This window comes from Alnus glutinosa, chromosome 10, assembly GCF_958979055.1.
Source record: "Alnus glutinosa chromosome 10, dhAlnGlut1.1, whole genome shotgun sequence".
In the NCBI taxonomy this organism is placed as follows: domain Eukaryota; kingdom Viridiplantae; phylum Streptophyta; class Magnoliopsida; order Fagales; family Betulaceae; genus Alnus; species Alnus glutinosa.
In genome coordinates this window covers 16,615,960-16,688,048 of record NC_084895.1, presented here as the reverse complement: position 1 = coordinate 16,688,048, position 72,089 = coordinate 16,615,960, and the positions used below count along the sequence as shown (strand labels likewise).

The following is a 72,089-nucleotide window of genomic DNA, read 5'->3' as shown; positions in this document are numbered from 1 at the left end:
CTTTTTTCCCCTACCCCGCACCCCTGCAGGTTGTGAAAATAGCACCCGCGAACCGCACAAGAAAGGGAGAATCCGTACGGTGCAGGGTGATGCGGGGTAGGTTCAATATCTAGATCTAGAAACATGAGAAACCAAAGCCAAATTTTCTCAGGAACCAAACAAATCATAGAGAAATCACAAACAAATCAATGATTTTCTTAGGAACCAAACAAATCATAAAGAAATTATAGCAACAGAGAAATACCAACCTATGGATGAGGACGTAATCGCGGAGCCACAACTGAAGGTCTTGAAGCGAGCATTGACGAATCAGCCACGCCCGTAGCCTCTGACCTCTCCATCGTAACCAATGAATCCGGACTCGGGGGTTCGCAGGGAGGGGTTGACTCATTTAGGGTTTTGGTGAAGAATTGAAGATTGAAGAAGAAGAAGAAGAAGAGGCGAAGATGGGGAGGTTGTGAATTGAAGAGAGGAGAAAAATGAAGAGAAGAGGAAGGGCTGGGACGCTACTGGCAATAGCCTATTGCTAGAAAGAAAAGAAACGAAAAAAAATGAAGAGGGCTGAGGAGGGGGGTGGGGGGGTGCTGCGGCGCTAGGGTTAAGTAAGAGGGTGGTTTTTTTTTTTTTTTATTATTCTTTATGCGGGGTGGGGCGGGCCCCGATATTTTTCAAAAGCCCAACCCGCAAACCGCACCACACTGCACGATTTGCTGAAATTTGGACCCAGAACCGTTTCAAAAACACGAATTTCGTCTTTTAACGGGTTGGTGCGGTTCGTGCGGGCCCTGCACACCCTTAATACTCATACACAAGCCTTCCAAACCTTTGGAAAATGCAAGCATGCAAATACATCTAAGCAAGAAACACACGTAAATCATCATATGCAATCTAGTTGTAACTATGTAAATATATTATGCCCCATTCGGACTCATATGCATATTGATACGTATAACATGAAATATTATAATAAATCATGTCACATATCATCATCATGTCATACTTGCCTTTCATTCGTTTCATAGTACCAATGGGACTTGAACCCACGATCTCACACTTGGTACCAATGGGACTTGAACCCATGGTTTTAGTTTAGCATTCATGATTTCATTCCATGCTCATGCCAAATAATCATCATTTGCCTACTTTCACACACTTTGCATCAATTAACAACATATATTTTTCGTGTCATCTTCGTAATTTATCATAAAACTCATATATCATATCTCATTCTCGTTTTCATAAATATACTTAAAACTCATAAAACATCAGCAAATCATATCTGAACATAATTCAAGGTATTGGAAGCATTCTTAAAGCACATACCTTCACAAAATTTTATTGGCTCGAATTAAAGCAGATATAGAATTTTATAATATCATAAAGTCCAAAAATTTAGTATATTTTCTCAGTGAGTTAAATATTCACCTAAATTGCTTGGATGAAAGCTTATGATGGAATTTCCAACGTAAGCCTTGCAATGTACCACTGCCTTTCACAATGCAATAACACATTAAGACTAACCCCCAACATTTCTAAGACTAAAATCCACATAGGTTCTTGATTTGCCTCAAGAGCCATTGCCATGGCTACCCATAGAGTTTCTAAGGCTCCATTTGATAACTCAGTGACTAAGAACACAAACCATAGGAAAATCCTAGGGTTAGAAGTACGAAATCCTTAATTTGCAACACTTAAATAAATCTAGAGTTTGGGTCTTACCTTGATTTCTAACTAAATATGAACCTTTTGCTTGGAAGTTGTTTAGAAATCCTCTAAACCCCAAATACCTAGAGAAATTTGAGCGGTTAAGCTCAAACTCTAAGAATCAACACAAAATGTGAGAAAATTTCGGGTTTGTGAATTTTTACCTCAAAGTAATCGGTGAAAACAACAATCTCGTACCAAGGATTGCATTTCCAATAGGGGGTGGGTAAAAACCGCAAGATTCGATCCGATCCATAGGAACCACACCAATCCGACCTGCAGGAGCCGGTTTTTAGGTGTAAATTTGTAGGTATGGGTTTTTTGTTGGTATATCCGTCCTGGGCGAGGCACGGGTTAGGTTTTTTTTTAAAATCGAGGCCCCGCCTCGCCCCGCACCGCACAAAACAAACAAAAGCGTAAAAAACCCTAATATTTTACCCTTGTGTCGCAGCCGCAGCCTCTACCTCTTTACTCTTCATTTTCTTTCTTCTTTCAGCCTCCCCCTGTTCTTCACCCCACCGCACACTTCTTCATTCATCCTCATCTTCTTCATTTGAGCCTCTCTTCATCTTCTTCATCTGCACCACACATAGACCAAGTCTTGCCTTCCCTACGCCAAGAGTCCAAGACGGCAAGACCTAACAAAACCCTAAGTTCTAACTAAGTCACCCCCTCCCTGCGAAGTGCGAACCCCCGAGTCTCTCCATCCTCAGTCCCTTCTTTCTTCATGAAAATTGAAATTGACTTCTAAAATAAACAGCAAGTGTGTGCACAAAGTGTCAAAAATAATAATGGGGAAATTAAATGACACAGAGATTTTTGTTGACGAAGTGGAAACTCAATCAAGAGAAAAAACCACTCCGGGGCAGCCAAACCCAGGATATCCACTATTCAGAAGACAAAGCTAGATACAAGATAGTAACACTCACATATACCCGATGCAGTGGTCGTATCTTGCTCTCTAACGTGTAACCCAACACGAACGCTTCCCAACCAGGTCTCCTACCTGAAGGGGTCTTCAATGGAATCCTTTATCTTAGGGCCGACCCCTAAGATAGACTTCAGATGTAGCGCAGCAATAACACACTTGCAATGGCTTCAGAGGAAGATAACGTCTCTGAGCACTTGTGGAATTCAATACCGAATTCTTGCAGTTCTCAATGCCCAGAGACCTCTATTTATAGGATGAGGAATAGAATGGGCGACTGCAGTGTTATATGTGGGTGCCGTCCGGACGGTGGACAAGGGCTGTCTGGACGGACAACTATGCTACAGATTTCCAAAAATTTCGCTGAGAAATCTTTCCTGTTTAAGAGCCGAGACGCTGAGGCATCGTCGTCCGGACGGTCGCACGTCCGTTGCAAGTAATTTCCATATAAGGCTTCGGGCGTCTGGACCATGGGGGATGAGCGTCCGGACGACTGAACTTCAACACGCAATTTCCATATCTGCTATGCACGCGTCCGGACCATAATAGGCAGTCGTCTGGATGGTTGAAGTCTGTTAGTATTTTGGCCTCATTCTGTGTTTGGACAAAATCACTTAAGTGTAAAGATGCTGTAAACATGGATTCCACTATTCAGAGTGATGTCAGACGATTCTGCTTGCAAGTCAGAAGAATTTCAAGTTCCCTGTCAGCCGTCCAGACGATCGAGCCATCCCGTCCGGACGCCCATTTGTCCACTGTTCCATACGTCTGGACGACGAGTTCTACCGTCCGGACCGCCAAGATAGATCAACAACATCCGTCCAGACGAAGTGTTCATTTCGTTCGGACCCCATACTGTATCGAGAAGTTTTTGTGCCAGCTTGCATCCGTCCGGACGTTTCAGCAGCACGTCCGGACGCCTCTCAATACTCGATCAGTTTCTGATTTCTTTCCAAGTTCCAAGAAAGGGAAGATCAATCAACCGTCTGGACGATGTGGTATCCCGTCCGGACGCGCGTCTGATTAAGGCAAGAATCGCAATTCAAATATCACAGTCCGGACGTCTGACAGCTATAGTTCGGACGCGCGTGCATCAAAGAAGGAAATTGCCGATTCGACTTCAACCGTCCAGACGACTGCCTATCATGGTCCGGACTCGCGCAATGCAGATATGGAAATTGTGTGTTGAAGAATTGTCGTCCGGACGTTCATCCCCCATGGTCCGGACGCTCGAAAGCCTTATAAGAAAATTACTTGCAGCGGACGTGCGACCGTTCGAACGATGTGCCATCCCGTCTGGACGAAGTACTTAAACAGGAGAGATTTTCTCGCGAAATTTTCAGAAAATCTTGTCGCACAGTTGTCCGTCCAGACGGCCCATGTCCACCGTCCGGACGGCGCCCAGGTATATTTTGCCTGACGCTCATTTGAGCCCCAAGCCTATAAATAGAGGCCCCTGGGCATTGAGAACTACAATAATTCGGTATTGAATTCCACAACTGCCCAGAGATGTGATATTTCCTATGAAGCCCTTTTCAAGTGTGTTGTTCCTATGCTACAACTGAAGTCTCTTAGAGGTCGGCTCTAAGGTAAGGAGTTCCATTGAAGATCCCTTCAGGTAAGAGAACCTCGTTGGGAAGCGTTCGTGTTGGGTTACACATCAGAGATCAAGATACGACCACTGCATCGGGTATATGTGAGTGTTACTGTCTTGTATCTAGCTATGTCTTCTGAATAGTAGAATTCCTAGATTTGGCTGCCCCGGAGTGGTTTTTCTCTTAACTGAGTTTCCACTTCGTCAACAAAAATCTGTGTGTCATTTACTTTCCGCTGTGCTTTAATTTTTGTTGACACTTATGCACACACTTTATTTTTAGAAGTCAATTTTAGTTTTTCAATTGGTATTAGAGCTTGGTACACTCTGAGAAGATTAATTTCTTGAGTGCTATTTTGACTTCTACTATGTCTATATTGAATATGGATAAAATTGCTTCTATGTCACATGATATGTCTGTTCATAAGACCATGTTCATTAAACCTATCATGTCTCATACTTAATCTATTTGTAAGGATAAAGGGGATAATCAATCTATACCTACTTGTCATCACTGTGGTATTGTTGGTCATATTCGTCCAAACTGTTTCCAAATTAGGTCTCAGAAACCTTGGAAGAAAACCCTTATCCCTAGGAAAGATGAACCAGGTTTTGAAGAACAAGTTAAAGTGTTAAGTGATCAAGTTAAACTCATTAGTGAGAAGTTAGCATACCTCACCCCTAATGAGCAAAGATCTGTCCTAGTTAATAATCAAAAAGCTTCCAAACAAGTCTGGGTAAAAAAGGAAGATAATCTGTGTTTAGTTTCTCATACTGCACTAAAAATTCTTGATACTTTTTTGTGGTATTTGGATAGTGGTTGTTCTAAACACATGACAAGTGATAAGACCTTACTAAAAGAAGTTCAGATGGGCAAAGGTGGGCGAATCACCTATGGAGATGGGAGTCAATCCAGAGTCATTGGTAAAGGGATCATCGACATTCCAGGCCTCAGAACATCTCAAGAAGCTCTGTATGTAGAAGGGCTCAAGGCAAATCTCCTCAGCATCAACCAGTTTTGTGATAATGACTTGGTGGTGCAATTCTCCAAGAAGAAATGCAATATATTTGACAACAGTGGCAGATGGCTCATGGGAGGAGAAAGAACTGATGGCAAGAGGTTAGGGCATCTCAATTTCTCCGATATGTTGAAAATTGAAGGCAAAGATGTTGTTAAAGGCCTTCCAAAAATGGAGAAGACTGAAAAAGGAATCTGTGGTCCTTGTCAACTAGGGAAACAGACTCGAGCAGCCCATAAGAAGACCTCAGGTATTCTAACTTCCAAAAACTTGGAATTACTGCACATAGAACTCATGGGTCCCACTAGAACTGCTAGTCTAGGTGGGAAAAGATATATTCTGGTTATTGTTGATGACTTCTCTCGATATACATGGGCTATTCCTATTCGGGAAAAATCTGATGCTTTTGATACAGCTCAACATTTGTTCAAGAAGATTCAGGTTGAGCAAAATTACCAGATTGTGAGAATCCGCAGTGATCACGGAAAAGAATTTGAAAATTCCAAGTTCGAAGAATTCTGTCGCTCATATGGAATCAAGCAGGAATTTTCTTCTCCTATCACTCCTCAGCATAATGGAGTTGTTGAAAGGAAGAACAGGGTAATTCAGGAGATGGCTCGTGTGATGATCCACTTAAAAAATCTTGCTCAACACTTCTGGGGAGAAGCTGTAAACACTGCCTGTCATATCATCAACAGGGTCTACCTTAGGCCTGAAACAAACAAGACTCCCTATGAAATCTGGCGAGGTAAGAAACCTACAGTGAAGTATTTTAAAACTTTTGGAAGTAAATGTTATATACTTCGTGACAGGGAAAATCTGGGGAAATTTGATACCAAGAGTGATGATGGTATATTCTTGGGATATTCCACAAACAGTCGTGCATACAGAGTCTTCAACAAAAGAACAGAGACTATGATGGAATCAATAAATGTAGTAATTGATGACGAAGAAGTTCAGAGACCTATCAGCAGGGAGGAAAAACAGCTCGATTCAACTGAGCCTTCAGCAGCCCCAACTGATATTATTAATCCTTCTTCAAAGGAGTCTCCAGATGAATCTCATTCTTCTCCCAAGACTTCGGATACCACTCCTACTACTTCTGAAGATGAGGATACTCCTGCTAATCCTCCTAAGCGATCATGGGTGAAGCATAATCATCCTACTCAGCAGCTGCTTGGGAACATAGATGAAGGGCGTAGGCTGAGAAGCAGAGTCATTCAGCCCACCAGTGAAGTATCCAATCAAGTCTCTTACAGCTGCTATCTAGCTCAGACAGAACCCAAGAAAGTTGATGAAGCCCTACAGGATGAAGGCTGGGTCTCTGCAATGCATGATGAGCTCCATCAGTTCACCAGAAATGATGTCTGGACCTTGGTTCCCCGTCCTGCAGAACAGAATATTATTGGTACCAAGTGGATCTTCAAGAATAAAACAGATGAACATGGTACTGTGGTTCGAAATAAAGCCTGTCTTGTTGCACAAGAATATACTCAGATAGAGGGAGTAGACTTTGATGAAACATTTGCCCTTGTTGCCAAGTTAGAGTCTATCAGAATTCTTCTCTCTATTGCTTGTCATCTTGACTTCAAGTTATATCAGATGGATGTAAAGAGTGCCTTCTTAAATGGAGTTCTGCAAGAAGAATTTTATGTAGAGCAACCAAAGGGTTTTCAAGACCCTCATCATCCCCATCATGTGTACAAGCTGAAAAAGGCACTATATGGGCTTAAGTAGGCTCATCGGGCATGGTATAAGCGTCTCACCACTTATCTCCTGGCCAAGGGATTCACAAGGGACAAGCTGATCGAACTCTGTTTATCAGGCAACAAGGTACTCACAAACTCATCGCTCAAATTTATGTTGATGACATTATTTTTGGAGCTACTTTAGACTCTCTTGCCCATGAGTTCTTTGAGGAAATGAAGCAGGAATTTGAGATGAGCATGATTGGTGAGCTGAACTACTTCCTTGGCCTTCAAGTTAAGCAAACTACTGAAGGCATCTTCATTTCTCAGTCTAAGTATGCTAGGGATCTGGTCAAACAATTTGGGTTGGATGGAAAAAGTCGTACTCGCACTCCTATGAGCACCAGTGTCAAGATCAGTAGTGATCTTGCAGGCAAATCTGTTGATCCATCCCTATACAGAAGTATGATAGGGAGCCTCCTGTATCTTACAGCCAGCCGACCAGACATTGCTTTCAGTGTGGGTGTTTGTGCTCGTTTCCAAGCAAATCCTAAGGAATCTCACCTCATTGCAGTTAAGCGTATCATCAGGTATGTAAATGATACCCTCTCTTATGGCATATGGTATTCTAGAGAAACAAATCTTGTTGTTGCAGGATACTCTGATGCAGATTGGGCTGGAAATGCTGATGATAGAAAAAGTACCTCTGGAGGATGCTTCTATGTGGGGAACAATTTGGTAGCTTGGATGAGCAAGAAACAAGTGTCTATTTCTCTCTCCACTGCTGAGGCTGAGTATATTGCTGCGGGTAGCTACTGTACTCAATTATTGTGGATGAAGACGCTGCTGGGGGACTGCGGATTCTCTCAAGATACTATGATTATCAACTGTGATAATACTAGTGCTATTAATATCTCAAAGAATCCTGTTCAGCACTCTCGGACCAAGCACATCGACATCAGACATCACTTTTTACGTGATCTTGTGGAATCTGAGGTGGTTTCTCTCTCTTTCATTCCCACTGAAAATCAATTGGCTGACATACTTACCAAACCTCTAGATGGTAGTAGGTTTGAGTCTCTTCGAAAAGCCATTGGTGTTTGTGCCATGTCCTAGACATGATGTTCCATGCTAGGATGAATTCTGTGTCCTCTGATAGCATGATGCTGTAATAAAAAAAAGGGGGGGGGGGAGTCTTCGTAGCAGGGTAAGTCTTTCACAAGGTATGTCAGCTATTTCATGTATTATTTTTGGTTTACTAGTCTGTTGAGCATTGATATATTATGCTTACATGTGGGTGAAAACATCAGTCTGACATGTACAAAATTTTTTCCCTGCTCATTGTTTTCTTTGATAGTCGCTTGTCTCATGTGATGACCCCATGCACTATCCTAAACTCCCCAAAGGTGCGTATTTTTCCTTCTCTGTCTGTTTGCTTCTAGAATTTCTAAATAAGAGAAGAGGTTTGTGATAAGATGGTCAAATTGACCACAGGCTAGTTGAACCTAGGATCTCAAAACTCTGACATTTCCTCTAGCTTGCATCACCATAAGAATTGAGCAGTTATTCGTATGAATTTTGTGCTTTAAAATTGTCTATTTCACTACTTCTGTACTGAATTTGCAATATGCCTTGCCCTTTATGAGCAAGTAAAAATTTATCTTGTCCGTCATGGTACAAGTAAACAATTCGGTGTTGTATCTCAGGGGGGGTGTATCAGATGAGGATGGCTAGGCCCTAGTAAGAGTAAGGTTTGACTTTTGGCTAATCTGCCACGGATCCTCTTTCTTCTTTAGGAAATCCGGTTGCTCTTGTCATGATTTTTCAAACCTTGTGGGTTCAGTCTTCACACACACACACACACGCATTGCATGAGATGAATAGGTTATTTTCATTAGTTTGGTAGGGTAACCTTTGTTTCTGTTATACAGGTCTATCATCTCCATGTTCTCATAATTCTGACTTGCTCTATGACTAGTTTTTCAGACAGAAATACATGCGTGTGCTACAATACTTGTGAAGGCCCTAACTTTGCTGCTTTCTCCCTATTCAGCAATTTTTTCAGTCTTTGTTTTTTATAACTGTTGAACTTATATTACTTTGTTTCCCAAGTCCTTCTGAGACCGTTAGGGGGAGTGATTTCTATGACAGTTAGTTTTTATTACTCTGTTTTACCCTTTGTCCCTTTGTGACAAAAAGGGGGAGTAATTTTTATTTTTGGACCGGGAATGTATTTCCAAACCGGTCAAGTGATTTTTGTCCCAGAATGGCCAAAGGGGGAGTTTGTTAGTATTTTGGCCTCATTCTGTGTTTGGACAAAATCACTTAAGTGTAAAGATGCTGTAAGCAGGGATTCCACTATTCAGAGTGATGTCAGACGATTCTGCTTGCAAGTCAGAAGAATTTCAAGTTCCCTGTCAGCCGTCCGGACGATCGAGCCATCCCGTCCGGACGCCCATCTGTCCATTGTTCCACACGTTCGGACGACGAGTTCTACCGTCTGGACCGCCAAGACAGATCAGCAACATTCGTCCGGACGAAGTGTTCATTCCGTCCGGACCCCATACTGTATCGAGAAGTTTCTGTGCCAGCTTGAATCCGTCCGGACGTTTCAGCAGCACGTCTGGACGCCTCTCAGTACTCGATCAGTTTTTGATTTCTTTCCAAGTTCCAAGAAAGGGAAGATCAATCAACCGTCCGGACGATGCGGTATCCCGTCCGGACGCGCGTCTAATTAAGGCAAAAATCGCAATTCAAATATTACCGTCTGGACGTCTGACAGCTATGGTCCGGACGTGCGTGCATCAAAGAAGGAAATTCCGATTCGACTTCAACCGTCCGGACGACTGCCTATCATGGTCCGGACGCGAGCAATGCAGATATGGAAATTGCGTGTTGAAGAATTGCCGTCCGGACGTTCATCCCCCATGGTCCGGACGCTCGAAAGCCTTATAAGGAAATTACTTGCAGCGGACGTGCGACCGTCCGGACGAAGTACTTAAACATGAAAGATTTTCTCGAGAAATTTTTGAAAAATCTTGTTGCACAGTTGTCCGTCTGGACGGCCCATGTCCACCGTCCGGACGGCGCACAGGTATATTTTTCCTGATGCTCATTTGAGCCCCCAACCTATAAATAGAGGTCCTTGGGCATTGATAACTGCAAGAATTCGGTATTGAATTCCACAACTGCTCAGAGACGTGATATTTCCTCTGAAGCCCGTTTCAAGTGTGCTGTTGCTGTGCTACAACTAAAGTCTATCTTAGAGGTTGGCTCTAAGGTAAGGAGTTCCATTGAAGACCCCTTCAGGTAGGAGAACTTGGTTGGGAAGCGTTCGTGTTGGGTTACACGTCAGAGATCAAGATACGACCACTGCATCGAGTATATGTGAGCGTTACTGTCTTGTATCTAGCTATGTCTTCTGAATAGTGGAATTCCTGGGTTTGGCTGCCCCGGAGTGGTTTTTCTCTTAACTGAGTTTCCACTTCGTCAACAAAAATCTGTCTGTCATTTACTTTCCGCTGTACTTTAATTTTTGTTGACACTTATGCACATACTTTATTTTTAGAAGTCAATTTCAGCTTTTCAAAGTCGAATCGGCAATTTTCATAACTATTGAACACGCGTCCGGACCAAGGCTGATTGACGTCCGGACGGTGATATTTGAATTGCGATGCTTGCCTTATGTATGAGCGCGTCCGGACGGTTGAAGCAATCTTCCCTTAAATTGAACTTGGAAAGAATCTGGAGTTGATCGATCACTGAAAGGCGTCCGGACGGGCTGCTGAGACGTCCGGACAGATGCAAGATGGAATAGTAGCTTCTCAAATCAGTGAAGGTCTGGACGGAAATATTCGTCATCCGGACGGATGATGCTTGGTATGTCGGGCTTTCGGACGGAATGGCACGTCGTTCAGACGGATGGAATAGAGGATAGATGGGCGTCCGGACAGGATGGCTCGATCGTCCGGACGGCTGACTGGGAACCGGAGATTTTCTAACTTGCAGGAAGAATCTTTTGACATCACTTTGAATAGTGGAATCCCTGATAAAACAGCATCTTTACATACAAGTGATTTTGTCCAAACACAGAATGAGGCCAATAATACTAACAAACTCTCCCTTTGGTTATTCTGGGACAAAAATCACTTGACCAGTTTAGAAATACATTCCCGATCCAAGTCAAAAATTACTCCCCCTTTTGTCACAAAGGGACAAAGGGTAAAACAGAGTAATAAAACACACAACAATAATAAAGATTACTCCCCCTAACGGTCTCAGAAGGACCAGGGTAAACAGAGTAATATAAGTCAAAGGGTTTAACATAGCAAAATATAAGTCAAATGTCTAAAAAAAATAACAACACAGAAAAACAAAAAAAGGAGCTCAAACATCCTCCGCCATAGGCGCAGTCCTAGGCGCATCATCCTCATCATCACTAGTGCCAGGATGATGATACTTGAGGCACTCCCTGAGATCCAGCTGGTTCTGCTCCACCTGCTTGTTGATGGAGTGCACCTCCTGTTGCATGGAGGTGATGGACTGCTGCATGGTGCCCATGCCTCCCTGAATAGCAGCTAAGGCCTCCATGATCTGTGAAAAGTTTATCTCCGGCTCTGAAGGCGGGACTGTCTGAGAGGATGAGGCCATAACTGGAAAGCCTACTGGCATGGTAGCAGGAATGGGCACCTCATCATCAAAATCATCTCTCCGCCGCTGTGCATTAGACTTCATCAAAGTCTGCTTGCCAATGGGCTACTGAATCTTCATCTTCGGTTCTCTAGTAATGATGATGCCAGACTGAAGAATGATCTGAGTGAGTAGGCATCCAAAATGAAGACCAGTGTTACTCTCATCACGGGCCTCCAGCATGACACTCATGATATGCTTGCACAGGCAGAAAGGCAAGCGGAGGTGGATGGCATACACGAACTGGGCCCTCTTCAGATTCAGGTCACTAGGCCTGACAACTGGCCATAGGTTATGCTGCACTATCTTGGCCAACAAGCGATGAGCGGGAGACAGTGCGCCGATCCGGATGGTGGTAGCATGCTCTTCTCCCTGTGGAACTGCATGGAAGAACTCTCGAAGATCATCCCGGGAGGGAGGAAGCACCACCTCATTATACGGACTGCCGGGCAAATTGAGGACTGGTACCCCAATGAAGTGGCTAATGATCTGAGGATCAACAGTGATGATGTGCCCATCAACAGTGGACTGCAGTGCCATCCCATGATCATCATCTTGCGCCACCTCTAGGTTGGCATAGAAGAGTCTGACCAGCCTGGTGAGAACAATGCAGGCACAGGTGTAGAGGTATCCTCAGTGGTAAGTCTGGATAGTCTCATAAATACTATCCAGTGGAGGCACCATAATGTCAGATCGAACCACATTGCGCTCAGCCGTGACTGTGCACTCCATGATTTTGGTTTGGAGTGCGCTCCTCTCTTCCTCAGTCCTCTGGCGGACCTTGCGTTGGGAACTGATTGCAGACATGATTCTGCACAAAAAGACCAACAAGATTTTGCCAAGAATAGTCCAAAGATGGGCTTGTTAGGTCTGGATAAAAATTGGGCAGAATAACAGCAGTAAAAAGGACTATTTCAAAAATATAGACAAAATTTATCTAATTATAGTCCCACAAATAATCCCACATGATAAATATCTACATCTCATAATCTCAAAAATATGCCGAAATAAACAACATTCTAACAGTTCAAAATAAACTGAAGAGAAAGGGATTAGAAGAATATCTGGAATGTGAGAGAGATGCAAAAAGACGCAAAACAAGGAGCAAGGAAAAAAAATCCAAAAACTCAAACGACTCACAAGCTGCCAAAGAAGGGATTTTGTGGGGTAGGATGGAGTGAGTGGCAATCTGATATATATAGCCTCTGTGGATCCCCCGTCCGGACGATATATTGATGCAGTCCGGACGTGTGCTGCCTCGGAAAGGAGCAGACTGGTCACGTGCGTCCGGACGATTAATTTTAACGGTCTGCCCGATATAGGCCGCGCGTGTCCGGACGTTAAACAACTCCTGTCCGAACGTCTAAGCTCCATCCCCGTCCGGACGTCAAGAAACTACCATCCGGACGCTCCACACTGAAACATCAGAAAACTGAGGAAAATTTACAGAAATCAATTTTTTCTCAAGTTAGTTGCAGAACACGCATGTATAAACCACTGATAACACAATCAAAGAGCATCTCAAAACTAAGCAGAGATATAAAAGAGAGTTGAGATTTTAATTAGCACAAATATTTTCCTGGACATAGAAAATTCAAATAGACAACTCAACTCATGCAATGCGTGTGTGTGTGAAGACTGAACCCACAAGGTATGACTATCATAGATATGACAAATAGCAACTAGATTTCCCAGACAAGAGAGAAAATAGGTGGAAGATAAGCCAAAAGTCAAACCTTATAACTTACTAGGGCCTAGACACCTTCATCTGATACACTCCCCCTGAGATGCAGCACCAAACAGTTTTACTTGTACCATGAAGGACAAGGTAATAATTTTTACTTGCACGTAGAGGGCAAGGCATATAGCAAACTCATCTCATAAGCAGTGAATATACAATTTAAAGTGCATAATTCATATGATTAACTGTTTGAATCTTATAGTGCTGTAAGCTAGAGGGAAAGCCAGAGTTTTTAGGTTCTAGGTTCAACTAGCATGTGGTCAAGTTGGCCATCTTATCGAAAACTTCTTCTCTTATCCAGAATTTCTAGAAACAAGATGTACCTTTAGGGGAGTTATGGCAAGTGCTCATTTTTCATCGCATGAGAAAAGAAGCTATCCTATTTTTGCATATACAGGAAAAAAACACTTGGCAAATTATAGTCAGAAACTCTCAATTATATCTAAGCAAATTAAATTAATACCCTAAAAATTGAGATATCAGAAGAAAATACATGCAATTATCTGATATGCCAAGAAAAAAAATATCCTGCAAATTCTCCCCTATTTTTTTTTTTTTTAAAACAAAACATGTAATATGGAAATGACATCATATGCAAAGCAAAATCAAACCTGATGATGTCATAACAGAAAAACAGTCGCTCGACCTGCTTTTTCTGTCTTCCCCAATAAATACCTGCAAGGGTCTCTAAACAAATATAGGGGGCAAACACAATACCACTGGTTCGTAGATTGCATATAAAATAGAACAACAAAATAAGCAATCAAACCTGATACCGTAGGATTAGGAACCAAATCCTAGGCATGAACACTCGAACCTGCTAGGTGTGTTTGTTCTCCCTCATGGGGTAACGGTCCTTCTTGACCCAAGCCTGCCTTTCTGAGGATGGTTGCTGGCAGGACATCATCCACTCCATCATGCTCTGCATCCAGGTAGGTGGCTCACTGTGATATTGATCTACTTCCACCTTTTGGGGCCTTCTAAACTGCTTGAGTTTGTTCATGGAGTTGCCACTGTGATTGGCTGGTACAAACCGCTGCTGAGGCCGCTGGTGCTGAGATGTTTGGTATCGTGGTGCATGAGACCAAGGAGCTTGATTTCTTGGTGCTTGATGATAGGAAGCCTGATACCATGGAGTTTGAAACTGGGCCGCAGGTCTAGTGCCATAATTTGTCTGTCGGGGCACTTCTTTCCTGGCCTTGGCTTTTTGAGCCTTGAGAAGGGAGCACTGAGGTCGTACATGCCCACTTAGACCGCAATGATGGCATATGGGAGGTCTTCTAATGGAATGAGGCTTCTGAGTGCCTGGAACATCATCATTGACCTTATCCTTCCCTTTATCTTCAACAATGGGAGGAGGCTCTAGGACTGCAGGTTTTACAAATACAGTCTTTGAGGAAGAGGGAGCTACATATCCGAGACCAGTCTTGTCAATTGGACTCTTCTAGATAGACAGCATACGAGTCAACTTCTCATCAGTGACTCGTTCTAACTGGAGCTGAGTCTCTACCAGCTTCTCCTCAAGCTCTTGTATTCTAAGCAGCAATGAACTCTTCTCAGTCTGTAAACTGTTCAGATCATAGATGTGCTGCTTGCGACCTTCCCTCAGCTTCTCATATTCTATGTAGAGCGTCTTGTAGGCCTCCTTGAGTTCTTCTTCATTATCACTGTGCTCCGAATAGTAAGAGCCTTCTTCTTCAGCATGTGGGGCAACAAAGGCCAGAAATTTTTCAAACTCTAGAGCTTCTTCTTCTGACTCATCACAGAGAGTCACATTGTATGCCTTCCCCTTACCCTTCTTAAGATTCCTGCAATCGGCCCGGATATGCCCAAAGCCTAAGCATTCAAAACATCGGGGTCCTTTGGGATCTTTCTTCTCTTCTTCCTCAGGTTCAGCTTCTTTGAGAGGTTTCTTTATTTTTTCAGAGAACTTCTTCTTGAACCGATCATCTTTCATCAGTCTTCTGAAATTTTTGGCTAGCATAGCCACAGCTTTTTCTTCATCCTCAGAGTCATCTTCAGATGAGGCTTCTACCTTCTTCTTGGAAGCCTTTAGGGCAATGGTCTTTAAATTATTGACCTGGGGCAGAGACAACTCATATGTTTGAAGAGAACCCACAAGCTCTTCAATCTTCATCTCTTCAAGATCTTTGCTTTCCTCAATGGTTGTTACTTTGATCTTGAAACGCTCAGACAAAGATCTTAGAATCTTTCGGATGAGTTTTACATCCGAGATAGGTTTCCCAAGACTCACTATGGAGTTTCTCAGGTCACTCATCTTGGAGTAAAACTCCCCGAATGTCTCTTCTTCTAACATCTTAATTTCTTCAAATTTTGAAATCAACATTTGAAGTTTGGCAGATTTCACATGCTTAGTGCCTTCATATGTTGTTTTTGAAATTTGCCATGCTTCTTTTGCTGATTCGCAGTTTGAAATTTTGGCGAATTCAGATGGAGAAAGTGCTTGGCACAGAGCATGGAAGGCTTTATCATTGGAAAGCCGTGCGTTTTTCTAAGGGATTGCCTCGAGGGTTGTATCTGCTGGTTTAGTCCAACCAGTTTCAACAGTACTCCAGCAGTCAATAGATTTTAAAAAGAAATGCATTCGGGCTTTCCAATAGCCATAATTCGTACCATCAAAGGCAGGAACAGAATTAAGAGTTTGAGACATATCGAAATATAGAAGTAAAAAAAAATAATAACACTCAAGAAATAAATCTCAACAGAGTGTACCAAGCTCTGATACCAATTGAAAATTGAAATTGACTTCTAAAATAAACAGCAAGTGTGTGCACAAAGTGTTAAAAATAAGAATGCGAAAATTAAATAACACAGAGATTTTTGTTAACGAAGTGGAAACTTAATCAAGAGAAAAAACCACTCTGGGGCAGCCAAACCCAGGATATCTACTATTCAGAAGACAAAGCTAGATACAAGATAGTAACACTCACATATACCCGATGCAGTGGTCGTACCCTTTATTGCATATTTCACAGATGAATCGATTCGTCGCCATGAGTGTCTTCAGTGAGAGAGCAATAACTTCAGCATCTAGATCTATTCAAAAAGATCCATAAAAGAACTAATCAACCAAAGTCCAAAACTTTAAAAGAAAAAGAAGATAAAAACATGTTCTAATTTACCTAGTGTTCCTGGTAGGTTTCTCTTCTTCTTGACAACTGGATTAAGATCATGTTTAGGGTAAGGGTTTGTGTTCTATTCTTGAGGAAACCCTTCGATTGAAGAGGGTACTGAGAAGGAGTCACCGGACATCATTGGGTTTGAATTCAAAATGGGTTGCTTGCTTGTGAATTATTTAAACTAAAACAACTGTACGTTTTGTAAAAATAACAGAGGAGATCGGGGGTGGTGCCGCCACCCCCAAAGGGTTGGCAGCCCACAATATATTTTTTTAAAATAAATATTTTTGTTTTATTTATTTATATATTTTTTTATTGTAATTGACCCGTGTCGGCTTCCTATTGGGTGTGATATGGCTGACTAACAGAATCTGTTAACTTGGTGAATGGAAAATGTGTTCAGGGACTGATTTGTAATTATAGTTTACCACAATGACCTTCCATGAACATTTTGAACTACAGAGACTGATTTGTAATTTAGGCAAATCCCAATGACCAATGGTGCAATTATCCCATATATATATATATATATAATATTCCAACCTCAATTATACGAGGGTTAAAGTACAAGTATATTTACACTACCTGTGGCGGGGTATTGGTATGTTACAGATTACCTTTAATAGGGACCTGAGATATGTTTTGCTAACCTCAATTGTACGAGGGTTAAGGTACAAGTATATTCAAGTTACCCCGGGGCATGGGTACCAATATGCAATGAGATAACCTCCATCGTAAGAGGATTTATATATGGGTATGCTATTATGAAGAGATGAGGTTAAATGAATGATATATGAAACACTGTTTTAGTCAAATTCAAATGTACTTATGCTTCAAGATGAAAATGGCACGAGTCATGCCTTGCTTTATCAAACACTCGCTTTTCATTCTTTACCAAACATTTGTGAAAATATCTTAAATGCATGTTGTTGTGAAATGTCATTTTGAGTATATTATAAGGGCTTATTGGATGATTACTTACTCACTAAGTCATAGACTTACACTTGTATCTTTTCCACCTATAAAATATGTGTTGTTTTATAGTCAAACTACCTTTAGATGTCGAGAGATGAACCTCGAAGCAGATGCGACAGTTTGGCATAGTGATATCGATCAAGTTGATGTTTGAAGACTTATTGGAAGATTTTAAAGGCCGCTCATGGTAATTAGTTCTTTTGGGTGATGTGTAGGATTAGATGATGCTCAATTGTGTATTAATATTTAGTTTTGATCGATGATATGTATAATATGATTTCAGTTAATGTAATGACTCTTAGTAGGTGCTCTAGTTGTAATTAATGTTAATAGAATATTTTATGTTTCCGCTGTGTAATATTCTCTTTTTTAGGAGAAGAGATTCCTAAGTCTTATTCCTTGTGGAATGGAATTGAAAAGCGAATCGTGAAGTTATTACCAGTTAATTAATTTTTCTGGGCGTTACAGACACCGTCATCTGCCAGGGCCATGTTGCACCAGAGGATAACACCTAGCAGGTAGTGTGCTCTTCCAAAGTCAATAAACTAACAACACACGTGCCCAACCATAGCGTTGCCTAGTCGCGGGGTGACACCTAGTAAGGCCCGAGAAAGAAATCCATGAACATAAGGAAAATCAACCTTCACAAGGTATGCAATTCATTCTCACTTCTCACCCTAACCATATTGCTCCACTTCTATCTTTCTTTCCTTCTAAGAGATTATTGACTTAAGCATAGAAAACATCTCCTACTGGTAGACTGGGATATTCTCTCTGTTGACCTAATCCCTTCCTTTGACCTACTCACCATTCGGGGTGATTATCTCCATTAGCAATTGATGCCATCAATGGGAAAGTTAGCAGGTTTCAAGACAAAGATCACATGTTGAACGCAAAATTGATAAGTGCTTAGAGAAACGAGGCTGGCCCTCAAGTATAGACGAACCCTTAGGACCAACAAATTTCTTACATTGAACATTTGTCAAAATAGAGAACGTAGAATATGGACATGATAACACAGCAAAAACACACGAGGATAATGCAATTCAACCAACGGAATGCAGTACCATCTTACCATAGTGAGAGAAGGCCTTGTAATACCCCAATTATTAATTAAGGTCGATTGAGCTTTGGATGGGCTAATGAGTCTGTTAAGGTTCAATGTTTGGCATAATTGTGTAATCATCAGCTCATTGTTATCTTCAGATGTCCCAGGCCTCTAAATACCCCCCACCCTTGCCCATTTCACCTCATTTTCGTCCTTTCCTTCAGTGTGATCCTAGAGTGAGAGTGAGAGAGTGTTTTGGAGAGAAAGAATGAGCTCTCTTGGCTTTTGATCTTTAAATGAGGTACTATTCCTAACCCAACTTGTTTCTTAAGTTGTTGTTATGTTGTTTAGTTAGTTTTCATGCCTTATCTTATGGTTTTGTATCTCTAGTTGGTTTTTGGTTTTAATACTAGATTAGTATTTGATTAGTAATTTAATGAGATTTGACGTAATAAGTTATGCATGAAGGTGTTATTGTAGCTTAGAACTCTGTTAGGGATCATATTAAAACCTTACGACTTGCTTAGAAGTGGTTTGGTTGGGTTTTGGTTCGAAAATGGGTTTCTGTCCAACATAGAACTTTCAACCCTCCCTGACTGAACATTCGATGTCAAGAGCGAACGTTCAACCTTTAGGCCGTGAACCTATTTTGGACTTATTTAGGATTTATGTCTTGTTTAGCTCAGGATTAGGACTAATGGATAGGTCTTTTTACAGATTTCGAGGTTGTGGAGCCTTAGGAGGATTTTGTGGAGAAGACTTATGATACAAGTAAGTAAAAACTCGCATGAATACTGGTTATTATATTGTTCGCATAAGCATGCTTATTTTTTGTATCAAACATGCATGTTTACAACTCACATGAAATACCTTTTTGATAACTATGAACTATATTTTGTGAAAATGAGTGATGAATAACAAGATAATAAAAATTATGATTTTATAAAAGTATGCATGTAAAAGATTGAATATTAAATTGCATCGTATGACATGGTATACCGGTACGGCGGTACGTGTGGGATAATTCCATGGGCTAACTATAAAGATTAACCCTAGGCTCAAAGGTTTATTTATTTTTATGTTTGACCTTAGATCTAATGATTATTTTATGACCGACACCATGCTTGAATGGGGGGTCACATTACGAACTTTATTAGCAGCGTGGGTCACCCGAGGTTGGACTCGGTCGGGCTGCTAATGATGGACAATAGCGTACATATTCAAAGCACCGATATTGTATTACAGGTCCTTCGGGACAGCGTCAATCCTACCAAGAAATAGTTAATATCCTAGGTAGACCATATGGTGTTAAGCTATGACATTATTCTCTTGTTACAAAATATATATATATATATATATATATATATATATATATATATATATATATATATATATATATATATATATTATATTCATACTGTATCCATGATGACATCGTCAAATGATAAACTGTAATCTTGTATTGCTGCATCTGATTTATAAATAACTGAGTTCACTACATTACAACATGTACACCGTGTGTATTATTACTTATGAAGTCTTTGACTTATGCTTGTATCTTATCCACCTATGAAACATATGTTGTTTTATAGTTGGGCTAAATTTAGATGTTGGATTCAAGATGGACCTCGAAGTAGATGCAGTCGTTTGGCATAGTAATATTGATTCGATTATGCTTAATGACTGATTTCATGATTTTTGAAGATCGCTCATGGTAATTAGTACTTTTGAGTGATGTTGTAGGCTTAGCATTTGAGGTTCAACTGTGTATTAAGGATTTAGTTTTGATCTTTTATATCGATGATGTGTATAGTACAATCTCCATTAATGTAATGACCTTTGGTAGATGTTCTTGTTGTAATTAATGTTGATATAATATTTTATGTTTTCACTGCATAGTATTCTATTTTGAGAAGTAGAGATCCCTGAGTCTTAATCCTGGTGGAAGGGGACTCGGAGACGAACCATGAAGTTAATTTTCAGTTAATTAATTTCTCAGGTCATTACAGGCCTGGTCTGCATCATGAAGCTAAAAAAAAAAACATGGAAGCTAAGAGTGGTGCAACAACAACCCCTTGAACATGGCCCGAAGCAAAAGCTAGTCGCATAGCTTGAGCCAGGTAAGCATATGTATGCGTGCATCAATGATTTATAAGCTAAATTAGACAACATGATGAGGACCATGAATGTAAATTGCCTTTCCACAATAGAAGGCCTTGTTCGAAGCACAAATTTACCTTTCTCTACCAAGATAGTGCAACTCTTGCTCTGGGCAAAGTTTAAGATGCCCCAGATCGAGATGATTGATGGCTCCAAAGATCATGTGGACCATTTGGAAAAATACAAGGCTTACATGCACTGAATGATAAGGCCTTCCCCACCACCTCAAAGGGACTTGGACGCTGATGGTTCAAAAACCTGCAACCCAGGACAATTACATCCTTCATGAAGTTGTCTAAGTAGTTCATAAGTCAACTCACCGGCAGACGGTGGCAAAAGAGATAGTGTGCATACCTGCTTACATTCAAGTAAGGCAAGACGAAGACATTCAAAGATTTTATGTCCCGTTTCAATCAATAAAATTTGTTGGCAGACGCGTTGTTGGGAATTGTGCCATAAACTCCAATAATTTTTCATGATATTTTAGTTATAATAGAATAAAGTTGTTTGTTTACTGATTTATTTAATGAACATTGGGCATATATAACTGTTTATATGTATACCATTGATTGCTTGTTGTTCTATTATATATATCTAAGGTCCTTATGTTACATTAAATATGACTTAGTTGTGATTGATGAGATTATTACACATAAAATTTAAGTCATAAATTCCTATAGCTTATAAATTATTGTTCGTATTTAATAATGGAATTGGGCATTCCATTTAATAAGACTATAACACATCAACTGTTATGATTTATCTTGATCATGTGAAGTGGAGACTTCAAAATGATGTGTTGGTGTGGATACAATGCACCGAACGGGCCATGTGAGTCACCATTCTTATAATGGCCTAGGAAATAATTAACTAAGCTAGTATTTATCTCATGGTTCGCATCCCCGTCAAATTCTCTTAAGGAATAAGACCAATGGATCTTGAGCCCTCATTAGAGAGCTTATACAACGAAAAGCTTTTCAAATACTTCAAGCTAACTAATATCACATCCCTAGTAAAAACATTATCAAAGCAAACCAAAAACCATCATAATCAAGTGATAATCATAAAAAGTCTTGGTCTCGGACCAATCATCAAGTTAATACTAAATTATTACAGACCAAATCTTAAATCATTAATCAAATTCCTACGATAAGAAAATCTACCAATCCATCAAAGGGTTACCATAAAACTAATAATAATCCTAAAGAAATCCCAAAAACGTATTATGCAAACGATTCTTGAAATCACGTCACAATTCATCACTTTAGCATGAGTCCAATTCCTCAAAAGTTAGCTTAGCGAGGTGATCCAAAGTTGGCCTCTTGTCCAGATCCTCAATTTCCGTCTTCAAGTTGTTCAACAGTTATAAAACACAAATGTTTTAAAGGTGGAAAAGATACAAGCTTAAGTTCATGCCTTAGTGAATATGATATTCAATGATTTCATGTTATAATGTTCATGAACTCAGTTCTAAATACCTATTCTATTAAACCTCTTGGATTATGAAAATTTGAAGAAAAATAGTAATATCTCTTCCCTTCAAAATTCACGTGTAAAATGCAATTTTAGTTCTAAAAATTCGTTTCTTTTGATACCCAACTAATTTATGATGCTTTATAGTTTACCCATTAAACCTTTTATATAGAATTTGAGTGGGTTTCATTTATTTGATGAGTTTGGGTTGAAAATTTGAAGAAAAATAGTAATGCCTCTCCTTTTCAAAATTCACGTGTGAAAAGAAAATTTTGATTCTAAAAATTGTTTTTTTTTTTTTTTTGAGATCCAATTAGAAAATCATGTTACCTACAAAATGTATAACACTTTTTAAACATATCCATTAGACACCCAGTACATTAAACCTCTTATCTTGTTAAAAACTTTGAAAAGAAATTATAATTACCACTTCCTTGCAAACTCACATGTATATGCCCATATGTGTTCAAAAAATTGCTTTTCTTTTGTACCCTTAAGATTTATGATACTTTTTAGGTTGACCCATTAAACCCTCTTGTGCAAAATCTGTTTGGGTTATTAATTTTGTGAAGAAATAAAAAAAAATTAATTCCCTCCCTGTATCATGTGTATTAGCTTGATGGGTTGTTCTATTTTATTTTTTTTTGGTTTGTGCCCATGGTTCTCTTTTGCTCCTTGCATGATAATCACTATGATTGCATTTGTTTTGAGACACCAAGATTCATAATTATTTTTATGAACACCCCATTTTAGAAACATATATAGTGTTCAGCTCATATATCTATTTGTTAGTTCTGGAATTGTTTTCCAGAAAAGTTATTGATACTGCCTGCATAGAGCAAAGGCTTAGGCTTTGTAGATATACTTGTAACAAAAAAATAGGAAGCTTTGTAAAAACATAAGTTATTGAAACTATAACTCTATTCATGATAAACACCACGTATAAGTATGAGTAGACTAAATAAATTAGGGATAATTACATTTTACTCCCCTGTTTTATCAACGGGATGACAATTTACACCCCAATGTACCAAAATTGTTAGATGAGCCTCCCGAACTTGTCAACATGTGGCAATAAATACCATCCATCCACTCACCCATCAATTTAGATGGAAATTCGGTCACGTGTGTTGCACATGACGTTTTAAGCATAAATCATTCCCAAAATACCCTTGTCCCCATTAGCCTTTATATCCGGTTCAAACCCACCAAATACTCGGTTCAAACCCCCCGCGCAGCATGCATCTTCCTTCTTGGTAGAACGTCTTCGTCCTCTGCGAGGTACCAACAACCAATATAGCTACTGGAGAAATTGAGGGGTGGGCAGTGGGCTGACGTGAATCGGTGGAAAGAAAAGGAAAAAAAAAAAAAAAACGTTTGTCTTGTTCTTGCTCGTGATGTGTCAAGCCCACTAGCAAATGCGTATGCAAATAGCACTGAGAACGAGTTATCCATAGTGACCCGAGTGTTGCAATTGATCTCACATGAAGTTACTCGAATGTACATGTTGGAACCCATCAAGGTTTTAACGAAGACACTGTCAAGCCCTTCGTCCATTAATATCTTTAGTCCATAGATTTGGTGAAAAAAGGACTGTTGAATTACTGTGGCAAATTGAGCATGATATATTGGATTAAGGAAGCAGATGTGGGGTTTAAGCTCTTACTCGGAACTGGACACGTTCGTACTCATTCCACTTATTAAGCTTTCGTACCCATTTCTATACTCTGTAACTTCTAGATTCTTCTCCTCCTTGTGCACGTTCAATTTGCAAGTTTTAACAAGAGAAAAAACTCTGAGTCCGATCCAAGTCTTTCGCCCCCAGCTCGGCCCTTCGGACATCCGGTCCCTTGCATGTTCCGCTCGGCTCCAGCGATAGCAACGCCTTTTTCCTGGGCTAGCTTCGCTTCAGCCTTCTCATCCTCTTCTTCTTTCCAACGCCATTGGTGTTTCAGCGAAGAGTACAACACTTCTTTAGGGATTTGCTACTTCCTTAGCCATTAGAGGAGCAAGCGAAAAACTCTCATGATCACTTCTCTGTGATAAGCAATCCCAAACCTGGGTATTAGAAGAATATGCTCATACTCAATTGGGCTCACAGTGATGGTAACAATGTTGGGAGAGTTCAAATTTGAAGCTACTGCTGTGCTGGAGAAGAATTGACACTTGTTATCATTGCTTGGTGCAACCCGGAACAACACTTCTTCACCGACTTTGGTAAATTTGAATTTATCATCATCAAATGCCACATAGTTATGTTCTTTAAGGTGCATGAGGTAGTCAACTGCCACGTAGCAACTACCTGTACACCCTGGGGCTTCCAGGCTCTTCTCTTCCTCTTCTTTGTTCAAGCCCACGTTGCAGGTTCTCCTGCTTTGTTTGGGCTGATTCTTTGCTTTGGTAAAATGAGCTGGATCTCTTCGTCGTCTACTGGATCTCTTGGGCATCTCGGAGAGCAAGTTGATGAGGAAGGACTGGATATCGTCGGTCCATGCCACATCGAGGCCCTGCTGCTCAGCTTCTATGTGAAACCACTATACAGTCATTCCGCCTATTAAGCTTTCGTACTCATTCCAATCAAACTTTCGTACTCATTCCACCTATTAAGCTTTCGTACTCATTCCACCTATTAAGTTACAGAGTATAGAAATGGGCAGTGTTTGCCGTTGAATGCGATACTTCGTGGCAACACTCGATGCGTGTTGGCCCTAGGCAACCTGCTGGAAGAGGTTTACAAGAGGGAGTGGGACATGATCATGATCGACGTGCCACATGGGTACTTCATGGAGGCGCCAAGTTGGATAAGTGTGATACTCTCGGCATCTGTGATGGCGAGGAACAGGAAGGGATCCTGTGACACTCACGTTTTCCTGCACAATGGTGATCAGACGGTGGAGAAGATGTACGCAGAAGAGTTCCTATGCTGTAAGAGCCTGGTCAAGGGGGTTGAAAGCTTGAAGACGACTTTCACGTGAACGGCCACTGAAACGCTGCGTTTAATAGGTGGGCAATTTTAGAATGATTTTTGCTTAAAAGGTCATGTGCAACTCACGTGACCGACTTTCCATCCAAACAGACAGGCGAGTGGACGAAAGGGATAACTTGCCACATGTTGGCAAGTTCGGGAGGATCATCTAACAATTTTGGTACATTGGAGGGTAAATCGCCACCCCGTGGATAAAACTGGGGGGTAAAGTGTAATTATCCCAATAAATTAAGAATGATACTACTCTCTCTAGTCTTTTAGTTAAATAAATAAAATTCTTGTAAATAATACTTTATTTATAAATATTCTTTAAATATATTATTATGATCTAATATAGGTAAAAGGTAGTTAAACTCCACTTAGAAACACCAGGTAGGGGAACACAACCTTAAAAGCTTCAACACAAATTTTATTAAACTATTCTAAGAAAAAGTCGGGAATTTTTTAAACTCCTTTATTTATTTATTTTTATGTTTCTAAAGTTGCTTGTTTTTTTATATTTCAATCAAGATAATTTTAATGTTATTAAATGGGATTAGAATCTCATATAATTATATGAAATTGGTGTAATTATACATAGTTATAAATGAGTTCTAAAAATTTCTATATGTTACATGTGTACTATATGAAAAAAAAAAAAAAAAAAAGTTTTACCCTATGGCACCGTAATGTTACGAACGATCCGGATCATATATGTTATATGGATAGCATGACAACCACACCGAATGATGGATATGCGAAGGTGTGGGCTATCAGCCGGGCGGCCTTCACCTAAGGAAGCCCCCATCCCGGTAAAGCTCTCCCTTGTGACTATTGGATGAGCCCATATGGGTCTTTTGGGACAAGCCAAACATGTGTCGCTCATAATTAAAAGCAGAGTTGGGTCAAAGGGGTTAAAACATACATGATAAAGGAATAATAATTAAATTCTTCTTTATTTGATCTAATAAATTCTTTTATTTGTAAAGTTTGTTGTTGCACACAAAGGTATTTACTAAATAGGCTCTGCATTAATAGGTGACTCAAAAATTTTATCCAGTTTTAAAAATTATACTACTATTATTGTATTGTGTTACTTACTAAGTTGTCGAATTCACCTATTTTTCCCTTCTAAGCTTTTTAGATAGCTCTTTTCATAATAGTCCTCCTAGCTGGAATTCCAATTAGGGTCGCAATGTATAACGACCTAGAGTTTTGGCTCATTGATGAGGATCAACGGTGTTAGTATTTTGGTCTCATTCTGTGTTTGGACAAAATCACTTAAGTGTAAAAATGCTATAAACAAGGATTCCACTATTCAAAGTCTGCAAGTCAGAAGAATTCAAGTTCCCTGTCAGCCTTCCGGACGATCGAGCCATCCCGTCCGGACGCCTATCTGTCCACTGTTCCATCCGTCCGAACGACGTGTCATACCGTCCGGCCGCTAGACAGACCAGCATCAACCGTCCGGACGAAGTGTTCATTTCGTCCAGACCCCATACTGTATCGAGAAGTTTCTATGCCAGCTTGCATTCGTCCGGACGTTTCAGTATCACGTCCGGACGCCTCCCAGTACTCGATCAGTTTCTGATTTCTTTCCAAGTTCCAAGAAAGGGAAGATCAGTCAACCGTCCGGACGATGTGGTATCCCGTCCGGACGCGCGTCTCCGTAAGGCAAGAATCGCAATTCAAATATGACCGTCCGGACGTCTGACAGCTGTGGTCCGGACGCGCGTGCATCAAAGAAGGAAATTGCCGATTCGACTTCAACCGTCCGGACGACTGCCTATCATGGTCCGGACGCGCGCATTACCGATATGGAAATTGCGTGTTGAAGAAAAGCCGTCCGGACGCTCATCCCCATGGTCCGGACGCTCGAGAGCCTTATAAGGAAATTACTTGCAGCGGACGTACGACCTTCCGGACGATGCCCTTAAACAGGAAAAATTTCTCCGAGAATTTTTCGAAAAATCTTGTCGCACAGTTGTCCGTCCGGACGGCCCATGTCTACTGTCCGGACGGTGCCCATGTATATTTTGCCTGACGCTCATTTGAGCCCCCAGCCTATAAATAGAGGCCCCTGGGCACTAAGAACTGCAAGAATTCAGTATTGAATTCCTCAACTGCTCAGAGACGTGATATTTCCTCTGAAGCCCTTTTGAAGTGTGATGTTGCTGTGTTACAATCGAAGTCTATCTTAGAGGTCGGCTTTAAGGTAAGGAGTTCCATTGAAGACCCCTTCAGGTAGGAAAACTTGGTTGGGAAGCGTTCGTGTTGGGTTACACGTCAGAGATCAAGATACGACCACTGCATCGGGTAATGTGAGTGTTACTGTCTTATATCTAGCTTTGTCTTCTGAATAGTAGAATTCCTGGGTTTGGCTGCCCCGAAGTGGTTTTTCTCTTGATTGAGTTTCCACTTCGTCAACAAAAATCTCTGTGTCATTTACTTTCCGCTGTGCTTATTTTTGTTGACACTTTGTGCACACATACTTGTTAATTAAATTAGAAGTCAAATTCAATTTTTCAAATGGGTTTATGTCTGTTTTGAATAATAATATTTCATAACTAAGGACTTTTTTTATTATTATTATTATGTATGGCTTAAAATACTGTAGGCTGGATTTTTAAGTGAGATGGTGATTACCTCCCTATAATAGTAGATTTTCATAGACCGAACCAACTTTTGTTATATTGTACAGTGTTTTCTCTTGTTGATCCCTGTCATTGTTTTGTACTAACTTAAAATTGCAATATATATATATTGATAAGTGCTAAATGTTACACATTTAAGCCCCTTAATTCACTTATGTTAATCTCTTAGTTTGTTATAGTTTAATATTTTGTGTTGTTTTTGTATTTTGTAAGTTTTGGAAGAAAAACACTCAAAATCTATCAAGTTCCAAGCTTAGAAAAAAGTTTGCAAGAAACTAAAGTTGGTAGACTCATTCTTAGAAAGATCTGAATCCAATTCAATTTTGGACTTGTTTGCTGCAAAAAAAAAAAAAAAAAAAAAAAAAAAAAGAGAGAAATTGACAAAATCTATTATTTTTTGAAAAATTCAAGAATGAGCATGTCACTGTATTTTAACCATAAATTTTTGCTCAAGTATTGGATTGGAGTGAAATTAGAAGCGTTAGAAAGCTAATACAAAAGGAAACAAATATTTATGAAATAAGTTTTTCCTGATTCGGATGTTTACCATGCCAAAATTGCCTACAATATAGGACCAAAAATATGGATGAATTTGGAATTTTTTTCCTTCTTGGATTGAGTGTTCAGTCTCCTACTTGGACTAGGAGACTGACTTCCGATTTTTTGGGGATTTTCTATGGCTTATAAGGTTCTCCTAATACTTATAAATATGCCTCAAAACAAAGAAGAAACACACAAGCTTTGGGAAAGGAATTGGAGGCTAGATCAATAAGGGTTTTGGTTTTTCTTTCTTCATTTCTTTATTTTCTGTATGTATATACTTTTAGTCTGAATTAGTTGTAGTTAATTAGTCTTGTTGGGGCTTGATTGAAGCCCTAATCATGTTTCTTTAAGGTTTTGATTTGCCTTGCTACAAGTATTTGTGATTCTTAATTGATTATTTTCGGTCTTCATGAATTTCTCGCATGTTTATGCTTAATCATCATATGCATGTGATATGGATTTGTTATTTATGTCAATTTGGATGGCCAAGTCCTAAGAATAATAGAGTAATGAAAGAACTCCATCACATGTTCTTGGATTAATCAACATGAAGACAACTGGAATAGATGACATGTTCCAGTTTGAGTGTGTTTACCAATTTTCAAATTTTTATACTTTCTTGAAGAACAACTTAGTAGATGCCATGCAAAATCTTTCAAGGAAGAAAAGAGTTAGAGTAGATATCATGCATAACTCGTTGCTTAGGGAAATCATAGCTTTAGGAATAGATGTCATGCCCTTATGGCTGGTAAACATTAAGCATCGCAATATGGTTCGTAGCATTATACTTATCGTTTTCTAAAAATAGGATGATTAGTGGTGAATATCGGAACCCTACCATTTTATTTATTGTTTTTGATTATGTAGTTTACTTTATTCCATTGCAATTATATTCAAAATATCTATCTTATGAAGTTCTCTATATTCAAAATATCTGTCTTATGAAGTTCTCTTTAAGCACAATTTATCAATCCTCGTGAGAATGATCTCGTACTTGCTTTCTACACTATCGTTTTGATCTAGTGCACTTGTGAGTAAAACATACATTTATTCGCCTATTATTTAAGTGGATATTTGCACAATAGTTGTGCATGCTCATCATCTATTTTCATTTTATTCTGTGTCGAGGGGTATGCATCCTAACAGTCTTTCATTTGATGGTGCCCATGGGTACGTAGCCCAAGTGTCTTTGGTTTAGCGTTTTGTTCCATGTACATGCCTATGCTTTCGTGACTTAATCATACGTATTCATGCTTTCATACACTCATGAAATTCTAAACATTTCATGTTTTTCACATTATTCTCATTGTAACATGAAATCTTAACTCATTTGAAATTTCTTAAAACAGAACTCATTTCACAATTCCATAAACACATTCTAAATCAAATAAATCATACTTCACATAAATTAAATTATAGAAAGCATCCATATTCATATATCATTTCAAAATATCATTGCCTCTGTTTATCAAAAATCTAACATTTAAGACATTTCAAAACCATCAAAATTAGTATATTTTCTCAGTGAGCTGAATACTCACATTGGTTTCTCGACTTACAGCTTATGAAGGAGCTTTCCATGTAAGCCTTGCAATGTACTATGTATAATACATTGCAACGATATATTAAAACTAACCCATACCATTTTCTAACTCTAAATCCTACTTAGGTTCTTGATTTTGCTCAAGAGTTAATACCCATTGAAAACCCATAAATTTATAAGACTACATTTGGCAACTCAATAACTAATAATACTAACCCATAAGATTATCTTAGGGTTAGTCACACAAATTGCTAATTTACAACACTTAGTAAAAATCTAGGGTTTTGGGTTTTACTTTGATTTTTCACTAAAATGAGATCCAATGCTTGGAGATTGCTAGAACACTTCACGAACACCAAATACATAAAGAGAATTGAGAGATTAAGCTCAAACTCTAAAGATTTACACAAAATCTAGCAAAGTTAGGATTTTTTTGATTTAGCTCAAAATGATCGGTGAAAACTTAGATCTTGCAACAAGGATCATGTTTCCGGTGTCATATTTTAGTTTGGAAGCTTCAAAATGCTAGAATGATTGTGACGTTCCACATCGATTGGGTATGGAAATAGGGATGCACTTATATGTATATTTACACCCTTCTTGACACAACGTGTTTTAAAGCCATGATGATCACGAACCTATTAGAACTCTACAGTTAAGCATACTTCTGTGAAAGTAGTACCAGGATAAATGACCTCCTATGAAGTATAGTTCGGGGGAGCTTAAAATGGACAAATTATGTCATTGAGAGTGAGTTGTTACAAATAATATTAGAGCAATTGCCCAGCCTGAGATGGGGAGCGTGCACAAGCCCATGAGGGTTGCCAGTGGGCACTCATTGGGATGCCAAGAATGGGGTGATCTCATAAGGGTCATCAGCGAGGACGTGGGGTCCCGAGAGGGGGTGATTGTGACGTTTCACATCGTTTGAGTATGTGAATAAGGATGTGCTTATATGTATATTCGCACTCTTCTTGACACATCGCTTTTTATAGTCATGATAGTCATGAACCTATCAGAACTTCACGGTTAAGCATGCTTCTGTAATTGTAGTACAATGATAGGTGAATTCCTGAAAAGTCTAATTCGAGGAGCTAAAAGTGGACAATATTATATCGTTGGGAGTGGGTCATTACAATCTATCCTTATAATAATAAGTGATATTAAAGTTAATGGTGATGTGTGACATAACTTATTGATAAGAACAATAAGTAAAAACATAAGCAACGATACTTTAAATAGATTCTATTTTGTATTCTCTTATCCTTCTTCTACCATTCTCTATTGATGTGCCATTGTCAATTCACTATTTTTTTTTTTTTTTTTTAATTAAGATTGATCTAATGATGAATTGCCAATGCTACGTCAATAGAGAAGGACCAGAAAATGATGTATAACACATTTCTACTGCTTGCAGAGTCATTAAGTTGAAAGCAGATATATTGTATAAATGTGAATAAAGCCTACAAGCATACCTAATTCTTCGCTTGACACGCCAAATACCAGGAATGTCATCACTACATTAGAAAGAAAAAGAAAAAGAAAAAAAAGTACATGTATATCGAAATTTTATAATCATATGTTATAAACAAAATTTAAATTAGAGTTTGGCAATGCTCAAGTTAGTGACTAGGTGAGGACGAAATTAACTCAAGAAAGTGAAAGAGAGAGATGTTTGGGAGTATGTGAGAGCGTACATGAAGTTAGTCCCTTGATTCACTCACCTTATTTAAGCTGAGTTTATTTTTGGTCGTGCGCACAAGCGAGACATATGCTGATATGCGTCTAGTTAGCCTTGAATTCGGCCTTTGATTGTGCTAAAGGCTAACTTTCGGGATTCTAGGAGGACTTTTGCCTTTTTGAAAAAGGGGCTCTGAGGATCTTTCCTTTGGTGGGCTTTTTCCTTTTGTGGGTGTAGGTGTTGTTTACCATTGGGATCTGCTGCCAACGAATCTTTCTTTTGGTGGGTTTTTCCTTTGTGCAGGTATGGACGTGTGCTTCACGTTGGTTTCACCAGACCAGATGGGCCACCTAGACGGGCCCAAGCACGAGGGGCTTCTTTTGGTGGCCCTAGATGCCATGGGTGGTGTGGGCTAGTTGTGCGTGGGCCTTTATGGAAACTAGGCTTTATTCTAGTAGTCCCCCAAGTCAAAGGAAATTAAGTGGAAGATGGGCTGTGGGCTAGACTTCCATTCCACCTAGGGTTGGCAAAATGTGTTGGCGTTTCGGGTTTGAGATGACCCACTTGACCTGCCACCCGTTTAGGTTCAACCCGAATAAGACCCGTTTAGTTAAATGGGTCAGACAGGTCGGCACGAGCACAACACACTAATTTTAACTAGTGATACGACACAACCTGTCTAACCAGTTTAGTTAAAGAATCATGTGACTCCATTAAAAAACCACAGCATTACAATCAACGAAAAATCATGGAGACAATGATTGAATCCTAAACCATAGAGTGAATAACAAAAGGAATGCTTTAGTTGGGATTTCGGAAAAATAAAAGCATAGATTAAAATATACGTCATTTCTCTCATACGATTGCTGTGAGAATGAACCCAAATAGAAATGTTCTGCAAGATTCTTCAAAAAATTTAGAACGGTTTCGGTGGAGCTCGAGGGGTTTGATTTTTAGTTTCAAATCTTTTTTGGGTGGAGCGGTGCGAAATGGGGAGGTTCGAAATTTTCAGAATGGTTGATTTTTATTTTATTCTTATAGTATTATTTTAATTTCGTAATTAAAGCATATGAAGTAAACCCTAACCCTTATTTCATACCAAGTTCTATAAATGAGTAGATGGATCACATGGGATAACTATTACTTACCAAATTTTCAAAAGAAATAGAATTTTCAATCTTTGTTAGGTTTTTTTTTTTTTTTCCTAATTAAAAAGGGAGAAGAAATGCTACACATCCTAATTTTTTCCTCCAAAATTGGTTCTCAGGTGATGTGTCACCATCTCCTGAGATCTATTGTTTTAAGAAATGTGTCACCATCTCATGGGATTATAACATATCATTTAGGAACCAACTTTTGAAGAAAAAGATTTGGGATAAATAGCGTTGTTTGAAAGGCAGAGGGGGACGACTATGAAAGAAGAGTAATGTTACTTGCACAACTTTCACACAACTTTTGCACAACTCTATTTTTTTTTTTTTAATGATTAACCATTAGATTTGTTTTCCTACATGTGGGCCCTAAATATTCAATTAAAAAAAAGTTGTTAGATTTATGTAAAAGTTGTGTAAAAATTGTGCAAGAAACATTACTCATGAAATAAAAAAAGAAGCAAAGGGTTTTGGCAACTTACTAAGCCCGTATGATAGGCTTTTCGTTATATAAACTATTCTATTACAGGAGATAGTTTACAGTAATTTGATAACTACGGCTATTGATGCATATGAGAGTAAACTAACTATAAGATAAAGAGAAGTTGAATCAGGACTCTTTTGTGCACGTTGAGCCTGTTGAAGGTGATAGACTTGAGTGTGTTGAAAGTGATAGACTTTGGAAGGAAGTAGGCATCTCATGTGGTTCCTTCTTCTTATCTGATTGGTGTTTGCCCGTTGGACAATTGCACAGGAGGGGCTTAGATGTAGGAAAACTGTAGGCGCTCCTTCAAGTTGAGAGCCATAGCTTTACTGTCGAGCTCCACTGAGGACACTAGCAATACCCAAGCCAATAGAGTGGTAAAGCAAGTGCTTCACATTTCAGGATTCGACCTTGAGACCTTACCCCCATTGTTGAACTCTAATGCCACTAGACCACTCCACTCGGTACCAATCTATGTTAGGTTTTAATTGGCCTATTTGGTGTCTAAAAGCTCATGTCCGGACATGACAGTTTGGTGTCCAAACATGACTTTGGCTAGGGCTGTAAGTAAACAAAGCCACTCGCGAATATGCTTGGGCTTGTCCCGAATAAGCTTAGTTTGAGATTGGTTCATTTATTAAACGAATAGACTTTGAACAAGAATTTAAGCTCGTTTATTAAATGAACCGAACTCATATAAAGTTGACTTGGCTTGTAGAAGCTATATTAATTTTGAAAGGTAATTTAAATATTTTAAGTAAAAAATTAGCACATACCTATCATCTACAACAAAGTGTTTGTATAAGAAGGTAAACAACCACTTTTTAAAGTTCGGTGATATATTTGCAAATTGCGTGTTAGTTTGAGGAGGTTAATTATAGTTTTTTATTTTAAAAAAAAATTTGCCTCCTTACAAAAAAGAAAAAGAAAAAAAAGAATAGCAAATAATTAATTAATAATTAAAACCCATTTATTTGGTTGGATTGGACCCATTTTTTACCCCAACAAAGGGGTCGGAGAATGTGTATAATTAGGGCTATAAATGAATAAGTCAATTCAACAACTCGTTCATATAAACTCGACTAGAATTCAGTTCATTTATAAATGAGTCATTCGTAAACATAAAATAAGGCACAATTATTAAGTGAGTTATACTCGTATAAACTAGTATAGTTTGATTTTTATTTTATTCTTATAGTATTATTTTAATTTCGTAATTAAAGCATATGAAGTAATTTAAGTAAAGAAAAATTCTCTTCATATTATAATAGATATAATTTGAATTATTATTATTATTATTATACTTGTGAGTTTGTGTGTATGTATAAATATAAAATGTATGTGTAATAAATTTATATTCATACCATAAAACAGTTATATAAATTCAAGATTAAATTATTTAATATATTTCGAATTAATTTGTTTGAATTATGCGTTTTGGTACCATAAAAAAGATAATTATAAATTAAGTAAACTACATTGACCAATTTTATATTTTTACTCTAATGAACATAATGACTCGAATAGAGCCCTAATTGAGCTAAACAATACCCTAACGTTAACCTTGGCTCTGCTCGCTCCTCTAAATTCTAAAACCCAACTCATTTTGTTAGCTGCCTCTTTGTTCAACTCCGACGGTTTTCTAAGCGGCGCAGACCTCAATTCTTCGCCATGGTACTCTCTCTCAATTTTGGACCTTTCACGCATTATATTTCTCTGATCTCTACTACTTGTTTGTATTTCTTACTTCCTGGCGATCCGATGTTTTGTCTTTTGTATTAGTGAGTCATTTCTTTTCCTATTTTTGCTTTGCGTATCCTTTTATGTCGTGTTTGGCTGCTGAGAAAACGTGGGAAGAGGGAATAAATTCGAAGTTTTGTTTATGAGCTTTTCGATATTCGGGAGCGGATAAAACTGAAACCAACCATTTAAATGTATCAAACATTGTTTCTTGTCCATATATATATATATATATATATATATATATATATATATATATATATATATATATATATATATATATATATGGTTACGCGTGTGTTATAATTTGTACAATTTTTCTAAATGTTTCCAATGTTTGTCTATTGTTTCAGAAAATAGTAGCACATCATCTATATAAACAATCGAAAAAAATTAGTAAATGGTGTAAAAATGTCATTCATAATATTTGAAATTCACTGGGTGCATTTTTTAATCTCAAAGGCATTGAGAAATGCTATATACAACACCTCATCCCATTGGATTGATGTGGTAATGCCTATTATTTTTTTTACAAAAGAAAAGGTTGATCCAAAGGTTGATGGTCATTGCCATTTCAGCATAGTAGGATAGGGGTGGAATGCGTGTGTATATAGCATTATTCACAGGCATTACATTCCATTCATTAGAGCAATGCTACATACTATACCCTCGTTTTACTGGGCTAATATGGTAGTGTCCCTAAGCAATTGTTAAAAAAAAAAAAAAAGAAAATTCTTGGACTGATGGGCACTGCCACATCAGCCTAAGGTTGACAATTTTTTACATATGCTGCGAATTCAACATGAAGCCAACACAAATTAGCGGATTATGGTTGATTGGTCTGACCCGTTTAATTAGATGGGTCGGGCTAGTATTGATCTATATAGTCTTATACTAATGCCTTAACATGCGACATTTAGAGCTAACAATTTTTGATACGACTCGTGAAAAATTTGGTACAAGCTCAACACGAAATTAGCAGCGGTTAGGGTTGAGGGGTCCAACCCAGATTGAGCTATATAGCTTTATACTTATACCTCAAAACGACCCGAACTTGACACGCGAACACGAATTGCCACTCTACATTAGCCTAGTGAATGTAGGTGTAGTATTTAGCATTTCTCCATTCATAATGACAAAAAGGAATTGTGAACGATGTTTTATATTTATCTTTTTCATCAATTTGTACTTGCCAGAATCTACTTTTCATGTCAAATTTTAGAAAGAGATTGTAGCACTATGTAATCTTGCTAATAATATATATATTTTATTTATTTTTATTTATTAGGGATGTGATTTCTTATCCATTGGAGTACTTTGTTACGTGTTTTATAATTAATAACCAATTGTGGGCCACCTCTTTCTAATTTGACATTTTTTTGAACATAAAAAGCAGAACAAGTCCAAGGAGAATTACTTTTATCTAATTAAGCCTTTATCTAATAATTATTTAATTTCCTTTTTTAAATTTTCTAATAATTCTTGGTTCATATGAATCGGTCTTGCTTTTGTTGGAATATTTTTTTTCTTTAAAATATTTTTCATATGGTAATTGCACTATATGTTTCTTTCTATGCCAAAAGGCATGAGGTAAATTTGAACAAATTTTATGTTCTATTTTCTGTTTAAAAATATCAATCTTTTGTTGTAATAATGGGTTTTTCAATTGTTCTTCTGTTCTTTTGTACTTTAATTCTTGTTTTTCTTTTTTAGTAATTTTTTCCCTTGTAATAATATTTATACTTCGTGAGACATAAATTCCTTTTAAGTAAATTTATTTCTTTTGAGAATGGGGACATAAGAAATTTAAAAGTAACTTCTTGCCCTAACACATTAGTAGTGATTCCTTTGTCTAATATTTGAAATGGATAAAGTAATGCCAAGAATGGATTTCCTAAGATTACTTTTGAAGTAGTATTTTTTTTGCAAGAATAAAGTGTTTTAAAACATATTTCAATGTTGCAAATATGAGCATTTGGAAGTTTATAATTAATATTTAATTTAGCACCACTTGCTTGGGATAATTTTTTAAAATATTTAGTTGGTATTATTCCTTGTATACAATTCATATTGGCTCCAGAATCTAATAGTGCTATTGTAGTGAATTGATATTCTTTGTTTGTATAAGTGTTAATTCTGCATGCCATTTCTGAAAATTGATTTTATCAAATAGATTTATAAAATCTTGTTCTGTTAATTTTTAAATTCATCATAATCAATATTTATTTCTCTAGTATGTGATGTGTCGTTCAAATGTTTTTGTAACTTCTTTGTCTAATTTTCTCATGAGAATTTCTTGGATTAGTTGTTCATTTGAAACCTGTAATTGTATGTTAGAAGTTTTTTTTAACTCTTTTATTAAATTTTTTTTTTTTATGTTTGTAAATCTTGTAAAGTTGTTGGTTCTCCTTTTTTATTGAATTTATTCATTATTTTTGTAAAACTATATGGTTGTTCCAAGGGATCAGGTTTCTTAATAAAATCTTTTAATAAATATTCCTTTCTAATTATGAATTAGTGATTTATCAATTAATTCAACTATTATATCTTCTTGTTTTAAAATTTCTACCTGGTTCAGCGTAATTGGGTTCCATATCATGATGAATTTATTGGCCAGTGTTTAAGTTTGGAATTTTTCCTTACTGTGAAATAAGATTCTTGTATCTGACTCAATACGTGAATGCTTGTTAAGTCATACCTAAGGGACCTTCTTCCGACCTCAAAAGTTTTGTTTTTCAAGAGTAGGTTTAGATAAGTAAAAACCAAGTTCCCTATTGATTTTTTTATTGAAGTCTACTATCTTATATGGATACTTGGTCTTTAGTGGTAGGTCCTTAAGTTGGTTAGAGCACTCACATCAACTTCCCTATAACCTCTTCCCTTTCTTAAATATAGTGAAAATCTAAATAAAAAACCACAAAAAATCACATGCAGCAACTTCCCTATTGCTTCCCTAAACATTAGGTATGCTACAGTGTTATCCAATGCATTAAGAAACACTTTAGCTTCCCGATAGCTTCCCTATCTATTAGTTTAACACAAAATATTTCTCTCTCTCTCTCTCTTTGCCTTTCATTGGGGATTGTGTTGGAATTTTGTAAAAAAAGTGAGGGTATGGAACTTGTATTATGTAAAGAAATAATATTTTAATGGTATAACGAAAGATAAGGGAAGGTATTGTGAAATGTATTTGGATATGGAAGCAAAATGTAGTTTTGTTTCCTAAATTTAGGGAAAATCAAAGGGAAGTTGCTGTGAATGCTCATAGAGATCTCTCAGTGGCAAGTCCTTATGTTGATTAGAAATCTTTCATCTTGATGGTCTATATTGCCTTAAGTCCATCCTCCTGCTTTAATTGAAGAAAACTTATAAAAATTTATCTTTGCTACTTTGTGAATGCTTCACATTGGTTTTTATGGATTATATTCAAAATCTACAGGTGGAACAATGGAAAATTGGTAAAAGTTGATTGTGAACACTACTTGTGAGAGCATAAAGCACGTGATAAAAGAAACTTCTTTTCTTTACTAGATGTTTTATCTGTGTAGGTATACTTGATCAGTTTTAACTTTGTCAAATCAATTTTAACTTCTTTTTTTTTTTTTTTTTTTTTTTTTTTTTTTTTTTAAAAAAAATTATTTATTATTAATCGAAATATCATTAAAAGGGTAAGGCGTCCTCGTATACATAGGAAGTATACAAGAGAAGCCACCTAGGTGGTAGGGGCAAAAAAAACAAGAAAATCATGATAACTAATTACTTAAGAAGAAACGTAAGCAGCTGTCCAAAGTTACAAAGTGTTGAAAAATTAAGACTTTATCTTCTCTAAATTCCTCTTGTGGTCCTCAAAACACCTATCATTACTTTTCCTCCATAAACATCACAAAAGGTACGAAGACACTATCTTCCACACTCGTTGGCAGTTCACCAACAAGCAACAAATCAAGTACTCATCTAGGTATAACCCAAGATAACCCATATCCGGTGAGCTTTTCTGTAAGTTATTTTGAACTGAAATTTAAATCATGTTTCTCCGAGAGAAAGCATGGACAAGGAATTGAAGAATTTGACAAATTATTGTATATTCTAGTAGAAAGCACCCTATCAACAAGTTCTAAAAAGTGATTGGACCCTGCCAATTGTGTATGCTTAAATCTGGCCATGCCTGGTGAATAATTTCAGTTTGTGTTTTTGGCTCAACTCATCGATAAATAAATATATATATATAATTTTATTTATTTATTTATTTTTTCGTGGTTGAGAATCTAACAGCTCTAATATGAGCTTCTTAATTTTCATTTATTTATTTTTGGAATATTGCAGTCTATCCCAGTTAACCCAAAACCTTTCTTGAACAATTTGACTGGGAAGCCTATCATTGTGAAACTCAAGTGGGGAATGGAGTACAAAGGTATGTTACTTTCACTGCTTGGTGATAGACACACACTTAACAGGTTCTAATTCAGGTTTATTTATCTGTCTATTCAGGTTTTCTAGCCTCAATGGATTCATACATGGAACTTGCAGGTACTACTTTGCAATCATTTTTTTCTCTTTTTTACTGTATCCCATTTCATGTTTGTGTTGATACAAGTCTTTTTTTATGCTTAGGAGGCTATAATTTATAGGTTCTTAGCTTCCACTTCAGATAGCTTGCTTCTCTTAAAAAATGAGGGAGTATTATACTGTTGCTGTGAGATACACAGAAGTTTTCTTTTGTATACTCATCATGGTAATACTTCTCATATGCTTACACTCCCCCTAAATTCATGGGAATCTCAAAGAAAGCTTCTTGTATTTGATCCTCAAGGTTCGTTGTGCCTTGCTGTTGGATACTGTTTGTTTATGGATGATTCTAACATTAAAATCTTCACTAGAGTGGTCCTTATGGAATAAAGAGGCTAGGAAAAGCTTCTTATGGGCTACAACGGGGTATTGATGTGCTAAGCTTCTTTTACCCTAAATGGGTCTCGATAGACCAATAAGAGGGCTGTTAAGGTCCTCCAACATTTCATTGTTGCATCTTCTTCCCCTAAACAAACCATGAGTTACTGACTAGTGTTTGTGGATCATGCCAAAGTGAAAAAGGATAACAAAACTTCCATCCATGCAATCCATAATTTGAAAGAAAGTGTTCTGTTTAAAAAAAAAGAAAAAAGAAAAAAGAAAAATGAAAAGATATTAATAGAAGAAAGAAGAAATTTGGCTGATACTTGGAATAAGGCTGATGCACTGTGATACCATTTTGCTTGAATTAAAAACTCTTTCAACATGATGGTTGGGTTTTATGTTTCCTGGTAGATCAAGGGAAGAGAAATGGTAGAGTGATTGGAAGAGAAGTTTATAGTATAGAATTTTTTTGATAAGTCTAATTATTCCTTAAGTATAGAATTCTAGTTCATATGTTTGTATTTTTACTATGCAAGTTGAATTTCCTTTAAATTTTGGAATAAAAAATCATATAAAATCTAAATTTGAAGTTTTAGCTTGCATTATGACCTAATGATGCAACCATGGAAGATTTATTTGCTGTTACTTTGTAACTTCGTAGATTCCAACATTTATTTTGTCGCAACACATATTGGGTCAAGTCTTATTTGGTTTACAGCCTGTTTGGGATTGTGTTGTGTTAGTGATAAAGTTCACTCCAATGCAAAGACTTAAGACTCTAGGACTCAGCTGCTCAACTGAAGATAAAGATAAATCTTGTACATCTAATCTTTAAGTCATATACTTGAACTCAAACACTAAGAGATAAGTCTTATCATAGTCGACTATCTCTTGTTAGCTAGATAGGTTTAAATAGTTTGAATTTAAGCTCTATCTCTATCATCTATCTCCTGCTACATGATGCATAAGTTGTCATTCAATATACTTGTAATTCCTCTCTTATAGATACACAAGCCTATGCTTTATTCTAGCAAGGCAAACAACCTACAAATCATATCTTCTATATGGTATTAGAGCCAATACTGACAAACGTCAATCTTCCTTCCGCTACTACCAATCAAATGGCTGTCAACCCAACCGGAATTCCTCCCCTAGTTGCCAACCCACCACCTGTTGCAAATCCACCCCTAGCTGCAAACCCACCTGCACTCCCAACCCTCATCACCTTCAACCATTTTAATCCTCTCAAACTCACACCCGGCAACTACAATCATTGGATTCCGCAGATTGTTCCCCATCTCAAAGGGGGAAATTTATTCGGTTATGTGGATGGAACTCACCGTTCTCCACCTCCGACCCTGGTGACTACGACGGATGGTGTTGTTTCCATCAGCCCCAATCTAGAATTCCTTCACTGGCAGATGTAGGACTAGTTGATTCTCGGCGCCATAAATTCCTCCCTCTCGGAGAAGATGCTCTCTCATGTCACTCATTGCGCCACCTCCCGAGAAACTTGGCTGACTCTGGAGACTTAATTTGCTTCCCAGTCACATGCATGAACAATGAACGTGCACTTCCAACTGGCCACCTCAAGAAGTGCAGTTCCTCCATCAGGGATTGCTATCAACACTTCCAGCAACTTGCTGATGCGCTGGCTGTCGTGAACAAACCACTCAGTAACTTTGAGATGGTTTCTTTCCTCCTCACTGGCCGATTTGTTGGAAGTGTTGATAGTAATCCCTGATGGAGGAACTGCACTTCTTGAGGTGGCCAGTTGGAAGTCGTGCATGTGACTGGGAAGCAAATAAAGTGTCCAGAGTCAGGCAAGCTTCTCGGGAGGTGGCGCAGCGAGTGACATGAGAGAGCATCTTCTCCGAGAGGGAGGAATTTATTGCGCCGAGAATCAACTGGTCTTGCATCTGCCAGTGAAGGAATTCTGGATTGGGGCTGACGGAAACAACACCAGCCGTCGTAGTCACCAAGGTCAGAGGTGGAGAACGGTGAGTTCCATCCACATAACCGAATAAATTTCCCCCTTTGAGATGGGGAACAATCTGCAGAATCCAATGATTGTAGTTGCCGGGTGTGAGTTTGAGAGGATTAAAATGGTTGAAGGTGATGAGGGTTGGGAGTGCAGGTGGGTTTGCAGCTGGGGGTGGATTTGCAACAGGTGGTGGGTTGGCAACTAGGGAAGGAATTCTGGTTGGGTTGATAGCCATTTGATTGGTAGTAGCGGAAGGGAGATTGACGTTGGTCAGTATTGGCTCTGATACCATATAGAAGATATGATTTGAAGGTTGTTTGCCTTGCTTGAATAGAGCATAGGCGTGTGTATATATAAGAGAGGAATTACAAGTATATTGAATTACAACTTCTGCATCATGTAGCAAAAGATAGATGATAAAGATGATAAAGATAGAGTTTAAGTTCAAACTTTTTAAACCTATCTAGCTAACAAGAGATAGTCGACTATGATAAGACTTATCTCTTAGTGTTTGAGTTCAAGTGTATGACTTAAAGATTAGATGTACAAGATTTATCTTTATCTTTAGTTGAGCAACTGAGAGTCCTAGAGTCTTGAGTCTTTGTATTGGAGTGAACTTTATCACTAACAATACTTGTAATTCCTCTCTTATATGTACACATGCCTATGCTCTATTCTAGCAAGGCAAACAACTTGCAAATCATATCTTCTTTATGTTGGAAAATAGAGCTTTTATATTCAAAAATAGCTTTTGAGAAAAAGCTTAATTTTCAAGCTTTTCTCAAAAGTGCGTTTTGGCATTTTTAGAGCAAAAAAGTCAAAGAAATACTTTTTTGAGTTTTTTACCAAACATACCTATTTATGCTTTGCACAGCTTTCTATGTATTAAAAGTACTTTTTAAGCTCCTTAATGCAATACCAAACAGGCCCTTAGAAGGTCAAGCCATTAGAAGTTTAGCATTAAAACTGTTTTTGATTTGGGTCTTACTTTATGAGTGATGGTTAGTTTTATAAGGGTATAGTGGTAATTGAGTCCACTTTGGGACTTTCTAGGATTTCTTAAGTATTTTGGGTTTATTTTCTTTCGAGTTCAAGTTTGTCTTTTACTAGTCAAATTAGAATTCTCACTTTTAGTAGATTAAAGAATATCATAAGGCCTTGCAAATTTTTTTTCAATGGACGTAATAATTTCTAGGACTTTGATAATAGGAGATTGAGAGATTTATGTTTTGAGGCAAGAGTGCCTAGTCTTCTTCTTTAGCACACATCATTTTTTACCCTCTAAATCCTTTAAAAATTAAATTGTTCATGTTTTTTAGCCATTGAATAATGCTTAAAATTGAACTCTGAACTCTTCGGTCAGTCATTGTTAGCAGATTCCGCAACTTTCCAAAGCTTGTTTTAAATCCTACTTCTAATCAACACCCTAGAGCCGGGACCTAATTCTAATCATTCTGGCCTCGTCTCTCTTCTCAGCCCCTCTCTCTCTTGTCTCCATCTCAGAAAAACCCTTAGGTCTCTTCTCTGATCCGTCTAGTGAGGAGGGAGGGACGGTTCCTTCCTCTTCCTCTAGTGCTTTTCTTCTTCTTTTAGGTCTTTTAGTTTGAGGTTTCTCCTCTTCTTGGGTGTAGATCTACGGTGGTTGGGCTTTCTTTGGCGCACACGCGCCCCGCCCGAGGCCTTTCCGGCTTGTTCCTGTCTTAATCGTTGACGTCGATTCTGTGGATGGCTGCCGCGCTGCTGTGTGTGGTTGATGGGTTCTTTTGCTCTTGGGTAGTAGATCAACGGTGGTTGGGTCCTCCTCCCCGTGTATGCCTCACCGGGGGGGTTCTCCGTCGTGGTCTGGCTCTACCCTGCCATCAGTGTTGCAGCGGGTGGCCGTGCATGCGCCGTTCTGGCGGGCGTGGCCGTTGGTGTTTTTTGAAGCTTGGATGTTAGATCTACGGCCTTTGGGACTTCTTCACAGCGCACACGCCTCTCCAGTGGCTTCTCTGGCAATTTCCGTGCTGTCCGATGGTTTCTCCGGTGGGTTCCGGCTCATGTGGTGGCACACGCCATCGTCTCTGCATTTTTTTGTCTTCTTTTTTCCCCTGTATTTCTGGCATTTCCTTTGAATTTAGGGTTTGTTTTTCTCAGTTTTTGTTGGCTCGGGTTTTCGGTGTCTCTCTTGGGTGTTAGGTTTGTTGGTGTTTTTTTGGGAGGGTTGTTCGGGGTTTCTGGTGGGTTTTGGGGGGTTTGTTGGGTTGGGTGCTTTCGGGGCTGGTTTGGGTGTTCAACTGGGGCTTCTACTGTTTTTGGGGATTTGGGTTTCTCGTGGGTTTTGCTTGGGTTAGGTTGGTGTTGAGGCATTTGTCTCTTGTATACTCTGTGTGTACTAGGGGCGCCTTACGCTGTTATTTATAAAATCTGCACTTATTAAAAAAAAAAAATCCTACTTATTGGACCATAAACATTGCACAAACCCTAAAACCTTCTCCTCATTACAATAAACCCTAGGAACATCGTTTTTCCAATCCTAAAGCCCATAACAAGCACATGTAGACTGGTTATCACTAATTTTTATTATGCCATCTATTGTTAAAGATTGAGATGAGCTGCATAGATCATAGTCCTGTTTATCACATGCTCGTTATCGTCTTCTCATCTAAATATTCATCAGGACTTATCTTTGAGATTAGGTTCGATAACGTAGCTTGATTTTATTTTTTTTTAGAATCTTACATAAACCTGAAAAAGAATAAACCATAAATCAAGATATGAATAAAGTTTTCATTGGATAATTTCACCTCATGTCTTGTGAAACTTATTGTGTTTGAACCATGTCGACTGTGCGAGTAAAAATAAAAAGAAAAAAGGTCCATTTTTGCCTTATGTAGATATGTGGTTGCTTGAAATACATTTCAGACACTACTAAAATGTGTGAACTTGAAATATACTTAGCTAGTTTAACCTTCTCATATGAATACACATCTAGATTTTATTTTTGTTTGTTTGTTATATTCATTTCAGTAGCTGCTAAAATTATCACATATATGAATTCTTATGTGCAGCTAGCTAACACTGAAGAATACATTGATGGGCAATTCACTGGCAATTTGGGAGAGATTTTGATCAGGTAACTTTTGTCAATGGTCAACACTAGTCGCTCCATTATAGTTTTACATGGAATTGTTATTTATGAAGGCGCCTCTCTTTTATAAAGTAGATGTTTCCAACGATGCTTTTATCACATAAACCATATGATAAATGAAGAATGACTTACAAGACATGACAAGTGGCAATGAATATCCTTTTGGTTCAAATGGAGGAAGATAAAATTTTGATGGTCTTTAATTGGGGTTGGATGGTTCACATCATTAAAAAGCTTGCTTTATTTTCTCAATAACATTGGCAAACAGACGTGAGAGTAGAAAAGTGTAGCTTGCATTTGGGAGTAATTCTAGAAGTCCCTTTTGTATCTCTCCTAAAATGAGTTGACTTTTAAAATCACTATTTGATCAAAATTCAATAATGATCAATCATAAGCTCAATGGTGATTTTAAAAGCCACATTATCATTGGAGGGACACAAGAGAGTTCTAGAATTACTCAGTAATTGGTTGTCTTTACTTGAAAATCTCTCTTTGTGTGTTTTTGCTATTGTGCTAAAGCCAATGTAAGTAGTCCCATTAGGAAATTATATAATGTCATCTAAAACTGATGCGGGGATGGAAGATTGATTTGCCGTAGCTATGCATGTTACTTTCCAATTTGGTTAATGTCAAGGTTTATTTTGTAGGGTGCACATGCCATTTCCAATTGAAGCAAAATAGTTTATGTTTCAAAATTCGTCTTGTTAGGATTCTAGGGTGGAAATAGCTTTAAATTGGGGTTGCTAGTTTAAAGGTTATAGGTGTTTTGATGTGCAGTGGCAGATCTGGAATTCCAAAAAGTATCTTTCAATAAATTTATTTATGGGGTTAATATGTTAATGATACTTTTTCTGCAATATTCTAGAATTTGTTTGTTGGTATTAGGAGTTTTTATTGGGTTTTGCTAGGAATTTGTTTACTAGTCAAACTAGGGATCCTAGTCCTTGTAGGTTAAGTAAGATCAATGAGTCTAATTCAAAGACCTCAAACTTTAATTGATTAAAGAGTAAGTGTTGAATACTGAGGCGCACTAGCCTCGGTGTGTTATTTTCTCTCTTTACGTCTTTAGAATCACAAATCAGATCCTTTCCTATACCTTTTGAAACCTTGAAACCCTGAATTTCAATCTTTCATAGCACATATCTTCCCCCAGCCATCCTGAAGAGCATATCCTTTATTTTTGCCAGAAAATTCTAGCAAGTACCAATGAGCTTTAGCTCAAATGGTACTTCCTCCCTTTGTAACAAGGAGTAGGGTGAGGTCATGGGTTCAAGTCCCACATGGTGTGTGTAACATACCAATCAAAAAACAATTATTATTATTTTTTTTAATTTTTAATTTTTTTTTATTAATAATTCGAGACTCTAGATCCATAGATTCATAAACCCGCATGGACAAGTTTTGTTCTATGTCAATTTGGCATAATAGCAAAAGTTCCTCTCTTTTATGATTCTAATTTCGATGTCCAATATCACTTAGAAAAAGCATATGATCATGTTAATTGTGATTTTTCTGCTGTATATGCTGAGGTGTAGGTTTGGCGGGAAATGATGCTCTTGGATAGCTTATTGTGTTTCCTCGGCCTTCTTCTCGGTGTTGGTGAACGGATAGGACAACAAAACCCTAAACCTTACTGATGTAATCTTTTCTTGAGAGTTAAGTTAGAGACTAATAGGGAGTAAATCTTCATTTATTTTGTAGTCTAGTCTAATAAGGAATAGATATTCCAAATAAGGTTATAGCCTATAGGTTATTCGTGAGTATTCTTTCTCACTAGGGTCTAAGTCAATGATGGCTAAACCTAGCCTTGTAACATGTAGCTATTATTCCTCTAGGGTTCTTGCATGATGTAAATGATGGCTAGATCTAATGGTTATGTCTTATGACCTAGTCGTCTCCTATTTAAGCATAATCCTAACGAATAAAATATCATGCTTGAGTATTAACAAAACCTAAAACATCTTTTGGTGTCTTAGAGGTCATGGCTCCCTTGAAGTAGCCCATATCCTTTTCCCTTGGATCTTATTTGTTTGGTTCACATCATGTGGTATCAGAGTTAGGGTTCCTCTTGTTAACAAGCAATTGTTAATCATAGAGGCCCGGTTGATTGTTTTCTCCAGCAATCACCGATCTACACTCTCACTATGTCTTTTCAAATCTTTTTGGGCGCAGAGCAACAAGCAAGGCTAGAAAAGATGCGATTAGATTTTCTAGTGTGGAAAGATAAATCTAGCAAACATATGGAGGAGCATGTGAGAAGAATTAAAAGTTTTTTTCTACCACACACCTCTCCAGTAGGCCAATCCCTACCCATAACACCTATCCCACCGGCACCACCCTTAGTCGTAGATCTGTGCCGTTTAGTTCACCAACAGCAACCGTCATCCCAGATGCACCGGCCACCACATATCCGCCATTCGTTTTACAGACTCGCTATAACACATCGCATCAAGCAGCCGCTATGGTTTCCTTGTCAACCTCGAGTAGCCCACCCTAGCCACACATCCCGAAATCACCAAACCCGGGCTTCTTGATGCGTGGTTAACCGCCACACCGCTGAAAGCTTCTCACTGTCAAGTCTTCCGCCGTTGCAGGCCACCCCACACGCAATAGTTACTGCAGCATAGCCCAGCTGCCACACTCTCAGAAATAAAAGAAAGAAGAGACGTGTTTTTGCTTGGTTAAGGAAGAGAGAAAGAAAACACAGGTCCTTGTGTTTTGGAATTTTATCTCTGGATCGGAGCTCATAACTGGTCAGGACCATGCTATTGATTGAAGCAGACAAAGCCTTGGTTTAGTTTTTAATATTTGTTATTTTCATAATTTATAATTTTAGAAGGGTTTTAAGGGATTTCAAGAGTAGTTTCTTAGAGATTTTCCGTGGGGACAAGGAAATTGTTAGGGGAAGGGAATGATGTAATCTTTTCTTGGGAGTTAAGTTAGAGACTAATAGGGAGTAAATCTCCATTTATTTTGTAGTCTAGTCTAATAAGGAATAGATATTCCAAATAAGGTTATAGGCTATTTGTAAGTATTCTTTCTCACTAGGGTCTAAGTCAATGACTGCTAAACCTAGCCTTGTAACATGTAGCTATTATTCCTCTAGGGTTCCTGCATGATGTAAATGACGGTTAGACTTAATGGTTATGCCTTATAACCTAACCATCTCTTATTTAAGCATAATCCTAATGAATAAAATATCATGCTCGAGTATAATCAAAACCTAGAACATCTTTTGGTGTCTTGGAGGTCACAACTTCCTTGAAGTAGCCCATATCCTTTTCCCTTAGTTATTATTCGTTTGGTTCACATCACCTACCAACCTCCTTCCACCTCAAAACCTCCCAAACCCTAGCATAGTCGATAAAGAGGTTGAAGTAGAGACGGCACTGTATCGCTGCCCGCCTGGACCGAGTCCTCAGCTTTGTCTTGGCCCTCGATTTACTTAGGCAACCTTCTGTATATCCATTTCTTAGGTTTTCTCCGAAATACCCCATAACATCGTAGGAAAATTATGGGAAAACTCTCGAAGCCTGACAAGAAGATCGTGTACGATGGGAAGCTGTGCCAACTTTTGGACGAGTACAACAAGATGCTGTTGGTGGTGGCTGAAAACGTTGAATCCAACCAGCTCCAAAACATTCACAAGGGTCTGCGTGGCGAATCTGTGGTGCTCATGGGCAAGAACACCATGATGAAGTGTGTTGGGACATGCACCGGGCAAGTACGGCCCGCGTCTACCAGCCCATCCGAATGCCAAGATATAGGCCTCGCAAGTATGGTCCAAACCTCAAAGGGGGCCCACTTGAAGAACAAGTCCCCGCCAGTTGCCCACCAAGGAACCGGCGTTGGACCAGGACCAGACATCGTTCGCAAATGGAGAAGACAACTCGCTATTATTCACATCGCATAGGACAAACGGGTGCGACCCAAGCTGACTATCGGGTCAGCGATCGCCTTAGCCATTCAAACAACCGCGATCGGCTTGTTAGGAATTCTCCTAGATCCCCGAGAACACTAAGCGTAAGGAAGATTGAGTAGACGTGAAAGTGATTGATGGGATAGTTAAGAAATTCAGAATTAAAGTTTAGGACCACAAAATGTAGAAAAAGAGGGAACAAGAGATGACTAGCCGCCTAAGAAGTAGAAGGCAGGGATGGACCCGACGTCATGATGAAGTACACTGGGACAGATATAAGGGAAAAACATAGAGGTAAGAGGTAATTTTTGGCATAACACACACACACACACACACACACACACATTGAAAAACAAGTCTTCTAAAGGTTTTCTCTCTAAAGATCATGATTTGACTTAGGCATCGGCCGCCAGCGTGATCCCAAAACAAAGGGGCGCGAATGAGACTTTATCAGTTGAGACCAACTTCAGAGACCAATGAGCATTGAGGCAAGTTGAACCGGCGGGAGAGCTGATTGAGTTGGTGATAGGAAACCCAGATCAGAAAGTAAGGATTGGAGCCTAGCTCCCTGACGAAATGAAGGAGGAACTTTCCACAACTTTTTGAGGAAGAACAACAATGTGTTCGCCTGGACACATCAAGATATGCTCGGGATCGACCCCGAAATCATCACCCACGCGCTTAGTGTAGATCCCACAGCCAAGCCTGTGAAACAAAAGAAGAGACATTTCGCCACCTGAAAGGAGCATGGCGGTTGATGCCGAAGTTGAAAAGCTCCTTAACGCTGGATTCATTAGGGAGGTGCATTATCCCGACTGGTTGACGAACATGGTGATGGTGAAGAAGACAAATGGGAAATGGAGAATGTGCTTTGACTTCACGGACATTAACAGATCCTGTCAATCGGTTTTGTAGCTTCAGTTTTGAGTCGATTTGTAGTTATTTTTCTCTTGTGATGGCGTCTGGTTTTCCATGGAGGGGTGGTGCTCATAAATCTTTTTGTGCTGGTAATTATAAGAGCGCTCGCCAAGGGGACGACGTTCCCACAAATTCATCTCCCGAACTGCGCCTGCTTAATGTTCGAGGACATTCTTACGAGGATGAGCTTTCCATGGGTTGGAGATTCGCGTCCGAGATCGATTTGTTTGTGGGTGCGGGAGTAGGCGGTAATTGGGATCAGTCCGCCAAAGATCCCGTCTTCCTCGACAATTTCGTGGAGCAATACCGTCTTCCTCAACAATTTCGTCTACCAACTCTATGAAAACGCCCTGATTCCCTTTCGCAATCCCACCCGGCGATTGGGGTACATCGCGAAAAATAAAAAGTTGGTGGCACCACCGATCGTAATGTTGGCTTGGGTCGCTTCGTCGCGATCCCACCTAGCGATTTTGTTTGGGGGGGGGGGTACATCGCGAAAAATTAAAAGGTCGATGGCCTCACCGATCGTAATGCTGGCTGAGATCGTGAGGAAGCAATCTCACCCAACGATTGGGGGGTACATCGCGAAAAATAAAAAGTTGGTGGGCCCACTGATCGTAATGCTGGCTGGGATCGTGCCGAAGCCATCCCACCCAGCAATTCGGGATTACATTGTGAAAAATAAAAAGTTGGTGGCCCCACCCATCGTAATACCGGCTAGGATCGTGACGAAGCGATCCCACCTAGTGATTGGGGGGTACATCGCGAAAATTGAAGACGGCAGGGTAACGAGCCCACTTGCCAAAATGTCACAAGTGTTCAAACCGCTCGCTACGATCTTAACAGCGTGATCCCAGTGAGCGTTTTTTTTTGGTGGGGGGAGGACACGTTAGGAATGACCTATAGTGCAAAAAAGAAAAGAAAAGCTAGGTACAATTACGAATCAAGCCGTTGGAATTCAAGCTCCTCGCATAAAAAACAACCTCCTCAATAAATGTCAATAATCTCAGAGTTGGACAAACCAACCAGAGAAGAAACAAAAATAACACCCAATTATAATAACAAAATATGGGGCTATCTTGGTGGCCCGTGGAAAACAAAAAACAGTAAAACAAATGATTAGAAAACACCAACAACTATGTGTTAGCAAAATAAATTTGTGCTGCTCGCTAGCAACCACCACCATCGCCCAGAAACTCTTCATGGTCGTCAGAAGCCCCCCCAAGTGGTCAGGTCGTCAAGCGCACACTTCCACACGCAGTGACCGACAACGGCTGCGCTCTGCCAACACTTGCTTCGCGCGCCTATCGCTCCTCCAAGCGAACTCCTTCCCCTCTAGCCGTCCTAGTTTGTGAACATGACGGAAGCCCTTAGTGTTCGCAAATTTTTGAACCGTCTCGTTGGAAGCCCAACTCTCTTCCAATTGTAGATGCATCACATCATGCAAAATTTGCTCATCTAACTGCTCGCGAGCCTCCAACACGGTGGCTCTTAACTCACTCTCTGAAAGCGAGTGGACGTCAACCGTCCACGGGTCGGGGGTGCATAGAAATCACTGGATTGATCCAGGTTCCCACCCCCTGCGCTCACGAACAAACTGATCTTCGAGCCGTGGAAAGCTTTTTCTCATAAGAATGTCCTGGAACATTAAGTGGGCGCAGTTTGCGAGATGAAACTGCTGGAATGCCGTCTCCTTGGCAAGCGCTCTGATGATTACAGGCACAAGAAGATTTCTGAGCACCACCCTTCCATGGAAAACCAGACACCACCACAAGAGAAAAATAACTACAAAACAACTCAAAATTGAAGCTGCGGAACCGATTAAATAAAAAGAGAAACTTCGCAAGTAGGAAGCCAAGTGGTAAACTTGAAGCGTGATAAAGGAAAGTACCAAGACCCTACATGCCCCGACCTTCCAGCTTTGGCATCACTTCACTTGCGCGAGAAAAACACGAATATAAACAGCAAACCTAGGAACTTGTAATATTCGACTCGTTAGAACCGAAGCATCAAATTATCACTTAATTTCCTTTATCCCTTCGGACACGTGAGTGCTAAAGAGAATTGGGAGGTAATTGTTGGAACATGGGTCGGGCAAGTATGGCTTGCGTCCACCAGCCCATCCGAATGGTGCCAGATATGGGCCTCGCAGGTATAGTACATACCTCAGAGGGTCCCCGCCAGTTGCCTACCAAGGAACAGGCATTGGACCAGGACCAGACATCGCTCGCAAATGGAGAAGATGCCTCGCTATTATTCACAGTGCATTGGAGAAACGGGTGGCGACCCAAGCTGGCTATCGGGTCAGCAATCGCCTCAGCAATTCGAACAACCGCAACCGGCTTCTTAGAAATTCTCCTAGAGCCTCGAGAACACTAAGCATAAGGAGGATTGAGTAGACGTCAAAGTGAATGATGGGATAGTTAATAAATTCAGAATTAAATGTTAGGACCACATAATATAGAAAAAGAGGGAACAGGAGATGACTAGCCGCCTAAAGAAGTAGAAGGCAGGGACGGACCCGACGTCATGATGAAGTACACTGGGACAGATACAAGGGAAAAACATAGAGGTAAGAGGTAATTTTTGGCATAACACACACACACACACAAACACAAGTCTTCTAAAGGTTTTCTCTCTAAATATTATCATCTGACTTAGGCATCGAAGTTATCGCTCGCCGGCTCGCTTCAGCAATGATGTGAACTAAACAGTACAAGAACCAAGGGAAAAGGATATGAGCTAAAATTGAGGGAGCCGTGACCTCCAAGACACCAAAAGATTTTCTAGGTTTTGATAAAACTCAAGCATGATATTTTATTCATTAAGATTATGCTTAAATGGGGGATGGCTAGGTCATAAGGCATAACCATTAAGTCTAGCTTTCATTTACATCATGCAGGAACCCTAGAGGAATAATAGCTATTGTTACAACGCTAGGTTTAGCCGTCATTGACTTAGACTAGTGAGAAAGAATACTCACAAATAGCCTATAACCTTACTCACGAATAGCCTATAACCTTATTTGTAATATATTTTCCTTATTAGACTAGGAAAGAAACGACTAGCAATTATATGGAGATTATACTCCTTATTACATCATCCCTCCCCCTAACATTGCCCTTGTCCTCAAGGTGGAAAATGTTGCCAGATGTATTCTTTGTCATCCTCATCTCCCATGACCACACCTCCATCATCATCTTCTCCCATCAATATATTTTTTTTTTCCTGAACCAAAGCCAAACAAAAACTCTCTTCTTTATCTCTCTCGCACCACAATGAACACAAGTGACTCCCATAGGTGTGGAGGCGCGGCGTGAGTTGATGACAGTGCTTTTGGAAGGTTGGGTCTGGTGCTTTCCAAATTTGCGGCTAAGCTGGGTTGATTTGCGTTTGGTCGACGGTGGTTTGGTGGGACGCCGGTGTGGATGGATTTTTGTTGCTTCAACAACTCTTTTTTTCTTTTTTTGTGACGGTGGTAGCCGGTGGGTAGGTGTTATGGGCAAGGATTGGCTTGCTTGAGAGGGGTGTGGTGTAGACAAACTTTTAATTTTTCTCATATGCTCTTACTTATCAATTTTTTTTTTTTTTCTTTTTGCTCATATGCTCCTCCATATTTTTGGTGAATTTTTCATTCCACGCAAGGAATTCTGACCGCATCTTTTCTATCCTTGTTGCTTTGCACTGAAGAAAATTTGGAAAGACATGGTGATGGGCATGGATAGGTGATTGTTGTAGAAAACAATCAACCTTGCTCTGATACCACTTGATGTGAACTGAACAATACAAGAACTGAGAGAAAAGGATATGGGCTACTTCGAGAGAGCCGTGACCTCCAAGACACCGAAAGATGTTCTAGGTTTTGATAATACTCGAGCATGATATTTTATTCATTAGAATTATGCTTAAATATGAGACGGCTAGGTCATAAGACATAACCATTAGGTCTAGCTGTCATTTATATCATGCAGGAACCCTAGCCGCTGTTTACATGTAGGAACCCTAGAGGAATAATAGCTACATGTTACAAGGCTAGGTTTAGCCATCATTGACTCAGACCCTAGTGAGAAAGAATACTCACGAATAGCCTATAATCTTATTTGGAATAAATTTTCCTTATTAGACTAGGAAAGAAACGACTAGCAATTATATGGAGATTATACTCCTTATTAGTCCCTATGTGCTCGTCAAGGCATGATTGCTTCAAGCAAGCTCTTTTATCTGATTTCCTTTGCATTTGCAGTGATCCTTGGAAGGGTACTACTAGGCGACGTAGAAGATATCGACTCGAAAACTGTTCTAACGAAGCGCTCCATTGGGATCCATTCTGACAAGATCGACAACAGTGCCTTCCTCAGCCTCATTCCCCTCCTTGTGGGCAATGTGGGGCTGATTTTCACCAAGGGTGATTTGAAGGAGGTCAGTGGAGATGTCCCCAAGTAGAATGTTGGAGCACCTGCTCGTGTTGGTTTGGTTGCTCCAATTGATGTTGTTGTCCCTCCTGGAGGACATCAGACTTGACCCTTGTTAGACCTCTTTTCTTCCAGGTTCTTAACATTCCAACCAAGATTAACAAAAGTACTGTTGAAATTATCACCCCTGTGGAACTTATTACGAAGGGTGACAAGGTTGGTTCCTCTGAGGCTGCCTTGCTTGCAAAGCTTGGCATAGGGCCATTCTCTTATGGTGGTGTTGTCCTATCTGTTTATGACAATGAGTCAGTCTTCAGCCTTGAGGTACTTGATCTGACTAAGGATGACCTTATTGAGAAGTTTGCCACTGATGTTGCATTGGTTACTTCATTGTCACTGGCTATCTCGCACCCAACCCTAGCAGCTGCACCGCATATGTTCATCAATGGCTACAAGAATGTTCTTGCAATTGCTATTGGCACGAAGTATTCCTTCCCCTAGGCAGAGAAAGCTAAGGAGTTTCTAAAGGATCCAAGCAAGTTTGTTGTTGCTTTTGCCACTGTTGTTGCACCTGATTCTGGTGCGGCCCCTGCAGTTGCTGCTGCCAAGGAGGAAGAGAAGGATGAGTTGGTCGAAGAGTCAGATGATAACATGGGTTTTTATTTGTTCGATTAAGTTCTGGTTGGTTATGCTTTTTATATTATGACGTTAATGCTTTCAATTACTTTCTTTTGGATCGAGTGCCTGAGTTTATTATTATTGTATTTTTTTTTTACAAAGTTTTGTTGGAGGGATTCTCAAGTTTAATATGGCATAGTACCTTTCATTATAAATTAATAAAAAAAAAGAGGGAAAATTCACAGGACCACTGGGATCGAACACTGGTGTTAGCTTAGCTCTGATACCATGAAAGAAAAGATGTAAAATAAATTAAACACAAAGTGCGAAATAATAAAATAGACACAAAGATTTTATATGGTTCGGTCTATGATCTACGTCCACAAGATCAAGCCCTAAGCGCTACATTGTGCTCTTATCCCATTAATGATTTTACAATACATAGGATCTCTATTTGTAGGGAGGTGAAGAGAATACAAAATAATATAAAGATCAAATCAAATGAGATTTAATTGTATTCAAATCTGATTTGATTGATTACAATCAATTAAAATAATGCTGAAATCAAATCCCATAAAAACAAATCTCACAATATATTCTAACATCCCCCCTCAAATTCAAGGTGGAAGATTCTGGAACCTTGAGTTTGATTTTTCGTCTCTCCCTTTTTTCTTTTTTTGCTGAAGATGCGGTCGACGATGATGACTAGTGGTGGTCGACGACGATGATCAGAGTTGCGCCTTAAATAACAATAGAAAGGCCAACTATGGGCCAAAATGAAAGCCAACAAATGGCTGAAAATGAGGCCAACTATGGGTTTTAAAAGGGCCTGGGTCTTCAAATTATACCACAAAGGTCAGACAATTGTGCCAACAGAAGGTCGAAAGGAGAGCCAACTATAGGCCGAAATGGGCTTGGGTTTAGACACTACCTCAAAGGCCAAACAAAAAATGGGGCAACTATGGGCCAAAATGAAAGCTAACTGTGGGATGAAATGGGCATGGGTTTTAAACAATACCACAAAAGCAAAAAATGGGCAAAGAAAGGACCAAAAGATGGCAACTTGGCTTTTTTTTTTTTTTTTTAACAAAGAAGATCCTATTCGCAGATTACACTAAATTGGGATAAGGATTACCTTAACCCCTTAACCAAGCAGAACCAAATTTGACACTTAAACCAAGATATCATAGGGGTAAGAATAAACCACCAAACACCCTTCTCCAAATTTACAGCACCTTACAATCCAATGTGGCCAACAATCTACTCTGGGCGTGAGCTTGTTTAAGATCACGGTTGATGATAGAGGCTGAAATCTGGTGAGACAGCAAGCAAATTCTGGATTTGGACAGCCGTAGAAGGCCTGATGAATGACATAGAGGTCGGTAGTGGCAGGGATGACGGCTGTTGAAGACGGGTTGGAGCTGGGCTTGCCATGGATTGATAGTGGCGAAGGTGGCAAAGATGAAGTTGATGGTGGATTCACCGGAGCAAGTGGCGATGGTGAGTTTTGGCGCTCGACTCGGAGTAGGTACAGTCACGTGAGGAGAGCACGGAAACTGGTGGATTCATTGTTATTGATCTCTTCCCCTAGCCTATATTCTTTTTGAGTCTCGGAGAGAGAGTCATCAAAGTTTCTTCGTTTCTGGGTTGTGAAACGCACAAACTGATAGCAAACGAGATTTTTTTTTTCTTCGTCAGATACGATGCAAGGTCTGTGGTCTTCTCCTCACGCAACCACAACCACCTTCAACCAGCAACCTCAGTTGTCGTGGCTCACATCTGCCACATCTCCTACGGCCATCCAGATCCATAATTTGCTTGCTGTCGCTCAAAATTTCAGCCGCTATCATCACTGTGATCCTAAACGAGCCCACGCCTAGATAGATTGTTGGCCACACTGGATTGTAAGGTGCTGTAAATTGGGAGTAGAAGAAGGGTGTTTGGTAATGAGTTTATTTCTTACCCCTATTCGTATGTGCATATATTCCTATTCTAGTTTAGGAATATGATATCATGGTTTTAAGTGTCAGATTTGGTTCTACTTGGTTACATGATTAAGGTAATCCTTATCTCAGTTTAGTGTAGTATGCGAATAGGATCTTCATTGTAAAAAAAAAAAAAAAAAAAAGAGGCCAAGTTGCACATCTTTTGGTCCTTTGTTGGCCTATTTTTGGCCGTTGTGGTATTGTTTAAAATCCAAGCTCATTTTAGCCCATAGTTTGCTCTCATTTTGGCCTATAGTTGGCCTTTTTTTTTGCCTTTGAGGTAGTGCTTAAACCTAGGCCCAGTTTTGTCCATAGTTTTTTTTTTTTGATAAGTAATTGCAATAATATAAAAAAGCGCAAAGGGGCGCAACCCTTATACACGGGAAGTATACAAGAGAACCCCTAACAGGGACGAACAGAGAATAAATTTAAAAATTCAACATAAGTAAAAGAGCTCAAACAATGATGGGGCGCTATCCAAAAATATAAAGTATTGAGCAACCGCTTCCGTAGCTCCACCATGGATGTCTCTACATCTTCAAACAGCCTAGCATTCCGCTCCTTCCAAATACACCACAGCAAGCATAAAGGAGCTAACCGCCAAGCCTCTATAGCATGACCACCCCCAAGCGCCGCTCCCCAACTATTCAGCAACTCCAACACCGTACGTGGCATAACCCACTCAACCCCAAATAAAGTAAGGACATAGCTCCAAAGAGCCTGAGCGACCTCGCAGTGAAGCAACAAGTGATCAATAGACTCCCCACTCTTCTTACATAAACAACACCACTCAATTACTATCACTTTCCTCTTATGTAAGTTATCATGCGTCAATATTTTGCCCAAAGCAGCTGACCAAACGAAGAAGGCCACCCTAGTTGGAGCCTTAACGCGCCAAATATTCTTCCAAGGGAAACACGGGACAAAAGGGCCATCTTTCCTAATAAGCTCTTTATAGAAGGATCTCACCTCAAATAAACCTTTTTTAGAGGGATTCCACACTAACTTGTCACCCTCCCCATGTCGAGCCGAACTGGAGTATATACGATCGAAGAAAGAAAGGACCATATCCAACTCCCAATCCTGGATTTGTCGCGTGAATAGAACATTCCACTGAATAGCACCATTATGAACCACCAAATTATCTTCTACCGTCGCGTCTTTATACCTTGCTATACTAAAAAGAGCTGGAAAGCATTGCTTCAAGGATCTATCCCCACACCACCAATCTTGCCAAAAACTAATATTTGATCCATTCCCCAGTTCAAACCGAACAAAATTACGAAATTCCTCCCACCCCCTCCTAATGGCTCTCCTTTCATCCCTTTGTTGGCACAATTGTCTGGCCTTTGTTGTATAGCTTGAAGACCCAAGCCCATTTAAGACCCATAGTTGACTTCATTTTCAGCCATTTGTTGGCTTTCATTTTGGCCCATAGTTGGCCTTCCTATTGTTATTTAAGGTGCATCTCTGATTACCGTCGTTGACCGCCTTTAGTCACCGTCGTTGACCACTACCATCTCTAGCAAAAAAAATGGGAGAGAAGAAGAAAAATCAAACTCAAGGTTCTAGAATCTTCCACCTTGAGTTTGAGAGGAGATGTTAGAATATATTGTGAGATTTGTTATTGTGAGATTTGATTTCAGTATTAATTGTAATTGATTGTAATCAATTAAATTAGATTTGATTACAAATAAATTTGGTTTGATCTTTCATACTATTTTACATTCTCTCCAGCTCCCTATAAATAGAGACTCTTTGTATTGTAAAATCATCAATTGAATAAGAGTACAATGTAGCCCTTAGGACTTTATCCTATGGACGTAGGTCATAGACCAAATCGCGTAAATTCTTGTGTGTATTTTATTATTCCGCACTTTGGCTTTAATTTATTTTACATTTATCTTTTCTTTCATCCTACGGGCTTTTTTAGCTGCTCTCGAGGATTGAGGCAAGGGGACCCTCTGTCTCCTTTGTTGTTTGTCATTGTCATGGAAGCGGTGGTTAGGTTGATCTTTGCTATTGCGAGTGTAGTTTTGTTGTCAGGCTTCTCTTAGGGGACAGGGATTGACATCTCTCACCTTCTGTTTACTTATGATAACTTGATTTTCTGTGGGGTAGACCCTAATCATCTACATAATCTACGAAGCTTATTCTTATGCTTTGAAGCTGTGTTGGATGGTTTCAGAGTGGGCGAAGCTTCTTTTTCCCATCTTTTGTTCGCTGATGATACATTGATTTTCTGTGATGCAAGCTCCTCAAAGATTCGGTCTTTGCGAGCTCTCTTGCTATTATTTGAGGCTGTATCGGGTCTTAAGGTTAACTTGGCAAAATCCAGCATTATTCCAGTGGGGAATGTCGCTCACGTGGGAAGGTTAGCCGAGATTTTAGAGTGTGAAGTGGCTCATTTGCCTGTGATGTATCTGGGTCTTCCATTGGGGGCTCCCTACAAGTCTATTCGTATCTGGGATGGAGTTATTGAGAAGGTTGAAAAACGGTTGGCTAGTTGGAAAAGGTTATACCTCTCTAAGGGAGGGAGAGTGACCCTTATCAAGAGTACGCTCTCTAACTTGCCTACGTACTATATGTCTTTGTTCCCTGTACCGGTGAGTGTTGCTTCTCGCATTGAGAAGTTGCAACGCGATTTTCTTTGGGGTGGAATGGGTGATGTTTTTAAATACCATTTGGTGAGTTGGGAGAAGGTTTGTACTCCTATTTTGAAGGGGGGATTGGGCATTAGGAAGTTGGTTCAGTTCAATCGAGCATTGCTAGGTAAATGGTTATGGCGCTATGGCATGGATAGAGATGCTTGGTGGAGAGTCATGGTGGATTCCAAATATGGAAGTTTGTGGGGTGGGTGGTGCTCCCGACAGGTGACTGGGGTGTTTGGAGTAGGGTTGTGGAAGTTTATAAGGAAAGGATGGGAGAATTTCTCCAAATTCCTTAGATTCGAGGTGGGGGATGGGAGCAGGATTAGATTTTGGCATGACTTGTGGTGTGGAGATTCGATACTGAAAGAAGTGTTTCCTGATCTCTTTGGCATTGCTCGGGTGAAGGATGCGTCAGTGACTGATAATTTGGAGAGTTTGGGTGGGTCCATTCATTGGAATGTGAGCTTTGTTAGAGAGGCTCATGATTGGGAAGTCGATGTTTTTGCCTCTTTCTTCCAAGTACTGGGCGCTACCAAGGTGAACCTTGAGAGGGCTGATTGTCTCAAATGGGTCCCGTCCAAGAAAGGTGTGTTCGGGGTGAAGTCATATTTTGGTTCTATGATGGGTTCTGGAGGAACGTGGTTCCCATGGAAGTGTGTGTGGCGGTCTCAGGCTCCCCCGAGGGCAGCCTTCTTCACTTGGTCTGCAGCTCTAGGCAGAATTCTTACCTTGGACAATCTTAGGAAGAGGCACATTATTATTGTGGATAGATGCTGTCTTTGCAAGAGGGATGGGGAATCAGTGGACCATATCCTTCTGCATTGCGATCTAGCCTCTTCTCTTTGGAACAACATTTTCTCCCGCTTTGGTATTTCGTGGGTCATGCCTAGGAGTGTGCTTGACTTAGTTGCTTGTTGGTGGAAATCTGGGAGATCTGGGAGCGCTACTACATGGAAGATGGTGCCTATTTGCCTTTTTTGGTGTATTTGGAGAGAGAAACCTTAGGCATTTTGAGAACCTAGAGAGCTCCCTAGAGGAGGTGCTAGAGTTATTTCTCCATACCTTGTATGTCTGGTCGATGGCTTATCTGTACCCTTTATCTATCAGCTTTGCTGAATTTCTTGTTTCTTTTTCGCTTTCTAGTTAGGTGTTTCCTGTTGTATACTTCTAGTGTACGTAGGGGCGCCTTACGCTTTCAATAAAACTATCATTACTTATCAAAAAAAAGAGATAATGCGATTGATGTTAGAAGAATTCCAAGACATCATGCCTGAAGAGATTCCCAAAGGACTGCCGCCTATGAGAGATATCCAACACTATATTGACTTAGTGCCGGGAGCAAGTCTCCCGAACTTGCCACATTGTCGAACGACCCAAAGGAGAATGCTATTTTGCAAGAGCAGGTAGAGATGTTAATTCGGAATGGACACTTGCGAGAGAGTATGAGTCCATGCATACTACCAACCCTACTTGTACTGAAGAAAGATGGGAGTTGGCAAATTTGCGTGGATAGCCGGGCAATAAACAAGATCACGGTAAAGTATCGGTTTCCTATTCCCCGAATAGGTGACATGTTTGATATGCTATCTGGGGCTAAGATTTTTTCGAAAATTGACTTGAGGAGTGGATATCACCAAATTTGTATACGACCGGGAGATGAATGGAAAACTGTGTTCAAGACTAAAGAGGGACTTTACGTGAGGATGGTGATGCCTTTCGGTCTTTCGAATGCACCAAGCACTTTCATGCGACTCATGAATCAGGTACTGAAACCTTTTATCGGAAAATTTGTCGTCGTCTATTTTGATGATATTCTTATTTATAGTCGCAACCCGGTGAATCACATGGATCATGTGAGGAAAGTGTTGGAGGTCCTCCCGCGAAAATAAGTTGTTTATCAACTTAAAGAAGTGTAGTTTCATGATGGATCAATTACTCTTCCTTGGATTTGTAGTCAGTGATGATGGAATCCGAGTGGATAAAGAGAAGGTGAGAGCAATCCGAGAATGGCCCGCGCCCAAGTCAATGGGAGAAGTAAGAAGTTTCCATGGGTTAGCAACTTTCTATAGAAGGTTCGTTTGGAATTTTAGTAGTATTGTAGCATCAATCACTGAGTGTATGAAGAAAGGAAAATTCAACTGGGGTGACGAATCCTAGCGAAGTTTCTCAATTATCAAAGAAAAGCTATGCACAACACCTGTACTTGCCTTAACCAACTTTGACAAGCTGTTTGAAGTTGAGTGGGATGCATCGATTGTTGGGATTGGAGCTGTGTTATATGAAGAAGGGAAGCCTGTGGAATTTTTTAGTGAAATGCTCGGAGAAGCAAGGCAGAAGTGGTCAACATATGAGTTGGAGCTTTATGCTATCTTCAGAGCCCTCAAGGTGTGGGAGCACTATCTGATCAAACGAGAGTTTGTCCTCTACACCGACCATCAAGCATTAAAGTTCATCAATAGTCAAAAGAATCTAAATCGGATGCATGCTCGGTGGGTTTCATACATCCAACGGTTCACTTTTTCTCTCGAGCATAAGTCGGGAAAACTAAATTGTGTAGTTGACGCTTTGAGCTGCCGAACTACCCTGCTGATCACCATGAAAGCTAAAGTGACTGGATTCGAGTGCCTGAAGGAGTTATATGAGGAAGATGAAGATTTTGGTGAAACCTGGAAGGGTTGCAAGATGGGGCAACCAATTCCCGAGATACATATTCAAGAGGGATATTTATTTCGTGGCAATTAGCTGTGCATTCCAAGGAGTTCCTTACAGGAACAAATAATCCGAGAATTACATGCTGGAGGTTTGGGTGGCCATTTGGGAAGAGACAAGACTATTGCTCTGGTAGAGGAGCGGTATTATTGGCCGCAATTGAAGAAAGAAGTATGTAATTTTGTCCGATAATGCCAGATTTGTCAGGTCGCCAAGGGGCAACCCCAAAATACGGGATTATACATGCCTCAACCAATTTTGGAAGCACCGTGGGAAGATGTATCTAGGGATTTTGTATTGGGTCTTCCGAGAATCCAACGAGGAGCAGGTTCTATAATGGTAATCGTGGATAGATTTTTCAAAATTGCTCACTTTGTTGCTTGCAAGAAAACATCTAATGTTGCTCAAGTGGTCAATCTATTCTTCCGAGAGGTGGTTCGATTGCATGGAGTCCCAAAGTCTATCACTTTTGATCAAGACACCAAGTTCTTGTCTAAACTTTTGGCGAACATTATGGAGGCGGTTCGACATAGCATTGAACTTTAGTAGTACGAGCCATCCACAGACAGACGGGCAAACATATGTTGTTAATCGAACTCTAGGTAATTTACTTTGATGTATTGCAGGTGACAAACCAAAGCAATGGGACCTGGCTTTAGCTCAAGCTGCAACTTTACCTAAGTTACCGGGAGCAAGTGTCGTAGTGAAGCATTTAGCAAAACGGGTGAAAGCTACCCAAGAGGGAGTTCATCAGCATCTAGAAGTATCCTATGCTAAGTAGAAGACGGTAGCAGACAAGGGTCGGTGATTGAAGATTTTTCGAGAAGGAGATCTTGTGATAGTGTATTTACACAAGGGGCGATTGCCGACTAGTGCTTCTGGAAAGCTGAGACATAAGAAGTATGGTCCATGCAAAATACTTAAAAAGATTAACGATAATGCATATGTCATTGATCTTCCCGAGGACTTGGCAATATCTTCAACATTTAACGTAGCATACATTTTTGAATATTTTTCACCAGAGGATTCGGAACTTAACTCGAGGACAAGTTCTTTTCAAGAAGGGGAGACTAATGTAGGAGATGTGGTCCCCACAAAAAAAAAAAATTAACTAAATAGTTTTTATTTTATAATCTTTTTCTTTTTAGGATTAGGTTTACTATTGCTACTAGGAATATGTTTACTATTACTACTAGGATTATGTTTACTTTCTCTACAAGTATTTCTTTTCTATAAATAGGCTTGCTTATTATGTAAAACTCAGCCATTGAATTATTATCAAATCAGAGAATTCTCTCTCAAATACTCTACAGAGTTTTATCTTTCTTTTAACATGTGGGCTTGTTTTTATTTTTTTGGGTAGAAGATGAAGATGCTTCTCCTTATCAAAGACGCTGCTCTTTGATTAGTTACCTTAGTCTTTCGTTACGTTACTCCTTCATTCCAGTGTCAAGGAAGCGGAAGTTGGAATTTGTAGTTATAAAAGAGGAGAACAAAGAAGATGATTGTGATGTTGAAGTGGTGGATGCTAAAGGTGAGCAAGAAAATTTGCAAGGATTATTGAGGCTAAAGTGGATATTCAAGATAGAATGCATGATTAAGATTAGGATTACAAAGAGGTTGAGTGAGCTGTCAAAAAGTCCTTACATAGTCATTTCAAGACTGTCCAAGCCATTGATTTCGTTACTCCAAAAGAGTTTGATGATGTGGCGGGTAAGGAAGAACCTTTGACTTATACCTTCTTGCTTCCAAAAAGAAAGGAAGGGTCGACGCAACTTCAAGGTTTAAGAATTGTAATACTTTGGCACTTCAAAACTTGAGATCCAGTTTTCTCCGACAGGGGGAGAGTTATGCATGGAAGATTGATTTTCTATTCCTTGTATTGCTAGATTGCAATTTTGTTGATTTCAAGATTTAGTTTCTGGAGTCCATGTGCTATCTCCAATTGAAGCAAGAGTCTGGTTTTAAAGTCGTGTTGCAAGGTATAGGGTTAAAACATATTTTGATTTGGGTCACTACTTTAACAGTTGTATGTCTTTTGGGGTGCAGGGGCAGATATGGAAATTCATAGGATTCCTATGCATAATTTTATTTTGGGATTAATTTCTTAATTTTTGTTGGTATACAATATTCTAGATTTTCTGATAGTATTAGGAGTAAGCTATTGGGTTTTATTGAAAATTTGTTTACTTGTCAAATTAGGAGCCCTAGTCCAAAGAGGTTAAGTAAAAGTCAATGAGTTTATATTATAAGACTACGTATTCAAAGAAGTTATACTTTCAGTAATGGAACGTTATTTGTTTTTAGTATTTGGGCATGTTGGCAATAGTGACTCTCTCTCTCATACACACACACACACACAGGCTTGAAACGGCAACACAATTCTCCTAAACATGAAAAACACAACATTTCCCTTTGATAACTAAAAACCCTAGATTTTTTCAACCTTTAATTTTGGAAATCATCCCCCCTAAACACGAAAGACAACATTGATTTTGTGCTAGAAAAGTTCTAGCAAGTCGTTTTCATTCATCCATCAAAATTCAGTCTTCAAGTTATAATGCAATCTACAAACCCTAATCCTTTCTTCTAAAAGCCTAGACCCTGTATCCACAGATTCGTCTAATCCTAAGCCCATCATAAGACACAGACAACTTGCCCTTAATTTGTCCTACGTAAGAAACTTTCGGGGTTGCTCAATGGTGTTCTACAGCATGTGGGTTCTACTTTTCCCCTTCTATACTTCGTTATTGAGCTCAGAGCCTCTTGTATCAGTTGTTATCTTGATAAAAGTACTGTTTTTGCCTATTGGGTTGCTGTTTTGGAAACAGGTTTTCTGTTTCCAAAACAACAAAACATGTTTCAACACTGTAACAAGTTGTTTGGCTATCGGTTTTAAAAACAGAAATGTAAGAAAACAAAAACAACTAAAACACAAAATATGGAAATAATTTAAAGTTGTTTCTGAAAACAGGTTTTTGTTTTCAGCCCAAAACACACGTGAATCTTTTTCCAACTAAAATGCTTCCTCCGTTTTCTTTCGTTGGAGCTTTCCCTTCCCATTTTCTTTCTATAAGTCGCACCAAACCAGAGTGAACGAGAGAGAGAACGAGCAGAGCAAGAGAGAGCGAAAGAGAGATGGTGTGAGAAAGGAATCAGTTAGGATGATGAGTGAAAGGGTTGAAGCCGTGGACTATGGGCGGTGGCGGCATGCCATGGCCATGTCTTTCCATCGTCGTCAAAAAGTGATGAAAACAAACCAGCAACCCATTCTTGTAAAGAAGCTGAAAGTCTACAAATCAGCTCTACTTAATTGGAGCCAATTGGATGATGTGAAAGCTTTGGTTGAACCATGCACTCCCTCGCTCATTCCGGATCTCTATGCTTTTGTTGATTATGGGTGCATTGAACTTGTTTGAGAAAATGAACCGTTGCGATCCATATCTTGAATGTGATGATTAGAGGGTTTACCAATAATGGTTTGTTTAGAGAGGTAATTGAATTTACTTATAAAAAAAAAAGAAAAAAGAGAGGCAATTGAATTTTATTGTAGAATGGGATTTGAAAGAGTTCGAGCTGATAATTTTACATACCCTTTTGTGATCAAGGCGTGTATAGGGTTGTTGTCCTTGATGGAATGGCAGAAGGTTCATGGTAAGTTGTTTAAGATTGGGTTGGATTTGGATGTTTACGATTGTAATTCGCTTATCATTATGTATGCAAAGATGGGGTGTGTTTTATATTCATCCAAAAAAAAGATGGGCTGTGTTGAGTTTGCGGAAAGGGTGTTTGGTGAAGTGCCAGTTAGGGATTTGGTATCTTGGAATTCTGTGATTAGTTGCTATGTTTCTGTTGGGGATTGTTGGAGCTCATGGATGTGTTTATGGGAACTGTAGGCATATGGAATGAGGCCTCTGACAGTTCAACATGATCAGCGCTGTTGGTGCTTGTTCTCTTGATTGTTGTATGCAAAGTGGGAAGGAGATTCACTGCCAAGTGCTTAGATGTGGTTTAGAATTAGATTGTATGGTTCAAACATCGCTTATTGACATTTACGAAAGATGTGGTAGGATGGATTATGCAGAGAGGTTCTTTGACGGAATTACTTCAAAAGATGTTGAGGCTTGGAATGCAATGATAGGTGGCTTGAAAAAGATGCTGCCATGTTCCATGACAAAGCCATAGACTACAAACATCTGGACCCTCTGTCTTTCTACTAGTATATTTTAAGTATGGTGCTGCCATGTTCTTAGACTTTGATGTTTATCTCCAACTGCGTCGGTTTATTACTGAAGGTTTAATATCATGTTGAGATTGTGCTTATTTTTGTTTGTTACCTTGTTGGGTTGCGCTAGATGTTGTTCAATTCAGTTTTGAAATCACCCAATAGAAGAAGAAAAAACACAAGATTGAAAACAAAAAATATGTAGAACACCCAAATAGTTTTGTATTTTCTTCTTAAGTGGAAATTGTTTTGAAAACAATTGTCCAAACGCCTTAAGCATTGTTTTCTGTTTTCAGAAATTGTTTCCGAAAACAGTTTGTCAAATCCTTATTTAACGAAAAAACAATTGAAAACATTATGTTTTTGTTCTCGAAAACAGTTTTCAGAAACAAAAACAGAAACCGATTTGCCAAACTAGCCCTTTTGGTCGGTGTTTTTTCATTTGTGTTCTCTAGTGGCAAAAACGTTATATTTTTGTATATGAAGATGCCTGGTAATTTAATAGAGAACATAAGCAAATGCATGGTTACATGTTAATTGCAGCTCAAAAGCTTACAGTGTCATTGTGTCACATCATGCTAGCACTATCAGCCAGTAAATTCACATGGATATGTTGGTCTGGACCATATTTTTAGAGTCAGGGGAGGCTTCTTTAGAATTAAGTTTCGGACTGCAATCAGTGGACCAATGGCCTCTTATGCTGTCTACAATCAGTTGCCATATGTTATACAGATGATTATTAACTTTTATAATGAAATTATATTTGGAGAATTTACTTTGACCAGACAAGCAAAGAGAATAGTTCCTATGATTAAGAGTGATAGGTATATTATTAAGGTCAGTGTATTCCAGCTGCACCTTTTGCCTCATCTAGACTATGGTAACAGGATTTGGGGTGTTCCAGTGCTACTCAATGCTGGTGTCAGGAAATGTTCAAGATTAGGCCTAGGACTCTTTGTGGATGGTATTGTTGGTACAGCATGCAAGCACAGCCATCTGCCTCAGAATTTATACCCTGCACCATCATGGTTCCTGTTGCATGTTCTCGTCATAATTGTGGCATGAACTTTCAAGATTTCAAATTAGGATCTTTGGATCTCAGTATTTGTTAGTCTTTCCCTTGTTTCTAGCCTGCTCTTTCACATTTTGCTTGGTTTGCTTTTTTCTTTCTGTGTACATGATGTATGTCTTTATCATGTGTAGGAGTTTTGTGTGGTTGTGGGCCATGATCTGAGTTTAGGGTATATACATCATAAAACGTTTAGCTGTATTAGTTAGAGTGATAGGTGTCGATTTCTGAAGTCCTAGTAAGCTTACTATAACTAGTTTAGTGAACTTCATGGATATTTGGAGGATGTAGATAGCTAATAGTGTGACATGCATCATTGGAGGTATGAATAAGCTTTTAGGTTTCTTTTGTTATTCAAAGAGAGTGGAAGCTTAGGTTTGGAGTGGGCTTTTGGTGGCAGTGATAGCTATGCTTTTATGAGCTTTTGGTAGTAACAGAAGAACTTATTGGGATGAGTAGGAAAACTCATTGGCAAATGGTGGGGTGAAAAGTACTGGTGCAATCAGAGAAAATTTGTAAATGGGGCAGTTTTGAGGATTGTCGGTGGAAACCATGCCTCAATAGTATGCTAATTGTGTTTGTACTTGTGACAGCAGAATGTAAACAGATGCTTAGTTCTTTGTAACTTCAATAATGGCTAACAGTTTTGGTTGATTGCGTTTTGGTCTATTATCCAGGTTGGAATTTCCCAAGATTATCCAGTTTTATTTCCTTCCCTTTGGCTATTAAACAGTCAAAGACTGATTGATACATCAGTATATATTTTATTTGATGCTGAAAAAAAATCTTAAAATGAGGTGTCCGCAGTTTCTGACATGGTTGGCATCATGCTTGAAACCTGTGATGCTGTATGCTTAAATGAAATAATTAGATGAATGTAATCGAGTCTATAATGTTTGAACAAAATTGTATTTTGATAATATTTTTCAGCTGTGTTTTATGAAAATTGTAAAAATTATATTCACCACGTGTTCGATGTTCTGCAAATGAATTATACTGGTGCCTTTAATTTATTACATTTGATATCCACATTTGCTTTTCCATCACTGCAACTTTTCTGTTTTATTGTTTCTATGTGCTTTGCCGCTTTGGAAATAAAAATGTATAATTTAATACACTAGCACATATAGTTGTGAAGATCAAATTGTCCAGTGGCAGTATGTTCAGTTCCTATGGATTTTTTTTTATAAAAAAAAAAAAAAAAAAAAATAGACAACACTATGATTTGAAGTGGAACTGAAAGCTGAAAGTGGTTTTTTAATTAAATTGCGGAGTAATGCTACATGTCATCCTCATGTTCCCCCTTGTCCCTCAAAATTGATGTGGCTTTTAAAATCATTATTGAATTTATGATATATCACTATTGAATTTTTGGAGGGACACAAGGGGGAACATAGAGATGACATTTAGAATTACCCTAAATTGAGTTATATTGCCTTCAGCCATAGAACTACTGAACAGTGCAGTTTCATCTTTGTCAAAACCATTCTAGTTTAAATAGAAATGCTACACGAACTCCCTTCTTTTCAGTCTCCTTTTTTAATCCCATTTGCTTATTCTCTTTTGGCAACTGCCACCACGTTAGGGAGTAAACACTTGAAAGTATAAAACAGGCAGTTCGTGTAGCATTTCTTTAGTTTAAATGGTAAGACTTACTATAGTCTACATCTCCAGTTCAGGGGAGTAGGTTGGGACAATAACCTTTCCATCCAAAAATTGTTAACACTTTTTTCACATACGCCTGCCACACCCACATTTATGATAGATAATAGTCATCTGTTTACAATTTAGAAGAATCATAATTCCCACAAATCTCAAAACCCAATGTTGAGAAAACTCACTGCATCTTTTAATGTTTTCCCATGATCTGCAGATGTAACAATGTCCTCTATCTTCGTGGGGTACCAGAGGATGAAGAAATTGAAGATGCTGATCGTGATTGAGACTAAGAAGTAGGGTTAGTATTGTACTTTGGAATCCAATGTAGAGAGGTAGGTTTTATAGATGTTGGATGTGCATGCTAACCATACATGTATGCTTTAACCCTCAGCAACTAAAAAGAACCGACACCACTTAATTAGGATCCTAGAGTATCCATTTCCATTTGCAGCTTGCCAAGATTTAACAAGTTCTTCCTCTGACAACATAATATACTGAAATTTTCCTATATTTCTTCTGAAGTTGCATAACAAACTCCCCGTTTTGTTATTTAAAAAAATTTTAGAAGTGTCATAATCATTTTTTGATGAGTAATGCTACATTTTTCACTCATTTATCATACTTATATTATACCGGATGATGTGTGTACATGGCTTGCACTTATTGTGGTTGACACGGGAAATTATTTAAAACACGTCATGTCAGTCATTGTGAAATGAGTGTTGTGATAAATGAGTGTAAAGAGTAGCATTAATTTTTTTTTTGATAAATGTATGGATATCTCACCAATTAGGGGCATACCGCTTAGACCATAACGACAAAAGAACTTGAAACCCACATGTACCTAACTACATATCACTTTAGATCTCATATTTTGAAAGGAGAAGAAATGCCATAAGCATATAGATTTTACAAGCTCTGTATGTATGCTTGTGAAGTAATGTTAGATATTACATTTTTATCTTTGTTGATGTAACGCTGTCAATTAGCCTTTAGATCAGTCTTTGTTAAAAAATAAATTCAAAGGCTGATTAAAAATGCCACATCAACAAAATGAAATAAAAGTGTGTTTTCTAGTATTACTCTGCCATTAATATCTTTGATATTGTTCTTATTTTTCCATCTCAAATTTGAACAAAATAGGTTCTAATTAATAGATCTTGGGTTTCCCTCGTGCTAACAAAAGGTAAAAGGTAAATGAACATAGAGATATTAACATGATTAAGCCGGGAGATACGCTTTTAAAAAAATTAAAAAAAGAAAAAAATTATTATTAGAAGGGCATGAGTGTAAGAAAGAACAACTTCCACGAAAAGGAAAATCCAAAAAAATAAAAAATTGAATATAATTTTTTTTTTTTGTCAATATGTAAGGAAATAATGAGCTTGACATTTGGAAAAGTACATACGCTTCCAAGAACTAGCAGTGACATTCCATGTTCCCATTTGGTTTTTGATTTATGTAACTTCCTTGCCAACACCACCCATAAAAAAGGAGTACAAGTAACAACTTCTCCCATTAGAAACCAAGTATTTTAGGGACAGAATGAAAAATTTAGACGACATTATACAAAAAGATAATTATTCAAATACGTATACTAAATCAATTAGTGAACAATTAGAAAGAAATGGAAAATGATATCGGTCCAATAATACCCGAAAACCATATTAATAAGCAAAAGATCTTTATTCATTCCACATGAAATCCATGGACATTTACAAGAGCAAAAGATGAATTAGTAGAACAGAAATCAACAAAATTAGAAAAACTAGATAAATAAAATGGCTTATTCAAACATAGAAATTGACGATTAGAACAACAATTTAATTATATCCAAATTAATAAAATTATGTCTATCAGGAGAAAGAGGCAGAAGATATTATAGAGATTCAAGTAATAGAAGTCATTGTACAATACACATTACAAGTATAACAAGAAACTGGTTGAATGGAACATGATTGAATGTCAAAATACCTAGGCTGTATTAAGGAGCCTTTTATTCATAAATCACAAGATCAAGTACGACTAAATTAAATGGGTATTCATTATTTATATGTATAATAAGGAATCAAGATTGTTAATGTACAATTTAACAAAATGAAGCTTATATAAAACGGAATAGGATTTTCTCCATTTTACGGTCAATATTTTTGTTTTGTTGCATCTAACTATATATATAGGTGCCATGTTATTGAAATTTTTTAAAATCTTAAATGACGTGACAAACATATACACTATTAGATTCGTGAAATCTAATCTGATCCATAAAATTAATTCCTCACCATTTCAGTTGAAATAAAGACAGGATCGTGATCAATGTAAAAGTGTGACTGGTGAGTTTACTTGGAAAGATAAATACTACTTCAACGGATGAAATAATTGAATGAGTCCAATTTATGACAATCTGAATACATAGGTTATAGGCATCATAATTGTGCGTGGTACATTATCTTAAAAGATGTCAACTTCCATGTGACTATAAAGTTGGAGTCCGTCAACTTCAATTTGGTCATATACTGCACTCTTTATATTGGAATGTATGGATGAAAGAAATCCACAATTTAAGATAAATACTACTAATTCTATCTATTTAGGAAAGTGGAGTTTTCAATTGAAGCTGGCAAGCTATACAGTCTTAACCCATTGTTTAATAGTCACCATTTTTTTTTTATTATTTTTAAATGATGTGAACCCTTTAAGGTAAGGCCACAGATCCTTGCAAAGGTACTCTTCACACAGATTGGGTAAGACTCGACTTTGTTGCGGGTGGCCGCAAAAGGATTTTTCGCACCTGAGGAATTGTTAAAAGGCACCAACTTTTCTTTTTTTCTTCTTCTTCTTCTTCTTCTTCTTCTTCTTCTTCTTCTTCTTTTTTTTTTTTTTTTTTTTTTTTTTCAAAGAGAAAGGGTAGGAAATAACAAAATATAGACCATATACGTTGTGAACTTTTGTAGAATTCATTGGTCAAATGATTTTGAGCAATAGGTCATTTTCATAGAT

At 38.8% G+C, this 72,089-nt stretch overlaps 1 long non-coding RNA gene and 1 pseudogene across 1 annotated transcript; both read left to right on the top strand.

The window, feature by feature from the left end:
* Positions 1-34,699: 34,699 nt before the first annotated feature.
* On the top strand, positions 34,700-69,623 carry LOC133880325 (uncharacterized). The gene is made up of 5 exons (XR_009902238.1): positions 34,700-34,854; positions 39,244-39,331; positions 39,409-39,447; positions 44,845-44,909; positions 69,304-69,623. It is a non-coding gene; the product is annotated as an uncharacterized LOC133880325 (long non-coding RNA).
* Positions 47,803-54,980, top strand: LOC133879459 (large ribosomal subunit protein uL10-like; annotated as a pseudogene).
* Positions 69,624-72,089: the final 2,466 nt, after the last annotated feature.